This window comes from Lonchura striata, chromosome 1 (genome assembly GCF_046129695.1).
Source record: "Lonchura striata isolate bLonStr1 chromosome 1, bLonStr1.mat, whole genome shotgun sequence".
Classification (NCBI taxonomy): domain Eukaryota; kingdom Metazoa; phylum Chordata; class Aves; order Passeriformes; family Estrildidae; genus Lonchura; species Lonchura striata.
In genome coordinates this window covers 124,048,211-124,120,299 of record NC_134603.1, presented here as the reverse complement: position 1 = coordinate 124,120,299, position 72,089 = coordinate 124,048,211, and positions in this window count along the sequence as shown.

The window sequence follows — 72,089 nt, the reverse complement described above, 5'->3', positions numbered from 1 at the left end:
TCAGTCCTACCATGATCACACACTTTGCTGGGTCAATTTCTCTTCTTGTTATGTTTGTCCTGTGATGGAATTATTAATATTTACTACTTAAATTACCCTAGCATTTCTGGTCTTCTGGTTCAATCCAGACCAAAACACCATCTGTATAGAACACACTTGATCCATGTAATTAAAATGCATTTTATTCACAGCAGAGCACCCTGGGCACCCCAAAAGCTTTTCATGGAAACTGTGTTTCCCAAAGCATGTGTTAAATTTGCATATACAAATGCTCTCAGTTTTAATGAGATGTTTGATCACAGAATTGTGTCTTGCAGACAGAAGTGATATAATTAAAGAGTGAAACGCCAGGTCAGTGCAGTATATTGCATTCCTATGGAGAGGTTTCACACTGAGCTCAGAAGTCTTATCACACCTGCCTCATTGTAACAAAACACCTTTTGTGCAGTTGTCTCTTCTCCACTTCTTTCCAGCATTCATAACGTTCAACTGCTTAAAGGCAGATGAATGCTCCAGTGATGCACACTTCCCAGTACCACACTTCCAGCTCTTCCAGCACATCCAAGATTGCTCCTACAGAGCTGTCCCTGCAGTCTCTCCTAGCACCCCAGACACTCCCTCTACTGCAATTCAGAGGTTCATTTACTCAAAGCAAGACAATAATAGTGACTTGTTCTGACAGAAGAGCTTTCTACTTCCTCCTTTCTACAAAACTAGCAATAAACAAAGCCAAAATTTGACATTTTCAATTTGCATGTTAAACTTTTCTCCCAGCTCCTACTGACTCGGAACAGCTTGGAACAGAGCCAGACAGATGTGAGGATGTAGTTTATCTGGAAGGGAAACTAGAATATAATTTGGCAATTCTTCTGGGAGGAAAAGACATGCCAAAGGGAACCAAGCCTCTAAAGTAAAACATCCATCACTCACCTCTTCTCCCACTCCTCCAGCAGTAAAGTGACATACCTTTATTAATATTTATTGCCACTGAGCAACACACAATAGTTTAGAGAAATTACTGGCACTAGAGGAAGAGAGGTGAGCAAGAAGGGGATGTGCAAGAGGGCTGAGTGAAGTTGAATAAGTTGTCCCAACCAGCAATGATAGTGGGTTTGGCTAGACACTCTGAAAAGCTGCTATGACCAAAGAAGCAGAAATTTCTCTGAGAGTGGACTACCAGATGAAGGTTTCCAGTGTAAGAAAGTCCTAATTACAAATTAACCAGGCTAACTTACTATAAGGAGAATGCTGTCAAGTTTGCTTTCTACCAGGTGCACAAGGCAACTTCCAGAAGAAAAAGCAAACTCACCTGACCAACAACTGGCCCTGCTTCCCAGCTATCAGGGTGAAGGAAACAGCTGTCTGCACATGGTGCAGCTGGGTCCCCAGCACAGGATCAGAACAGCTGTGGAAGGACTTAAGGGGGGTGCTGAAACCTGTCCCAAGGCAGTGCAAGGCCCTGTCAAGAGTTTTCAGTCTTCGCAGGCAGTGATGGAGTTTAAAAGCCAGCAGAAACACTTGCCTATGACTTACATATTTCACTCTCCAGTGAAGACAGTGGCAGGTCCCCTCCCACTATCTGAACACCAAATTTATCAAGAGCAGACATCTGTGGCCACCTTCCAGTAGGACCACCCCTTAGCCACAGAAAATGCCTCCATGCACTCAATGAATATTAGAAGGTGAGAGGTCACTTGCTCCTACCAGTTGACTAAAAGTACCTCCATCCAGCCTGAATGGAAGGTCATTTTAAGATACTGTGCAATTTACTGTCAGGGCACACGACAGGACAAAGGCAGCAGAAGGAGCTAACCTCATTCCAGCCCTTCTCCAACTTCAGAAGTCATCTCAGTCCCTACAGTAACGACATAAACCATAAGCTTCTTATCAGCCACACATTGTATTACAGGCAGAAATGCAAGCAAAGACATTTTCCCCTTTCCAAAAATAGCTTTTTCCTTTTCTTCATTTAGAAAATGACAACATGAGGAAAAAAGACCATTTTGTCTTTCTGTAAGTTTTACATCTTTCTGGTGTAAGCTTTACATCTTTCTGGCTCCAGAGAAACTGGTAGCAGCTGGTTTAATTTCCTCAGTTTCCCGTGTCAAAGGTTCAAACACAGTTGTAGATACTCTTTATGAGTGAAATGTTTTCCTGTTCTTTGGATCAAAAAACTTTAAACAAAATCAGATGACTCCATTTCAGTGGAAAGGCCCAGGCAAACTCTTTATAGATATATTTCTCCTTGCATTTACAAGAACTGCTCTGCAATGAGATCTCTACAGTGAAATACCTGTCTTTTCAGTGGCCATCCAATTTTCCTCCTTGGGTTAACTTTACCCAGTCCAAAGAAAATTCAGCCTTTGTCAGAACTCTAGAAAAGCCTGATGCAAAATCTAGATTCAGTTTACATTTCATTTGCCACAAAATCTTTTCAACATCAAATAAATACCAAGTAAAAGTAGGAAAAAAAAAAAAAACAGAAGGGAGGGGCAGAGTTGGATAGGGAAAAAATTGAGAAAGACAAAAAAAAAAACAAACTAATCACAGGGAAAAACAGATGTCAAATGTAGACCTCTTGGTGAGGGCAATGAAGACTTACAAAAGAATCTGTGCATAAAGAGGCTCTGACAGCCCAGAAATGTCTCCCAGCAGCAGCTGTCAGGAGTGGGAGGACAAGCCCTATTCCTCTCCTCTAGAAGAGATTATAGTTTCCTATTGCGAGAGTACGTGCTAATTATTATTTCCTTTCTAGGATCAGATGAGGATTTTAAATCTATCCAATGCATCAGTAAAATAATCTGTGACAAAATAGATAGATAGATAGATAGATAGATAGATAGATAGATAGATAGATAGATAATTTGATAATTTGGCTGGATGGAATGGTAAGGGGCTGTCCCTCTCAAGGCTGAGAGGCAAAATTGAAAACAAGAGTTCGTGGGAAAGTCTAGGTCTGATGGTATGGGGTGCATCTGGTTATCCACGTGGGGGGTTTCAGGCAGGGGGGACCACAGGCTGTGTGACCACAAGGTATGTGATGAGCTGCATTTCCAGCAGCTTACAGATAACGAATGGGAAGGCTCTTGGGTTTTCCCTGTGTGCATCAAGTGCAAAGGTTCACATTTTTGTTCAGCCATACACCAACTGTGGAAACCAACACCAGTCACTGGGGGAGCTTTTTCACTTCAGCAGGTGAAGGTGCTGACTCCACTTCCTGCAGGCAAGCCAGACCTCATTTTGCTGACTGAAGAAGATGCCACTTAAATTAAAACTTGTGTAACCATATGTTTCAAAACTGTGAGTCATATTTTATACAGGAATGACTGTGACAGGCTATATATTTGTGCTGACTTGGTGTATTTCCACAGTGCCCTGTTGAATAAAGCTATCATAGTTTTATCCTGGTTTTAAGCTAAAAAAAAATTAGCAATCCTATGTGCCAGAAGCATTCCTTGTGTGAACTAGGTATTACGGCTAAAAAAAATACATAACTTGCATATTATAATTACATTTTCTTGTAATGTTGAGGGATCAATTTATAATGTGTGATTGTATGTACTTAAACCCCCCATTTAACCTCACAGCACAGCATTTGAATGCTGCATTTCACTTATGCTGGAAACCTTGGGCTTTATTCTATGTGTAACACAATACAGAAGAACAAACCAAACAAGAGTGGCCCAAATCACAGTCCATCACACTATCATATACAATAAGGGGACCTCCAGCATAGCAGATGGGGTTGAGCACATGGGTGTGTGTAAATGAAATACAGAGAAAACTAAACTTTTGTCAGTTTTGACAGCTGACACCAGTTACAACACAGAGCTGAGAGTTGTTGCTAGGGAACACATGAGACTCTGCCACCAAGACTCACTTCTCCAGACCAGTAAGTGCAGCCATCTGGTAAGTCTCAGTAGAAAATGCTGAAGACAATGCTGCTTGAATAAACAGACTACCTGGAACCTAGGATATGCATCTTGTTTGCAAGGAGGCATGAGAATCATGTGGAGTAGGAAAGGAGTAAGGAAGGCTAAACAAAGACACCAGTAGGAATCTGTCTGGACTAAGAGAAGTGTTGGGGCAAAAAAAGTCTGAAGTTACTTTGAGCAGTTTATCTAGAAAAAAGTATTGTCTCCAAACCTGAGAAATACTGCACAAGAAGACCAGTGTACCCAGAGAAAGACTGATGTGGTGCACCGCCTTCAGAAAGTTTCCTGTTCTGTTTCTCTCAAATACCCTGGGAAAGACCCATGACGTAGTAGAGTAGTGAACAAAATCTGATTGTATGTGTTTTCCTTATCTCGTGTCGCCTGTCCCCTGAAGGAGATAACTGTACTCTAGGCAGTATGACCACAAGGGCTGGGAATGATTACATTTAAGATATTGTGTAAACCAGAAGGGAATGCTCACAGCTGTTTCAGCTGCTTGGGTGGAAATAAGGGCCAAAGCGCCGGTAGCCCAGCAATGCAGGCAGTGGCACAAAAATGGAGCAAGTACGGCCTCAGGGTGAGGTGTAAAGCAGTTTGAGGATTCACCAGATGGACAGTTGCACAATTTGTCCATGATCCATCTATGGGAGGCACAGGAGAACATCTTTACTGAGTGACAAGAGCAACATCCAGGTCTCAGCCCCCAGTTGTCCCAAAGACAGTATAGGAAGGCACGATTCCATTGGCAATGCAGCTGGGATGTCCATGACTCCCCATGGTCACACAAATGATCAAGACAGCTCCCAGCTAAACTCTAAGATGAAATAACATTTTGATCACGCTAGGGAGTGAAGGCAAAAGTATGTTGTTAACACAATTCTCAGATTACTGATATTTCACTTTAGATGTAGCCTAAATGGCAGTCACTGAAGTTACCAAACCACTGGATTCTACTAGATTTCTAGGGATCCACAACCTGCAATTAAGTAGCCCACAAAGGTACTTGGGAAATCCAATTCCTATTCAGTTTGTGAATGAATTGATTGTATAAGGATCCACACCTCTTTGTGCAGTTCTGCTCAGCCCACCTTCCTTCAGCATCCCTGGGCTTGGAGGCTCTCCTCATAATTTTGCATTTTTCAGTGAAGGGACAATCTTGTCCCCCACCCTCATACCCTAAACATCTCAACACTCTGATTTATGGCCACAAGGAAAAGTAGTCATGCAGACACACATCAGAATAAGGGAATTTTTAGAATAAAAAGAGCATCCAATGTTATAGAATCTGTTAGGGAACAAAAGAGGGAGAATAAGAATCTTTTAATTCAAATCATATGCTAACTGTTAAGTAACAGAGAGAGCTCAGCCAAAGTAACTCTTATCAGCTCAATTGTGATATTTCTTCCACCCTTCTCTGTAGCACACGCACAAGTCACACCAGCACACGCATGGCCACAGTCACATCAACCCTGAACTAGACTAGTTTTATCCAATATAGTAAGTCCTTAGTGACAAAGTGGAATCAATGCCAGAAGCAGGATTCCCATTTAAGAATTATTGAACTATCTTTTTGTGAGGTGGATCAGTAAATGTCCAGCTCCTGCTCCACCAGAAACAAGGCACAGACCTCAGGAGTCCAATGCTGAGACTGTACCTGCTGCAGCTGGCTGTGATTTGGTCTCCTCTTGCCCACTACCAGACAGCAGGAAGAAAAGCTCTCTTAGAAAGATGGTTTTGCCTGAAGAAAAGAAGAGTGTGTAATTCTATGTCAGGTGAAGTTTCTTCGGCAACATCTGGCAACGTTGCAGAATTTCTACACTCCGCTGAGGTTTGGAAGAGCATATGGTTTCCACTACAGCAAAACAAATCACTCCTTGAACAAAAAGCTCTGAAAAGGAGTGGGAAAAGGAAGATGAAAGTTTCAAGTCTGTTTGTAAATTATGCATTATCCGTGCCTGTAATGCCCCAAGGAGCCATAAATTTAGAGGTTTCAACAGAAAAGTCTATAGCTGACACCTTACATTCGTAAAACTCATTACTATCCCTGGAGTGAAAATGAAGGGGGAAAAACAGTGAATAAATAATTGAGAACATAAGAACTTTTCATCATTTCCTTTTGCTCTTTTTCAGCTTTTCACTACAGTTTCAAGACCAATATTGGATTCACATCAGCTGTGGTCTTAAACATGAAAAGTGACAGTATTTTTCTAATGCCTCTGATTGTGAAATTGAAACAGCTCAATTAAACTTATAAGTACAGATCACAAAAATAAGAACTTGAAATCTAAGACATTGTCACATTCATATTCAGTTCTTCATCTATCATAGATACCCATTCTGTAAACTGCCTCCAAAACCAACCCAGATGGTAATTTTATTTTTGGTCTAGCTGGAATCTCACAAGAAAGAGTGGTTGAGAAAGCAGACACCGGCCTTCAGAAAATTTTTAGAATATTTTTCATGATCCAGACGTTCTGCCATATTTTAAAACATTTTTTGTAGTCCGTGCATTTTTATAAAATACTTTTATTCTTTTTTCATGTCTTTGCCCTTTCTATATATTGCTCAAAATCTATAGAATGTTTATTCTCAGGAGCCTGTGTGACATTGAACTCAGTACGACAAGGAAAACAGAGGAATGAGTGAGTCATGCAGAGCAATTTTGTCCAAGGATTAGATGTGAATAACTCTGGAAAAAATGTGCTTTTTTCACTCTTTCGACAGCAACATTAATGCCTGGCATGTCACAGTGTTGTACTTTTCTGCCATTTGCTCTTTTCACTTTAAACTACACATGAAATTTCAAGAACTAGATGCACTGTCACCCTTATGGCTAAATGCAAATTTCCCCTTTCCCTTCCTTTTTCCTCCAGAATAAAAATCCATGGAGATTCAGAGAAAATAAAGGAAATAAACATTTTTCTTCACTGTCAAAAGTCACAAATTACTCACTAAGGATGATCAGCCCAGGGGCTCTCTGCTGATGGCAGCTGCCAAGATGGGGTTCTGGACTGGAGCATTCCATGTTCAGGTCCTCTCTGACTTGGCTCACCCTTGCACCCCATCTTTGAGGGGTTTCTGCCCCACAGGCAGGCTGTATTCTTTCACTAGGGTCAGCTCTGGATTTGACTGCTAAAGCCAGGTTTGCCACTTCCCTTCCTCTGCAGCACCTCACTGCCAGGAAACACTGAGTGCATCTCACCTAGAGCCAAGGGCAGCCTTTTCCTCAAAGCACAGCTAGGACCTTCAGCTGTGTCAAGTTGCAGGAAATAAGTGCTAAATATTTGAGCGGGTGCACAGAAATCAGCAGAATGGCTTCCAAAAGTGTTGCCTTCCTAGATGATCTCTCTCTGTGGAAGTCAACACACAAGTCTTGAAAATAAATCTGTGCAAAGTGATGTGTGTCTGCAGACACAGGCAAGGCTCACCTCCCAGTCAACCCCAGTAAATGGAAGGACCAGATATCCAGATGCAACAGACAGTATCCATTTTTACTTTGGTTTACTCTGGGAGAGAAGTTACCTACCTTTTTCTTGGGAAGTAAGCCACTTCTCTAAACAACTCTTAGAGTAAGACAGAACTAGGGATCCACACCAGCTCACAGTTCCCTTCCACTTTATTTGTCCTGGAGGAACTTATGGGCCAAAGCCTTTGACACCTTCCCTGGGGTCATACCCATGCAGACAGGGCAGCTGGCCACAGCACCCACACTGCCTTTGGACCACAGCTGCCAGCTGGGCACCTCATGTCACAGAGCCCAGCCCTCCTTCCCTCTCCCTGCTTGCCTGAGACCTCTACCTGACACACGCCAAAGAGCTGAGAGGCTCAGCAGGAAAATGACTCACAGATGCTATTGAATAGCTGTAAAAACACTGTGCACAAATGAACAACATGACACTTAGGGCTGCTAGTATTCCTGCCAGTCAAAAGGAGTCCACAGGAAAGCATTCTGAGTGCTTTTACAGACAGGAATGCCCTATGGAAAATTATATATAAACACACAAAAGATTGGCAATACAGTGCAGAGCAGTGTTCCCACATAACTTCATTTAGATTGCACTGAGCTGGTATATTTTTGTATGTCTTAAAGAAAAACATCTTTCTCATTTGAAGAAGATAAATTTAAAACATCAGTGGTATGCTAGTGCCCAGGGCCCTTTATGCATCAGCTTTTACTATTCTAGCCCATGAGTCATAAGCTAGAGCATTTATCCCATAGGAACTTGTATTCCCTGGGCTACTCATTCAGATTGGCAGGTTTAGCAAACCAGCATGTAGTCCATAATAGGCCAAAATTAAAAAAAGGGAAAGGTGACACAAAGAGCTCCCCCCAGTAAAATAAACAGTGGCAGTGGAAAACTCTATTTATTGAGGCAGGAATGAGTCTTTGCAAAGGAAGAGTGACTTCATGGACTGAGCAGCAAGAAACAGAGGAGGCCACCAAATCTTGCCCTGCGTGTTGGGAAACAAATTTAAACCATGCTGATGGTGCAGGCTGCCCTGCCATGCCTCCCAGCCCACAATCCCTCCCAATCTGTCCTTTTTCTGAGAAGCTGAGGCATTCACCAAGTCCTGGTGGACATCAAGACCTGCCTGGGCATCACATCTGGCTAACCAGGAACCTGCAAGCCTGTGCCAAGGGCCCACATGCCTTGAACACTTTGTGTGTGCAGTACCAAAAGCAGGGACCTACTGTAGGCTTTAGCCTGCTGATGGAGCTGATTTCCCAGCTGACATCTGGGTGCCCTCAGGGCTGATGGAAGTAACAGGAAGCACAACCTATGGTCATGTCGTGTTGCAAAACAATTACTGAAGTTTTGTTTATTAATGAAGCTGAGCACAGAAAGTCTAAAACAGAGCCACGTCCTGCCTGGTCCTTTCCTAACACTGCTGACCTGTTAGGAAAGGACTCTGCACAAAGAACACAGAGCAAATGCTGCCCCTACTCTTGTGGCTAACCAGCATCCAGTGAAAGACTGGGGTGTAGCCTGATGCTCCCTTCAAAAGGAGCATTAAAAGCTTCACACTATCATTTCCCCACATATCCTACCTTCTGGTTTTCAGCCAGTGATCTGAAGACTTCTGGGAGATTCCAGGTCAAGGAAAGACAATGAAAGAAAGTAAGTACATAAATATTAGATAGTGATCTACAGATGCAGCTTTTTTAAAGAGTTCATAGTTCTCATAGAGAATGGTTGACAAAGGATACATTAATCATAAAAGGGTGGAAAATTACTGTGTTAGCTTTCAAAATACAAAATCACTGGTGCAGAAAAACGCATTTCTTTCTTTATAGAGGCATAGGTGCATATGACATCATATAAACATCATGTTTAACAATAGCTAGCCGTATCCAGATGGCTACATCTATTCATGAGAACAGCAGTTCCCAGGAAGCATTGTTGTGGATTATTGCTGAGTTCAAAGGTTCACAATGAGTTTTGGATTTTGCCAGAAGAAGAAATTGTTTGTTTCAAAAGCACAGCTGAAGGACCTTTTTTGATCCCACAGAATCCAGTACTGCTGTCTTCCTTAGCAGGCAGCTGAACAACTCAGGTATTTTTTTTTGTTTTTTCACTCTCTGGAAAAATTACTTTTCTAAGAGTCTGATGTACAGGAGTAGGAGAGACCTCTGCATATTCATGCAGCTCAGGCAAGGTTACACTCTGCTGTAACTGCTCACTCTGTTCCCTGTTATTTACTTAAATTACCCTGCAAACATTACCAGGACCTTTTGAGCAAGAGCTGCTCATCCACATCTCCAGGTGGTTCACTGAGCTGCACCACTGGAGTTGATAGTACACACAACAAGGTAGGGTGGATGCACTGGATCACCAAAGTGATCTCACAACACAAAGCTCAGGGGAAAGGAACATTTCTTCCAACATTTCTTCTTTACTGCTTTTGATGGAACAAATAAAATTACAGGGAGATACTAATTCTTCTAGAAGGGCATTTTGTTGCACAGTGAACAGCCCCCAGAGGACATGTACTCCTAGTCAGCAAAGCTGACATTTAGGGGTTTGATTACAAGGCAGGGTCTATAAGGTTTCAACGAGTTTGGGAGTTTAAATGTACAGTATAGCTAATTTTCAGGTAAAAGGTCAAAGTTAATCTGGCCCCTATTGCTGTTCTAAACATTAACTGAAAGGTCCACTTTAGGCTATTTATACATCTAGGTATTTAATTGTGCCTTCAAATCAAGTAGTGAGACATGGAGGTCACTTAAATTTCACCTATAATTATTTGCACACAAAAGCATGCAGAAACAAAGAGTTCTCAGTGGGCCAGGCCAGCTCCCAGGCCCCAGCAGAGGCAGCCCAAAAGCACTGGGATACCCTGTAGGATACAGTGGGATACCACTGCCCTCACGAGGATGATGGCCCAGAGGTACAGCTGCCCCTCATAAACCCAGCAGCCCGTGGGAAGGGAAGGGGACTGTCCCTGTAGGGGCTGAGGGCTCCATCCGACTTCACCTGGCTGGGAGGAGGGGATCTGGTGTTCAAAGGATGCCCTCACTGACAGACTGCAGAAAGTGTGTCCACCAAGCTCTCTGGTTTCATAGCTGTTTTCTTAACATGTAACAGAGGGTGCCAGTTTAATATCCTGCTATAACACTTGACAGCAAGGGTCAAGAGCAGCATCAGAACAACTGGAGCAAACTTAATGAAAAGAGGCTTAAACATCTTGAAGGAATATGGCTGTGTAGGTCCAGGCACAGCTTGAGGCCCTGGCAGGCACCTCAGGCGGGGGTAGTTAAATCACCTGGGAGAAGAATATGCCACCTCGTGGTCTGCAGACCTCCAAGTGGGAACTGTCAGCAAAAGAAAAGATGAGTATTCCAGCTCCCATGCAGAAGTGAGAATGGTCTATCTACAGCAGCAGGCTTGCAGCTCACGTGTTACCCAACACTGAAACCCAACACTTGGCCCCTGCTCCCCCAGCCCCCTACCCCTTCTCACCCCTAAGCCAAGCTCCAGCCTCTTCCTTCCAAGGGATCTGAAGCTGCCACCTTCAAGCATCAGGAAAAGTTGCACAAGCTTTTTCCTGGAGCAAGCAGGATCTCAAATCCTCCCAGGTTCCAAACAGGACAGACAGCAGCACCTGTTTGAAATTAAATTCCTGGATTAAAAGCAGGGCTTCCAAGCTCACTGCTTGAAATCGCCATACTGCAGATGAGGGTCTTTCCTCCCACCATCCCCCATTCTTTTTAGGGGTAATATAAGCTTCTTTACTAGAGAGATTTTGTGAAACTCTCCATTCCCCTTTAACAATAACCAGAAGAAGTTTGTAGCACATTAGGGCTTAACTTGAGGAAATGAATGAGGGAAGGATCTCCTGTTCACTGGGCTCTTGACCTGGTCTCTGATTTTGTAGGCACTATTTTGCAAACAGGAACACCTGCACTTTTTCCCCTGTGTGGTTACCAGGGGCACACACACATACAAACCCTTCTGGGCATAAAAGTGCAAGTTTTGAATAACTTCTCCCACCCACCAACATATCACTAATTGGTTGTGCAGCTGCAGATTGTGCTCAGGGACAACTGTGTTTAAAAGTGTGTGTTTGTGTGTGTGTGTCTGTGTGTGTGTGTGAGATTATGACTATTTGATTATCTGGGTTCACAGATTTTTGTCAAGAAAGTTCAGTGTGTAAAGATTTAAAAACAAGTAGTAACACCTTCTTAAAAATACTTTGTTGTGTCCCTTGGAGGGAAATTCACAGGGGAGTTTTAGGGCTTGCATTCAGCATCGGTACAGGAGTGGGGAATATTGTATGTATACAGACATGGCACCATTGGGCAGCCATTACTGCTGGCATACGTGTCACTGAGACACAGCCCTTCAGTAAAATGACAGCTATTCCAGTAGGAGACCCAGGAATGCACTTTATTTGAATGAACAGCTTCACTTTCTAGTTAAAGTCACAGTTAATAAATGGCAAGAAGTACTTCTCAGCATGGGAACGTTCAGGCACAGCCTGAACAAATGGGGTGCAGATATTTTTAAGGGTTTATTTTCATTCCCATTATAATATATGTCTCAGCTTGTAAATGCTTTTATGCCAGCAGTTAAAATTTCCATTTATATGGGTTGAATTGAACCTTTGCAATTCAGTGGCAGTCCAGCCACTTATAAGCAGATGTTGAGATGGCTCGAAACTTATTTAGCTGAGTGAGTGACAAGCTGCTAGAGCCCAAAGATTTTCCATGGCTGAGCATGCAGACAGGATAGACAGACATCCAAACTGATATATCATGCATTCCCATCAATGTAATTATATTTTGCTTGCCTGCATGCACATGGGATCTTACCACATGTACTTGAAAACATAGAATAATAACCAGACCTACACACAAAGGAAATTTGTTTCATTCATTGTAAGTTATGGATCTGAGAAAAACAAAATAAAACAAAACAAAACAAAACAATAAAAAAAGCAAGGACATTAACCAGCCTGGGAAGACCTCAGTGCTTTCTGAGAGTTCAGAAATTCTGTTTCCCACATTTTGCAGACCACGCTGAAGGCTAGCCCAGGCAGTGTGGCTGGGTTTTTGTTTCAGCTATCAGCTACAGCACTGTTAAAGGAATCTTTCTTTACAGAGAGGTTTTCAATACACATAAAGGGCCATGCCTTCCCTCAGATCAGCTGAACCCCAACGGGGCTGTCTGATCCTTCTCCGGGAAACAAGGACAGCTTATGTTCAGCAATTACATTCCTGTCCGTATGCAGACAAGAGGCCACCGCCTTTGTCAGCCAGTGCTCCTCAGGCTTCTCTTGCTTTTCAGTGGGGATGATGACCTTTCTGACCACATCAAGATGCACCATCACCCTGTGCTCCACACGGGGCCCAGTGTGCGGCACAGTTTTCTTTCCGAGCATCGCTGGAAGAGGAGCCAGTCCGTCTCCACTGATCCAGCCTGAGGACAGTGATGGACTGCCCTCTGGGCCTAATTACTCCTCCACACTGAGGATAAATAATCTACATGACAACAGACTCCATTCATTCATGCCCTCCCACACCTCCTCCACCCTAAGCCTAGTCTTGAGTGACAGATGGAATGAGAGCCCATGTGAGCTCCCCTCTTACAGAATTGTGTTGGCCACCCCAGCCACACTGCAGCACTTTCCTTTGGGGCACAGCAGATGCAGAGCAGGTACCCTAGTAACTCAGTTACCTGGTGAACCAGCTTGGTTCCTGGAGAACGCAAGTCCATCTAAACAGATGCAGAGAGCTTTCTGCAGCCAACTGCAAATTACTTCAACTTACCATCCTCTTCGGGACTCATATGTGGCTTAACAGGATGACTTCAGCTTATTCTCCACTTCAAGTAATTCTCAACAAAATTATACAGTGGCACCTAGGCAGTTTCCAAAAAATATATCTTTGTCATATATTTTCTTTTGACTGTGAAAGGAAAGAAGTCAAGACCAGGGAGAGGTGACTCCTTACACACCTTTACATTCCTGCAAGGGCTCTGCACCCCACTGGCTGTTAGCTCCGGTTGTTGATCTAGTTCTGTGAAAGGAAAGCACTCTGTTTATCCTAGGACATATCCACCTACTTGAAAATTTACAGTAAGAGCTGTCAACACTGTAAACCTCTTCTGTTACTGCATTAGTCAGGTGCTGTTCTTAGGACTCTGTCCAAGCAAGCCCTGTATTTCGGAGCTTAACCTCTTAGATAACCAGAATAGGCAGTTTTCATAGCAGTGACACTTTCTATAGCCATAGCTATCTGCAGTGATGAAAGACAGATTTCTAAAGCAGCTGAAACTCCAAGAGTCCTTGCCCAGGATGGGTTGCAGTCCCAGAGACAGACAGGTCTTCATCATTGTGGGCAAATACATGGGAAATTTTGGGGGGCGTGGTGGGAGAAGGCAGAGAGAATGCATTTTGCTGAAGGTTTTAAGCAAATACTAGCATGATAGACTGTCTAAAGTAGCAAATGAGGAGCTGTTGAAGAAGTTGGGAAAGAAAATGCTATCCCATACAGCATCCTTCCCAAGCAGGGAATCACTTCTGCCAGCTCTTCTGGGCCTGGCATCAGAGCACAGGTATGCAAAACTGGAGGGAAAATGCAACAGCCCTGCAGGGAACACAAACCCACTTCATAAACCCACTTTAGTGCAGATGGAAAACCAGTATATTTGAGTGCATCAGGAGTCCAGCTGCCACAGTAACACAGAACTACATTGTATGCTGAACCACGGTTTGCCATCTCTGTAAAAACAGGCAAAAGACATTTCCTATGAGATCTGATAAGAACAGGAGCTGTTTGTTTAAATCTACTCCCTCACTGGAAAAAAAAAAAAAAAAAAAAAAAAAAGATTAAATAGCAAACCCTTGAAATGAAAGTAAAGGATCATTATTCTTATTAGAGCAACAGTGGGTACTTCTCATAATGTGTAGTGAAACACCAGCGCTTGAGTGAATAGGACCAACTGTTCAGCTCCAGAACAAATTGCACATCAGTCTTAACTTAATAGGTAAGATTAATGGAATGCCATATAATGGGGGAAACTCAAAAAATTAAGGTAATTCAGCAGAAATGGCTTGGAATCACAGTCTATCTAAATGCATTTCATCTGGAGGATTACTGTCTCCAGTGTTTTAGTTAGGAGTCATATTAATTCAAAAGCCATGCCTTACACAGACTCATCCTGTGCTTAAAGGCTGGCTTTCTGCTAGAAATGCTCACAGTGAAACCTTTGCTGAAAGTTTGCCCAAACATTTCACAGGCGACTGCAAAGCCGAGCTCTGGGGGCTGGGGCTCCATACCTCGCCGTGTTTATGACCAGTTGACTTTTTGGCTCCAGCACCTGGATTTGTCAGGGCCTCTTAGCTGCTGCTGGGAACGTGCCCCTGCCGAGCCCGGCTGCTCTCCCTATCACCCCTCTGACAGATTAAAACACAACAGGGTCTGTTGGATGACTGACACATTCTTCCTCTGTCTGACTCTGAAAGGACTTCATTTAACAGCTCTGGAGTTGAGTTTTTGACTGACAGATTGTGAAGGGGAAAAGTCATTCAGTTCCATTAAGCTCAGTAACTGCTGTAGAACAAAACACCTTTAAAAAAAGGGGATGAAAAAAGAGCTGCAGAGAGCGGGGGCAGGAGCTTTAGGAAGAAAAAAGAGGATTCTTTTCAGGTTCAAAGACAATCTTTCCCTTTGCTTTCTGTCCATCAATGAGGGCAGCATTCCCAGAGGGAATACAGTCCAGTGCTCATTGGTGCCATTCAGCTGCCAATCTCCCTGACAGGGAGACCAAAGGGCCTCATGTTGCGCTGCGGAAACTGTCTGTCAGACAATCAGCAGCTGCCATGACATCATCTGCCCTGTTTTTCCAGGGCTATTATAGGAGACTGGGTCCAGGAGTGCTGCTCCAGAGTGGTATTCATATTTTCCTTTTGCCCCCCAAAACGACGTTTCTTTACAAAAGGAAATGTGCAGCTGTATTTGCAAGGGAACTTACTCTGTGCCAAAGAGTGAGGGCGGCATGACTTCAAACTGGTCATTTTCCACTTATCACGCCAAAGTTGCATAACCTCTCATCTATTTTTTATTGTAAACTGGGTTTTATTTTAATAAACGCTTCATGTTAAATATCAGTCATTAACTTTTTTCTCTTTTTTCATCTGAAAGCTTGTCTTACTTAAGTCTCTCTGCTTTTGCTATAAATATTGAAATTTTCATAGGATTGTTGTTCTTACACTCACATACATGTGCATGGACACACACAAATACATTCATACATTCTGGCTGTATTTAGACTGTCTGTGCAGTAGCTGGGGCTGCATTCACTAGACAAAGTGCAGCAGAAAGAAATAGTTAATCCTGATGAGAGCAGAAGAGAAGGTAATTGTGAAACACAAACAAGCTACCAGCTGCAAGTGTGAAGTCAGGCAATGAGCAGGACTGGGACACACTGCTTGGGCTGTCACCTTCATCCTGTCAAAGACTAAAAAGGACAAGTAGGCTTTGGTGGGGCAGGACAAACAATGAGAAACTTCAGTCTTCTTGGTCCTTCAAATCCTTATCTGTAAGAGCAAAAATAAATTACATGGGTGCAGTTGACTTGAAGCTAAATTAATTAGCGACTTTACAGCATAATGTGTTTGATCAGGAGAAAATCCCAGGCAGCTAAAATAATTTTGCCAGACTAATCCCTGCCTACAAACCAAGATGTAGACTGGTCCTGCCTGACAGCACTGGTCCCCTCTGTGATGCTCACAGCCCCTGCCTTCACAACCTGCAGGGTTCAGCTCAGCAGGCTGACTCCTGCTCCAGCGATAGGAGACCAGCAGGCTGAAGAGAGAGCACTGATGTCAGGAAAGTGTGAAATGAGAAAGGGAGGGGGGGGCTGATAGCAGTGCCTCTGAGTCTCACACCACACCTGGAGCAGTGGTCAGGCATCACAGTCAAAATCCAGTCTTGAGGGCTCGCTATGGGACTGTCCAGCTCAGTTGAATGGTCGCAGCTCTTTTCTATTCCTTCCCTTGGCGGCTGATCAGTTGTTTGGTCTGCTGATCTTGGAGGGCATTATTTCAGGCATTAGTATAAAGCCAAGCTACATGAAAGGATGATAGCTCAGGTCCATATGGAACTGTGCTCGAGCTTGTTCTCTTGCCAGGGTCCTGCTGCATGAGCCATTTTTGGCAGTCAAGTCTGCTGTCTTGTTTCAGTAAAGGATTACTGCAAATCTTCACACGTTCCACATGGACCTTACGAGACAGTCAGATCCTGGATGAACTTGCACACAAAGACATCCTGCTGCTGCTGGGGTCAGAATGTCTCCCTTCCTTTATCATTATTTGTATTTTTACAGCCCTGCCAAAGGTCTGCAAGTCTTGAGCAGCTACCATTTCAATCCATTCCAGCAAGCTGTAGTCTGATACCCCAGCTATGTTTGCTCTGTACATTCAGGCATTACTCTTTCTCACCTGGCAGTGAACCATGCAAATTAAGACAGCTTCCAAGCACACACACACACATACACAAATCCATGGAAACCAAAGCTGCCAGATTTCAACATCAGAAGCATGCATGGGGAGAGGGGCAGTGAGCACTCAGGCTTCCCCCTTTTCTGTTCTCTTTTCTTCACAGTGAGGACAAATGTTATTATTTACTCTTCTGGCACTCATACCAAGAATATGGTGCTGGTGCAGCAGGAAGCAATAGTAAATCCTTTGTGAGAAGACCTCCAGATCAGGCCTGAAAGGTTCACCTCCAATGTATTTCAACTTCTACATTTTTAACTAATGACACAAAGACTGCCAAAGAATCACCTGTTAGAGCTGAAGAGCAGCATGTACTATTTATTTGTGGACACCAGGAGGTACCACAGAAGTCTGGAAATACCAAAGAGCCCTGTCTCCTTGAGACACTCTGCACTTACATTTAGAGAAGAACAAACCAAAGCAGTGTGGGCCAACAGGGACAGTGCTGCATGAAATAATTGGGAAAAGCCCTACAAGGGGCAGCTCATCAGAAGTGGGGCACACCTTTACTACATTTGCATATCTGTATTTCAGATCTCAGAGGAAGAGGTTGCTCACTGCCCCGAGACCCAAGAATCTACCTCAGAAAATGTGGAGATATTCCCTTGTATCAAACCTCCTCCTGTTCTGAAATTTGATGTGAATAGAGACACCACAAAATAGAAAGACACCACATATCCGTTACCCCATTCAGCTGTCTTATGTAGTATAAAAATACAGGTTTAGATTGAAAAAGGTGCATCATTTGAACAGATACCTAACTGGCATTCAAGAAATAGAAAAATGGTATTTAAATGTCTTTGCAGGCCAGAATCTTAGTAGTCAAATCTTGATTCTAAACAAGGGTATGCTAGAATCCTTTTGAAAGTCTGCTATAACAGGCTACTTCAAAAAAATTATCTTATATGTTCTTTCAATACTAAATTCATCATGAGACCGACCTTCCTCCTTTGTCAGTGTCCCTGTGGAAAAAAAGCAATTGCTGTTTCAATGCTTTTCTTGTTTTAAGTGCAGTTTAAATGTAGCCGCTTCTAGTTTAAAAATTTGTTTTGTGCAGTGCATTTCATTTTCAGACCATTGTGGAATGCTTTTAGCAGATCCTCTGCCAAAACCACTCATCTTTCTTTTTTCTATGGATAATAGGAGATCATAGCTTCTATTGTACTATTTTTTGTTCAAATTTTATATGAGTTGTGAGACCTAAGGTGGGGTCCTCCACATAGTCTCAGTCCAAAATAATCCTTAAAGAAAAAGAGTTTCTCTCTTATTCTAATGCCAGACCCGAAAATCCTGAAGAGAATTTAGGAAGAGTGTGGCTTCACATTCCTCCCCAACCAGTTTTTCTGGACAGGGAATGTCAGCCTAAAAGCTCATACAGCTCCCAGCAGTTCTGTAGCACTGTCTCAAGAGCCTGATCTGCCATAGGACTCCAATGCCAACAACCCAGATATTCACAAACCACCCATGGAGAGCACATGGAGATGCAAAGAGAAGGAAGAAGGAAACAGAGGACTTTTAGTGGGCCCCATAGGTGGCTGTGGCAAAATTGAGACCACAGGAGAGGTAAGAGCTGAATAATTTGTCTGTTTGTCTTTCATCCAAGGACAAATTCCCTAATACAATGATACTGTAGCACCACCAATATGGACTGTCTGCTGATAATGTTTTGGAGAATGAAAGCAGATTTCTATTGAAACAATAGATTACACTGTTTCTCAGAAATGTTCTCCACTTTATAACCTCTCACAGTAAAACTCAATATTTTAATCACTTCCCCTACAAAATTAAGAGCTAGGGGTAATTTCCAATCATGAACTTGGTCATTTTTGAATTATTTTTGCAAAGATCAGATGCCCATGGCTTCAGATGGGAGTCTCTACTTTTCATCATGTCTGAAAATCAGATTTCAAAACAAATTCAAGTATCTAAAATTATTAATTTATATCCACATTTATCTAGACACCTAAAGAGAACTGACCTGAATACTATTATAAGTTGCTGAGTGCTTCAGATATTCAGAACTAGGGAAATCAGGCTATAACAACTGAAGCAAATATAGATTTAGATAATTAGCTATAGGTCAAAAAACTAGACTTTACCTGTTTCCTGGTTTTAGCCTAGGTTTCCTCATCTCACCTATGTTTATCTGAGCTTCATACACAGGTCCAATTTTAGAATTAGCATGGGCTACAACAGAATATCAGTGCTTGCTCAGGACTGCAATTTTGTTTGAAAATTCATGGATTCCAGTTCTTCCTACTATGCAAAATCTTTCTTAATCAGAAATATAGGAATATATTCTATATATTCTATCTTATACTGGATAAGCTTCCTGCACTGTTCAGAATCACTCTGCCTCCATCCCACCTCCCTTCTGACACACTTGCTTAGGAAAAGGCAGTGACATAGGTAGCCTGTGCTTGGTGGCCAGCAGGCTGCTGTCAGGCTTAATGAATCTGTTTGCTTTTCCAACTGCAAGGCATTCATTTGGCCTTATCTCCTCTATCCAGATGCTTATTTTCCCCAGCTTTGTAGGAAGGTAATAATCCTAAAGCCTTTTACCTTCTGTCAAATAGAGTCAAAACTGGCCTGCAGACCCAAAAGTTATTAGGAGGAAAACCAACATAAAGTGCAATCACATTTGCTTCATTTTTTTGCTAATTCATTTCTGTAGGAAACACAGCCAGCCAGGGAATGGCCTCTGAGTGTTGCCGTCTGTATTTATTTTCACAGTGAAAATACCAACATCAGTCAGGAGACATGCTCATGAAGGTGGGAGTTCCAGGGAACAACAGCAGGGTATGTGATGATTCTTGCATTCAGTTGGCCTCCACTCCTAAGCTTGACGGTACTAAATTACAAATACATCAGAGAATGGGATTACTTTTAATTTGGTGAGCAGGAGGCAAGGAAGAAGCAAAAGACTTGCAGTCTGAGAGTAAATGATACCCAGCCTTCTCATAACTGCCTGGTTTTCAGTTTCTTGCATACTTCATCTGCCTTTAGGGCACAGTTGTTCAACTCTCCCTCCTGTATCATGCAAAAAAACCTCCCTAAAGCTGAGCTGATTACTGTTGGGAGCAGAGAATACTCCTTTAATGCCAAAATTTCAGGATGGTTCTAAGTGCAGAACAAGGCCAAGGTGAGGGCAAGAGGGAGTGTGATTTGTCACCCCTGTTAATCTAGATCCAATTCTTGAAATGGAAAGCCAGCAGCCATGGTAAGAATCTAAAGGAGTAGAGAAGATATAACAGCACAGGAGAACAGCTTCCATGAAAATCTGCTTCTTTCCTTCCATCAGCACTAAAATTGGGATGTGAAAGCAGCAAACAAAATTACCTTCTTCTCCCAAATACATTGGGGAATAGGCATTCCTTTTTCAAGGCAGGGAAGAAAACTTCAAGTAAATAATGTCAGTTTTCATTTATTCCACATTTGAATCTTTGTCAATTATTTAATATTTGCAAAGCAACCTTATGTATAATCTATCACAGAAGACTGTTTATCTTTTACCAGTAACATTAAACTCTCAGTAACATATACTCAAGCCCTTGGAAAACCAGTCATCTAAAGGCTTTGTATATATTTGTTTATTTTTACAAGCTGCAAACAAAGCTAATTAATTAGAAAAATATGTCTGAAATTTTAGTCACTGTTATACTGGTTTTTGCCAGAACAGAGTTAATTTTTTTCCCAGTAGCTTTGTGGGGGAAGAGCCTGGTGCTGTGTGGATCTTTCTAGGTTGTCATTCTACACCACCTTAGCTCATCCTGAAGGGACTTTCTGCCTCTGGAAAGGGTGTGGTTTGCAGTGGAAAAAAACTCTGGGGGTGAGGAACCCATCCATCGTTGGTTTTCATTGTCCCAGACTTGGTGAGAATTGTGAATATAAATCACCCTCTCTTTGTACACCTTTGTTATTAATATTGTTGCTGTTACCATTCATGTTCTTATCTCATTGGTGTTTCCAGTAAATTGTTCTTGCTTAATCAGTGATCTTTACCTTTGGTTCTAGCAACTACAGGGAAAAGAAAACTGTTGGTGCAGGTTTGGTGGGAGCACTAAATTGGGAAATACAATTCCTAAACCTTGATAACTATGAAATCAACTTTTTTAGGGTGTTTTTTTTTAATTTGTTTTTTTTTTAATTTGTTTTTTTTTTTGTTGTTGTTTTTTTAATAGATGGTTCAAAAAGTACTGGGGAAAATATCTAGCACATTGAGTGAAATTAAGGCAAACCACACTATTCGTATTGCCACAACACCAGTAGCTGTTAGTGGTGTGTGACAGGAACCCCATGTGCCAGCTGGTTTTTGACTAAAAGGCAAATGTGTGATTAAAAAGACATCCCATGAGCCAAGACACTTAAAACAGCAAAGCAGAAGCCTCCAGCTGTCTATGAACAGGGCAGGACAGTGAATTGTTAGAGGACAAAAGCAAGTACCATGCTGCACTGTGAGCCAGCAGGACATACCAGATCACTGCAATGAAACCCCAAATTCCCATACTCAAGACACCTCCCTGTGCTTGCAGCTTGTCCACATATTTTTGGGCTAAGCACTGCAGGTACACAAGTAATAAAATTTTTATTTTCCTACATTAAAAGCCCAGATTTCAAGTGTTTTCATTGTCTCATGGTCTATGTAATTTCTCTAGAGCAACTAGTGATACCGATATTCAGGTTTTTGGGGATGTGAGACCTCAGAGTGGATCTTCAGTTGTAAATGAATATTCCCCCTCTATAATATGCTCCAAGTTAGACATAGTGATATCCCCTAATCAGTTGCCCATAATATGCACTTAAAAGTTTTCTATTTCTTTCTAGCTTATCCACATATTTAATAAAGTTATGGAGAACACAACTGTTCAATTTGAATTTCCTTAGCATTTGCAGGTACTACAGTTTGCAAAATATAGTTTTTCATCTAAGATCAGGTGCATATTGCAAAGCCCTGTGTGTCATATGCTATTTAATACCTTAACAGTTGCAAATAAGATCAACCCTGTCAGAAAGGCAACCACCTACAGGTTTGCGTAATCTGAATTTTCTAAATGAAAGTAGTATTTTTATGCCTTTATTAATAATAAATGTATAAATCTTGCTTATGTGGGCACTTCTGTTGACTTGAGGGAGGAATGCAAAGAAGTTAGGAACAGATCCAAGAACTTAATGAATTGAGATTTGTAAGGATTTTTCTTAACATCATTTTATTAACTCTGAAAAGAGTTATCAGACCAGAATATAAAGGTTTTAAGGTTTCCAAAATCTAGAAAATAGTCTGCTTCTGACAATAGGCACAGAAGTTCTTTTCATGTTTAAAAGTACAAATCTCACAGACAGAGAATCCTGGGTCCAGTGAAAGCCTTAAATGTGTGCTTAACTTTTACACATGTCAGTAATTCCATTCACTTCATTAGGCTTGGATACACTAAATCACAGTCTTAAAGATAAACATGTATTTATATGATTTCTGGATTTGGATTTAAATGGTATTTCTATTTATCCATTACTTACATATACACTTTCCTTTTTCCTATGTCCCATTATAACAGGCATATGGGATAGAGTTACGGCTAAGTCTGCATTTCATGACATCCATGAATTTTTAGATCACAGAATTTAATTAATATAAGCAGACATTTTTTCTGCTGAGTATACAACAGGTGGTTATTATATAACACCATTTATTTACTCACTGAAGAAAACTTATGTATGTTTCTTGAGTTTTTATTTCTTGCAAGAGGTCAGATCATTTTGCTAATAGTGGAAATACCCTGGCATGCATGATGACCCAGCATCACCTATATGAAAATTGGGTGCCTCCAGAATCCCAAACCCTCCAAATCTCCAAATGGCAGTGGAAGGCACCAGAGTGAGTTACTAAGGTTGTTTTTCCCCAGTTAAAAGAGTTGTTTCATTCTGCTTTCAAGCATGGTATGAAATTATTGGCATTCAAATAACAGACAGGAATTCAAAGCAAATTAGAGCAGGATGATGTAAGGCTGCCAATTTGCAATTACCACAACACCTGTGACATTTATAAATATTACTTCACAACATTCCTGTGTCCTTAGGTAAATCCTTAGATTTCACTTTGTGAAATGGATCACATGTGTTCCCTGCTTATTTGACTTGACAAACATCTTTATATAAAGCAAAGCCACTTTAAAATAGTTTGGAATTTAAAACATTTGACAAGCAATACTGTTCCTAACTTTTTACTGCTGTAATTAAGAAAGGGGAAAAACTACCAAAGTTATGGTTAACTGAAGCATCTTCCTGAGCACCAGGAAATATGTGACAACCCAGCACAGGGAGATGAAATCCTACAATATAAGGCAATGGGGTTTAAGCAATGCATAAATGTGCCAGGACCATCTCTGCACTAAACCAGACCTGTTTCCCTTAACATTTGTTCAGATTAATAACAACTATGATATTAACAATGTTCTTGCTTTTTATAAATGGTAATAATAATGAGAAATAATTCCTGATGGTATCAATTGGCATCACCAAAATAGGCAGTTGCAACCTCTCTGTGCCTTCAACCCCACACCAGCTTTGGTTTCAAAATGTTTCCAGCATTGGTTCACTGTTAACTGAAATAATTTTTTCTACAAGTAGCATGTGAAATATCTTCACAGCAGCTCAAAATGGTGTTCAGACAGTTCTTTTAGCCCTGCATGGGTGGGGAATATTGAGTAAGCCATGGAAAATCTCAAGGAGCCAGCGTATTTTCTTGTACAACAACTATGGCAGCTTACAAAGGCACCTCAAATTTTGGTCCCCATAAATTAAGTAACACATAAACTGGTAACTTTAAGTAAGTAACAGGTAAATTGACCCCACTAAAGTAACAGGTAAAAGACCCACTAAGTGGACTATTTTCTTCTTAAATACCAGAGGTGAATTTAAATTTGAAGATAATGACAGATAATAGATGTGACACAAAATAACCCATAAAGTATTATGATTGTTTTGTGAACAGATATGTATGGTGGTAATGCTATTTTAAAATCTTTGTCACATTGTAAACCACTTCCCCACAACTGTTAGCAATATAACACTGGCACTATTTCTTCAGTTACAAGAGCAAGTGCACAGTTAGATGCAAGTGCAGGTCATGATGCTATCAAGCCTAGCTCTAGTTGTTAAGACTATCATAGGTATTCCTGATTTGTTTCATGTAAATTACTGAATGAGGAATCAATTATATGTAAATTGTATGATTGACTAAACTCAGAGATTAATTATTTATTCTTTGAAATTACTGGTTTTTAATATTAAAAACCAAGTGAGAGTCAAAATAATTATCAAACTCTGGTCAATTTGACTTTTTATTTCAGTGGGATGATGTTTATATGAAATAATGACCTTGCCTATGACTTTAGCTGCCCATCATAAACCCTGAAAGAGCATCATGTAAGCTCCAGGGAACTCTTCAAAATTCACACTAATACAAAGTGGAACTTGAATCTGTGCAATCATCTTCAAAGTAATTGCATCTCTCTCATTCTTTCCCCATCACTCTTATTCTGTCTCTCTTGTCTGCTATCTCTATCTGAAATATCTTTCTGTCTTGTCCTTCTCATGTATCTACTTCCACTTAGAATGAAAAAAAATAGGTATGATTAATCATATAACCTCATAATATGATATATTGATAGGTTATTTCTTCCTGCCATACTTGGGTAAAAATCATGCTTGTGTCACATGCTGGTCCCAGTTTATCCTTCTAGATTCAATTTCAGATGAAACACCTATGATTTTGATCTTTCCACAAATACTTATGTCAAAAATTGATTGCCTATAGACTCAATTAAACATGCACAGCCATGACACACAGTTTAGTCAGAAGACAGAAGCATTTTTCATAAATATCCTAAATTTGTAAAAGTCCTAAAGGTAACAAATTCCTATTTGTGGAATCAATTTCTATTTTTAGGTCTTTTAGGACCTCCTCCTTCAAAGTTGCTGTTTTTTCCTTCATCAGGGAAAGACTGCCTTCAGTTACCTCTTTGTGATCTAAAACTCTGATGTGGGAGGGCTTGGGAACAGGTCATTCTTGATAATGAAATATTTACAAGTGTTCTTTAAGTTGTAATATCATCCAGAATGCCTTGGTTCTTATCCTAAAATAGCATTATGGTGATGAAAGACCTCTTAGACATCAAAAAACCCCCAAAGAGTAAGTGACTTTCTGTTTTGTGATTAAATACTATGAAGTGGGAATGGCATTGTGATACCCTTGGAGGGAGGCAGAGTCAAGCTAAAAGGACAAAAAGTCAATAAATTACAGAAGCAAACTGAAAATACAGACACAAGGATTTCATCTGTATAAATCATGACAGCTCCATTCCCACTATGTTGATTTATTCTTTCTGTGAGCCTTGCCAGTTAAGCTGTCCTGGCTCACTCACAGAATATACAAAGAAAATGGAAATACAGGGAGGTTAATATCCTCTACTCTGTCCCACTTCATGGTGTGTCTGGTATCTGTTACTAAATCTGCAGCCTCATCCCAGGGTATGAGAAGGGAAGAATGGTGTCAGTCCTCAGGAGACGGGAGCTGCAGCTGTGACAGGAATGAAATAAGAGGTGCCAGGGTGACAAGGCTTGCCTTCTACCCAGCTCCTCTCATTCTCTGACATTCTCAGCCAGCGTCAGCATCAGATTTATGGGGGCCTCAGGCACAAATTAAAGTGTGAGCCCTTCTCCCTTCCCTCATATGAGATGACTCTCAGCACACCTCACTTTAGTGTGGTATGAGCCTCTGTCCATGTCCTGGGCCTTTGGGCAATTGTTTTGGAAATTCACCCCTAAAGATAGATAGTTCTCCCCACAAGTCTAAGGCAGAAATTCACCCATTCCATTGCACAAGTCTGCTGATATTTGGCTTTATTTCTCACATTAGCTCGAGTCTCCCTGTCTTTTTCAAGATCCCATTATTTTGCTCCTTCTCTCCTGTTTCACTGTGGGATATGCAGTAATGTTGCAGTACTACCAAGGTTTAAAATCGTAAATAACAGAGATCAAAAGAACCCCCAGATCATCTCACCACCCTCCTGAATGTTCCCCAGAGTCCCTTCCCCAAATTTGTTCAGTCCTGTTCCCTGTGACTTTACTAATAGGGCTTTCAGCAGCTTCCTTCAGTAGACAGCTCCACGGTGTTATATTTCTGAAACTTGACAATGGTTATTATTGTGCCTAAAGGGGGAAAATTAGGATTTTTGCTTTTCAGTAATTTTCTCCTCCATTACTAGAAACTCTACCCCTAAATTTCAGTTGACCTTCTAGGTCACTATTAATCAACCTTATGTATCATTTGAAACTCCAAGACATGCTCTTCATCTTTCTAGTCTAGTGTTTTAAAATCCAGAAGTGGGGTGGGAGGTTTAACATAAATGTAGTAAATACAGCGCAGGGGAACATGATATGAGGATATAATATTTTTTACTAATACCAATGGTCACTGTTAAACACTCAAAAATCTATCTGACCTTAGAAGCCATGGAATAGGGATCCAAGTGGCTTCTTGGGAATCAATAAAAAGTCACATAGAAATATTCCAACAAAAAGCAAATAGGTACACAGAAATGAAGTCAAATTCTGCACTCTCTTATTCCAGGTTCTTTGGGCAGGAAATGTGCTTCTCCATCTAGCACGAAGATCTCATCTCCCTTTAACTTTGCTGTGCAGTTGGGAACATGTACCTGCTATTAGGTTTGGGCATATTTCAGTTTTGTTTGAGTAGAATTTACATGAAACTAGCATCTCTTCCTTCTGATTTTGCCACAGTGCCATGCCTTCCAGTTGGAAATCCTCTTTGAGTTGTCCCTCAGATTCCCTTCCTCACAGGAAGAGCTGTTCCTCTGGAGAGCTTTGTTCACTCTAAGCCATCATCTAACTCACGTGCATTCTTGAAGCATGTTTCAGGTGTGTATCATATGGGCAATGATTAGGAGCTGAGGATTTCCCTCAGCCCTGTGACCCACCAGTTTAATCAGTAGCCTGTCACATGGCTCAAGTTCATAAGCAGTGCTTGAAATGGCCATTGTTGCAACAGGGACAGAGCATGAAGACTATGTACCCTGATCCCTCACCTCTCTCACAGCCAAATTCTTTAAAGTATTTCCCCAGGTCCCTACAGACAGGCATGCACATCTCCTGGCTGGGGTTGGATTACACATCGAAAGATAATGTCATTTCTTCTGCAGAAGAAATATTTGTCCTGTGGCTGTATCCATAAAACAAGGAGCCTTCAGGGCTAAGGTGGAGTAACTTCAAGGTGCATTAACAGCATTATTCATGGTTCTCACACCTTTTCCCTCAGCTTTGTAGTGACAGAACACCCTGCCCTCGTCTTGTTTACACTGCTACAGATTTGGTGACCAACTGTTTTGTGTGTTCTGAATATATTTTATCAATGATCAGCACTGTGGCAGGAGTGAAAAGAAATAATCTGTCGAAGCCCTATCAAATGTCTGAGTCTGAAATACACTCCAAAGGCATGCCTCAAAGCCTCCAGTCCAATACCTGAGCAAAGACATGGACACCTGAAAATAATATGGGATCGGATGAGGGGTGCACATCTGGCCAGAGATTCAGGGGGTGATAATTTTCACTGATGCATGAGTTTCAGTTCTTACCCTACACAACTGATCTCCTATCAGCTAACCATGAAAATTGGTCACATATGTCTTCTGAACTCTTCCACTTAGGCAATTTGACAGGGTCCTGCACACAAATATCTTCCCTGACCCTTTTTAGCTTGCCTTGCAAATTTTTTTATCCAAATAATAGAGGGTGACCAAACAATTTAGGGCAGTTTAGGATATGGTAGTGAAAAAAAAAAAAAAAAATTAATATAATCACAATAGGGAAGGGGGAATTTTAACAAGAAGATGAGAGAAGAGATTTCTTTGTGAGCTTTTAGAAAACTGTTGAACTTAAAACGCATGTTCTGTTCAAACTGTAGGAAACAAACCTACCTTGGGTATAGTTATCATTCCTGTATCCAATATGTAAAATTTTTCAGTACAGCACAAAAGAGAGCTTAGTCCTCCTGGGTTAGGGGTAAAGCCAAACCAAGGCCAGGCCTGAGGTCAAGAGGAATTGAAGGTCAGATTGGATGGAGCTTTGAGCAATGTTAGCAGTGAAAGATGGACTACATGATCTTTAAAGGTCCCTTCCAACCCAAACCATCCTATGATGATATGAAGATAGTACATATTTCTTAGATTCTTGACACTTGGCATTTTTCCGGAGCTACATTAGTCCAAACACAGCAAGCAAATTGTTAGCATCTGTGCTGTGTCACTTATTATTATTATTATTATTATTATTATTATTATTATTATTAACCACAATAGTTCTTTTAGCAAAGCCACCAAAAAGAAGTATGTTAACTCAAGACTGTTTCTGCATGCACAAAAAAAAGGCAGGAAGACCCAAAATTGATATTTATTGTCAACATAAGAAGAGTTATTAAAAAAAAAAAAAAAGGACAACACTCGTCACCCCCTCACCATCCTCCTCTCCCACAACTCCCAAAAAAAGAAGTTCTGTTTACTGTGTTTTGTGCAGAAGTGAAGAAAGACTGAACTCCAAGAAGGAGCCTAGGAAGATTTCTTTCCTTGGTGGCTTCCAGGCTGGTAAAGGGCCACACATTACCCCCACCAGCCTCAAGCCACTGACAGTACCTACCACAGCCCATTTTTTCTTTTAGCAGAAAAGTGCACAAAAAGACCACTGCCCACTCTTAAGAATGGGACCTATGTGATTAGAGAGTCTCTCTCCTGGCATAATAAATCATGCTTTCCTATGCTGTTCACTAATGCTGAATACTTCCAGTGTTCAATATTTCAAGTACTTCTGTTGGTCAAAGCCCATACTGATTTTCTGGAAGTAGTTTCATTCACATTATACTTGTACAAAAACATGATTTATTTTAAATGTCAGGAGTAAATTACAGTTTTACAGATTTTGTAGAAGGTTTTTCTTCCCAAGAAAATAGATTATTCTTCCCTCAGAATTACCAGGTTTCCTCAGGTCTTGGTTTTCCTTCTCTTTATTTAGAAAACCACACATATGAGTACCCTAAATATTTATGAATATAATTTATGAGACCAGTTGTTTTTTTCTTGCCAAAAGTAAGAAGTTGGCCTGTGTGTGGTCAGAAAGTCTTAACTGTGACCAGACTGAAAGCATGGAGGTGACGGCAACTTCATATTCAATAAGAAAAATGGCTAAAATTTCCATACATGACATAGAAAATATATCCTAAATAATAAGAAAACATACATCATCTCTAGGCTAACCAAACTGTTAATTCAAAATAAAAGGCAATAAGGAAAGTTAAGTGCAAGACATTAATCAGCAACATTACAAAGTACTATTTTCTTGGCTGAATTAATTTATTTTGCTTTTGTTTTATTTGTTTATTTGTTTCCTCATTATCTTCAAGCAAGATGATTTGGGCTTCCACTCAAAAATTAAAGAGAGTCTCTGCACTGAGTGTATGATAATCTGTATCAGGCCTCAAGACAAGATGCAACACATCAACTTAACCTCCCAAAACTCTTCAAAACAACCTCCCATTGCACTCAGGGAGCAAACCCTGCCTCCTCTAATGCTTGGCATAGACTCTCAAATGTTGCCCAGATTTCTGAAAAATTAGAAGTGTTAAGATTTTCATAATTGCAGATCAAATAGTCCCAAATAGTAATTTTCATTGATTAACATATCATCCTTCACAAGTTAAACCACATTTTTCTGTAGGAAAATACAGCATAATCAGGAACAAATTGTTCGTATCTGTCCTTCACTATAGGAGATTACATCAGATTAATACTCCAAAAATTCCAAAAACAAAATTCTTAAATTTATCAAGTTAGAATTCCTCCAAGCCAAAATTTTGACATGAGTGCAAGAAATATAGATATTTTCTAAACTAAGTGAAAACCAAAATAAAATGTTTGCATTTGAATTTCAAAAAAACAGTTCCCTAGAGTTTACTGTGCTGACTGGAGCTGAAGAGGCAGTGATAGGGGTTGGGTTCCTTTGAAACAGCTGTTATCTCAGTCTCACTGGATGTGGAATGGGAGAAATGCATTCTGGCACCATGCAGTCCTCCACATTTACTAAGTTCTCTTGTCTCTTGAGTTGGGGAGTTCCTTCTTTCTTGCCTCCAGTGTACAATTTATGATACAGTTCAGGTATTTATATCTAAGTTGTTTTTCATGTTCCCCTTGGTGCCTGTTTTACGAGATTTTGGAAAAGAGAAGCTTATCCTATAAATTCAAAGTTTGAAATCCACTGGTGCTTATCAAGTATCAATTTGAGGATTCAGAAACTTTACTAGACAGCAGAATTCTCTGCCACCACCTATTATAGCACTAATAAAGTGAACTTTTCTGTTTGCATGGTGGTTAAAGAAAACTGCTGATCAGACATCTTCAGCTAATCGTGTGTTCTCTAGAAATGCAAAGAATTTTCTGAATGAGGAATGTGTTTGAAGCTCCCAAAGTAAAGAAAGATGTCTCTGGGCATTGAGTACTTGCCCATACAAACAAGGAGCACCTTCAGATCTGTCTGTGATACTGTATGGATCTGTGGCTACTGTAAACTGATAAACTTCACAGGCCATTAGTTTTGTTTTTGTTAATCCACAGAATTAAACCCATGGGCATGTTTAGAAGGTTGATTTCAGTTTGATATTCCACTGACTCCCCATTCTACCTACAGGAGTCCAAATATTTCCAGGGTAGACACGTAATCAATTATTTTCTATGCAGTTTACTCTTAATGGAAATTGAATCAAACAACACAATCTTCACGAGCACCATTCCTTACCAGTGTGTTTGCCTTCAGAATCACCTTGAGGCAGAGGATCCTTAATGAGTTTTATAAAGTGCTCATAATCCAGTGCCTGATACTATAAACCAAAAAAAGCACCCTAATTAGTTCCAAAAGAGACAAGCTAATGCAGCACCATCTCTACTGGTTTTCAGATAAGGTACTTCCCACCATTTTTTATGGGTTGAGAAATGCCAGCTTGGCATGTATTATCAACATCTGAATTTCTCAGTCATTTAAGAGTTTTCAGAGTTGATGGGACCTGTGTTTGGTTTTGTTTTTTTTTTTTTAACTAGATATTAATTTATTTTTAAGTCTACTCCAAGCCCAGTACAAGCTTTCACTCTTAAGAGACCTAGTATGTATATCAACCCTGAGTAGTTCAAACTCTGAAAAGCAGTTCTCTAGGAAAATACCTGAGAAAGAATTTGCAGTTTTATTTTAAAAGTCTCAGCCAAAAATCAGAGGAGCTCCAATATAACCAATTTTACATTTGTAACTATTTACATCTGATGTATTCCCTTCCTTGTGTCAGTGTCAATTAAAATTTTAACTTTGTTTGATTTTAATAGACTATATGTATTAGATCTAATTCTGTAAAATATCATGAAGTTCATAGACTACTGTCACCTTGCATATTTGAGATGATATTTCTGTCAGGTGTACTGTACTGTCATTCACATGCAGCAGTGATGGAGCAAATGGGTTCTGTAAAGATTCATTGCCCTCTGGAATAGTAAAGGCAAGGAACAGGGAAGCAAAATTTTCCTAGGTGCTCAGGACATGAGAACCTCTTGCTGTATCCTCCCATCCCTGCTGCTCCTTCAGAACCAGCTACACCAAGTACCTGGGGCAGGCAGGTCTTCTCAGCTGAGGCAGAGCAGTCTATTCTAGTCCTCCAGACCAACCTTTTGCTTCTTCAGAAGTCAAAAAACGCCAACAGAAACCCAGGTTGCAAAAGTGCTTAACACAGGTCTCTTTCACACAGGCAGACCAGAACCTGCAGGAGCAGTGCCTTCATCTCCTGACCTCAGTGTGCTAGCCTTGAGTCTGAAGGACAACCTCCAATATTAGCAGACAACACAGGTCATGAGTTTATGCCTGCTCAAACTCACCTGCACATCTCTTCTTTGCCCAGTTCCAGAGCTCAACCCAAAGCTTTAGGAAATCTCTCAGCTCTGAAACACCAGTAAGACCCACAGGCCACCCTCTGTACAGTTTAATATCATCTTTCACACAAAATTCTTAAACCAATTTGCTGGCATTAATTAAGCCTCACAAACTCCTGTGGGAGCTAAATAGAGGTTGTTATGCACACTTTATGCCAGATCTTACCTTAAGAGTTTTTTTAAGTGCTTGCTCCTGCTGACCTATGCAAGAGCTACAGTCGGTGTGAATATGCTGACATGCTGAAATGCTGCTTCGTGCAGGTAAGCCTCAGTTTAGTTTTCCACTAAAGCAACATATGGGAGAACATGCACTTAACTATGCCCAGTGTGATTTAAATATGTTGCATACTCAAGGGCATACATGAAATAAGACATGTCAACCAGACTGTTCCAGGCTTTGTAAGACAGCCAATACACTTGCAAGTAAGGTAGTCTCTGGACAAAATTATAGCATTCATTTTCAATATCATGAAAACTGATAAATTCTGGTTTAGATTTTAGACACTGAGCAATGTTGGACTTTTTTTATCCTTTTAACTGACAGTTATGTGAAAGGTACTTTGATTTTTCCCACTAGATCCCTTTAAAGCAGGCCATACGCAGTCAGTTGAGCTGATGCTGTGCATTTTTATGGAGTTTATTCAAGTTTAACCCCTGGATTAATATGCCTCTCTTCAGAGATTGGGCTGTTGGAGTCCTTTACTTATTCCTCTAAAACACAGGTGATATTTTTGGCATTGCTGCAAGACAACCTGTCTACATTACTGAGCCTCCCATCCAGTCATGAAATGAAATGTTTTCTTTTTTCCTTGAACACCACAAGAGTTGCTGAGGTTTCATTTCTGACTACAATGAAACTCATAATTTTGTCACTGGCTTTACTAGGATCAGGACTTTCCTCAGACCAAAGGTATTCCATTGACAGTCAGTGGACCCTTGGGCATAAATGGACCACTTCTAAGTCAGCATACAAAAAGCTGATCTGTCATGCATAGTTTTTAATTCTCTCTGTGGACACCCTTGAAAACCATTACAGACCCATATTCTAAAAAACATTGAAAGCCATTTCCCTTAGCCACTGAGAAAGATAAGTTCAATAAAAGACTGAAGTCATGTCAGCACTGCTCAGTTTGGATCTTTATTGAGGTCTCTTTACAACAATAAAAGCCTGTTTCTTATATTCATGCTCAAACTGTGGGTGTCCCAGCTTGATGGACACTTTGCCTCTATTTTTAACAGAACACATGTCACTTGTGTCTTGTACAGCCCAGTCTTGAGGGCAGGACTGGACTTCATAACATCATCCTGGCCTCAATTTCCACTCTGCTTATGGTAAAACTCCAGTTTTCTGCATTTTGCCTTCATCTTAGAATTACACAAGCCCACCACACAGCTGTGGGGGTCCTTAGGAATTTTGTCAGCACTCAGATATGCAGAAAACCTCCTGCAACCAAATTAATAAGGTTTGAGTGCAAACTTGCCAACTGCCCAGATTTTGCTTGATAAAGACAGTTTTGGGTTATTTTAGGCTTTCAGGAACTTGGCAATACCATAACTGCAGGACTAAGACAGAAAAGAACCACATAGAAATCCTAATAGGAGAGAGAAACCCACAGAGCCATTTGAAAAATGCTCCTGCCACGACAGCTAAGGCCCCAAATACAGCCATATGACTCTTTTTTCTCCTTTCCCCTTTGCTACACTTCCTCTCCCAGATGTTTCTCATCATCTAAGGTAGCAATTCAGGCATTCGTGTAACTGATCCAAAGGAGTGTGCTGCATGTGATTAGCATCAAGTCACCAAAGAACAAAGAAATGCAATTAATCCCTGTTTAAATAAAAAACAGATTAGATAAGATTAAACATATTAGCAATGGGCAAACCTCAGATGGTTTATAGACCAGCACTAGGCTGGAAAATCATTTGGGAGTGCCAGTATAACCCAGATCCTATGCAAAGTTTCTGATACCTCCATCCAAGAAAGCTTGACTGCACAAGAAAAGCTCTCCTGTATAGTACTTTGCACTTCCTGCACTCCAATACAGTTGGAAAACAATCCCACTCTCATGCTATATTGACGTCTGGCACCAACACCTCTGACTGTGGTCAGAACAAGAAAATTTTGAGGGTAAAGTTGCCCACTTACTAAGTAGGGTTTAGTTGAGAGGACTGGTCATAGTTAGACAGATTTCAGGGTTAGTTTACTTGGTCCATCTATTTTGTTATAGGCTGAATTTGTTTCTAGGCTTTATGGCAGAAAAATAACCACTGCCCTGCTAGCCCATTGGTATTCATGATGCTGCAAGTGCCTCCAAACGAGCATTTTGTGCAACTCATCTTCACAAAAATAACTCCCATCCATCTCCTGATGGGGTTTAGGATATTGGTACTCTGATTTCAACTATGTGTTCATCAACATCTGAAACAGGAACGTTTTGACCAACTCAGAGAAGTTATTGCAAATAGTAGTGAAAGACTCTTTCTTACCAGCTTGAAGATCTTACCTGATTTGCCACCAGGGCTGAGCTTCAGGTCATCTCACTGCAGGATCTTCATCTCTGTTTTTAGTGATCCTGAAACCTAAGCTTTTAAGCAACATATCCTAAGATTTCTTATTTCATTAGAACCAATCTTCAATACCCTTGTTCACAAATTTCTACTATTTCTACATGTAGAATACAATTACAGAATGAACTGTATATAAATAAGGAAATAAAATTATTCATTAAGAAAACTAATTTTAAAAGTCTTTCTGGGAAGATAGGACAGATAGGTGGATGACTGGATGTGACTGCCACTCTCTTCATAGAGAGCAGCAGGCACAACTGGACAGATTCTTGGGAAGCTTCTTTGAAGAACTATATTTAGTGTAATACCTCCCTGAAACATGCATCTTCTAAAGTTTTCTTTCACATCCAACCCAGTGAAAGCAAAAAGTGGGGAACACAAACGCTGGAAAGAAAAAAATAATTACCCAATATCAGAATCATGAACTGTATTCAGAATTTTCCATGTAAGAATGGTCACTCCAGAGAACATATTTATAATAACATGACAAGCAGAGACTGTGGGGGATTACAAGCATATACATGCATCACAATGTAGTTTTTTCCCATTTCCACTACAATTGTCACAGTCTTTAGTTTGAAGAAGTGATCAGAGACAGCCAGGGCCTCTCCTGTTGGACTGGTCCAGCTGACCTCTGGAAAGCAGCCATTAAGTACACACCATAATTTGCTCTCAGTCTGAACTGGAGCCTCCATTAAATCAAACATATAGGGACAGATTCTTAGCTAGTGTAAAGTAAAGTAGCTCCACAGAAGGCCACTTATGGCAGCTAAGGTCTGATCGATGGTGTTAAGTATGCTGGTAAAGCTTCAGCCATCAGGCAAGAATGATTTCTCACCTGTTTCCCAAACATTTATTATTCATGGCTGGATTTCAACTCCTTTCCTTGCAGTGACTAGCACCCTCCTTGAGAAGGAGCCTTACTGAGTTCTCAGGTATACATGGAAAATTTAAAAAGGGCTCAACAGGGGGGGAGCAGGATCTTCAGTGCTAAATATTAAATGCCTCAGGGGTCTCAAACTCTACCCCTTTTACAAACTAAACAAAAATCCCTCTCTCGCCTTAAACCTGCCTTCAGAAACTTTTAAAAATATGGTTTGTCAAATATTTTGGATTTTATTTCTAATGAAATGCTAATAAAAATGTAAAACTATAGTTTATTTTGTGGTGCTGCACTCAAAAAGTGAGAATATTTAGTAGCTATGTGTTCAAGACGAATTGCAGGGAAATGCTTTTAAAATCTGTCCTGTCTTTCACCTGTTTAGATTTATACCACCTCAGATGTTAACAGCCCTTAGGTGGCTTCTTAATGCCAAATGTAAATACAAAAACAAGAAGAAAATGTTCCTCGTGCATTCATACATATCTTTCCTGGCAAAAGGCCACTTCTGTCACTCAGAGCTCAGACTGTTCCCCTTTTAATTTGGCATCCGTTCCATGGCTGCTGTTAATAGTATTATTTGTGTTGGAGGTAAGCCAGACAATGCACTTTTCTAACCAATTTGTCCAATAAAATGGATTATTTTGTTAATCTGTCATTTCTTGAAAAGAGAAATCTTTAATACCATTTGTACAAATATTCTTGGTTTATGTCTTACACTTTCTTGTTGTCCTGCATCAATACCAAAGCTTCTACAAGAGCTAATTAAGTTTTGATACATTCACAGAAAAATGACTCTTCAGGCTTGATCAGAATCTTCATTTTGACACCTCTTTTTTTTTTCTTTCCAGAGGTTAAAAATAGTGGGTTTTTTTCAACTCTGGGAGGATAACTTTTCTTGTCTTACTCCTACAGTCCTTTGCCCACACAGCGCATCATCTTTTTCTGGGTAAAAATGGAAGAAGGCACAAAGCAGGCACAAAATTAGCACAGCAGGCTTCCCTTCCCACTACAGAGCAGTGCCATCAGCTCACCCCTCCCTGCCCTCATCAAAGCCTGAGCAAATGGCTGGCTCCAAACGTGGCTGAGCAGCCCAGGCATGTGTAGGTTTGGTGAACTGGAACAGTAAACAAGACTAAATGTTTGAACATACCCTACAAATTTTCTTCCCTGAACTGTTTTTCCATCTTTGCACATCTATCAGTTTTCTGAGGTTTTAGAGCTCACATTTGTGACTCTGACTGCTCTGTCTAAAGATGCTAAAAATGGCCAGTGGGATCAGAAGTTACTGCAGATGGCCTGGCAGATGAGCAGATGAGCAGATGAACAGGCTGCAGTACCACCTTCTCTTAAAGAGGAGCTGGAGAACACAGAGCAGAGAACAAAACATGCAAATCTTTATAACAGTGTCAAAAATGGTCATACACAAAAATCAGATCAATAAAATATGTTATATTTTAAGAACAATCCTGAAAGGATAAAAAAAATTACATGGCAAAAAAATTCCACACATTACCTAAGAATTCATTGTTTCCTGTGCTGGACTGCAAGTAAACAGGCGGATATTGTGTGAAAAACACTGCATGTTCACTGACAGTCTGGTTTTACCTAAAGGTAATCTGTCTTAAAATACAGCTTAAATCAGAAACAGAGTAAGTAGAACTGCAAGGAGGCATTGAACATAAACTGTTTGGCCCCAGAAACTGCACCTCCAGCAAGGCAAGCATAAGTACCTATTGCCTCCTTCCCATATGGATCCAGGTAGTTAAGTGCCTGTCTGCAGTCTGTTTGGTTCTGGAATATCTTCTGGGTGGAAAGTAGGCACCTTGATGGAGCCCATGTTAATTAATTTTATTTTCTTTTACTGTAATCATCTGTATGCCAACACACTGGTTTGGCCAGCATTCCCTGCTCCGGGGTGAGCCCACAGCCCAGGGCAGTGTGACAGGGGCTCAGCCATGTGCCAGGGCAGCAGCCTGCCTGGCCACTGGCCTTGGGCACACAGAGGAACTGCCAGCAGCTGCCTGCTGCCCACACATGCCTCTGGGCAGGAAGGACTGTGCAGGATGAGAAGGTACCAAAGCACAGACCTAATGTGCTTTAACAGCGCCCACAGCAGCTGTGGCACAATGACAGCGACACCAAGCCCTACTCCAGAGCAGCCAAGTCAGTGTCGTACCATGCCCAGCTGATGTTCCCCCAAAAACCTCTCTGCTGGAGAGCTGCTCCCCCTTTGGAACTGCAAGGATCCTGCAGGGCAGGCTATTCAACTTGGCCTGATGAATATTTAAACCAAAGGCTATTTGCTGTCATGTTGAGGAGTATAAACATTGTCAATTTATATCTGACATTTTTTAACTCAGGGAACGGCTTTATATAAACACGTGTTTGGTGTCTTCTGGTTTCTTTCTCAACCAAACCCTTTAGAAAGTGTGCATACACTTCATAATGACATGAGCAACATTTTCCTACTGCTGAGTACTGGAGAAGTTCTTGGCATAGCATTTATTCCAGCTCGAATCTCTGCATTCAAATCCCCTCTGCACAGCAAGGCTGAAGCCTGGACTTCGTACTTGCTGTTCCTGCTGAAACGTGCCTGCAGTCCAGAGGAGAGGGTTGTTTATGAGCACCCAGTCCTTGCACCTGGCCTCCTGCACTGCCAACCCCATCCCAGCACTGGTCTGCAGCCTGACTGGAAGAGATCCTCTGCGCTCTGAATTCCTTGGAAAGCATTCCCTGTTTAGCAAAACCCAAACATTTTATTAGAGATGCTCAAGTGGAGGCTCTGCATTTTTTAATGCAAAGCATTAGCCATTTGTGGCCAAACAGTGCAATCCTTACAGCATGCAGCATTATGAGAAGTCCCACAGGGAACTCTCTGTGTTATACATGAGGAACACCAAGGTCCAAGGCTGTGCTATGCATGCCCTTGGATGTACCCCTTGCATGACCTTGGAATGGTAGCCTGTCCATTTCCAAACAACCTGGGGTTAACTTCACCATTCCCCATGAACCTGCTCACTAGAAAACATACTTACCTGATGACTTGAAATAACAGCTGACAAAGCTTCTTTTAAAGCTGTCAGGGGGACTTCTGTTTCTGAAAGATATATAGATACATAATAAAAACCAAATAAAACAAAAAAATCTGTAAACAGTTTATTAGACTTGGAGTCTCAGCTGTTTTGTAACCTGTAAGTAGACTACAGAAGGTAGTCTACTACATACCTTTGAAAATCCTCGTGTTTTCTACACAATGTTCCACTTTGTGCATATTTATATGCTTACGCTACAGACACCTTGAATGCTCCAGAAAAGACAAAATAGCAGCAAGAAGCAGAAATTTTGGCTGAGCCCAAAGTCTTTGCCTACACAGATAGGCATTGTAACTAGATTTTTCCAGAAACATTCCAATGCAAGGAGCAAGTTTCCAAATTGCAGAGTAGTCAGCTTTAAATATGGAAAAGTAGCTCTCAAGACAAGCCATGTCCAACTACTTATTTACTGGATAGGAGTAGAGCCTGCTGTAGTGGGGGAAGGTAGAAATAAGTCACCTGAAGAAAGCCTTCCAGCTGAGTAACCTGCCCAAGAACAAGAGATGCATTCCTTGTAAGGAATGGTCCTGGAGCTTGTGTCACTTCACACAAACTTCAGGTAGCCAAACGCACTTGGGAACTACAACACAGAACTCAAATTGCAGCTAGTGGGAGGATTTATAGGATATCTTTTTCACTGAGTGGCTTCTGATGGGCTTTGAGGGCCTAAGAGATTGTCTCTGTCCTGAGCCTGACAACAGGCTGTGGACAAAGGGCTGCAAACCTCGACAGGATCACCAGCCTGACAGCAGCCCAGACTATCACTGTCATAAAAAAAGCTTTGGAGTCACTGCTGGTGGTAACAGACCCACATAAATTTTGAAATTAATCCCTTGGAAATAGGCAGGTCCTTCCTGATCAGGGAATTCTCAAGAATACAAAGTTTTAGCTGTTTTAAGTCTATACCTGTCACAACAATAGCTCAGCACTGTAATGAGATTGACTCTAATTGCTGTACTAGCACTTTTTCTCAAGACTTAAAATCAAACACTGGAGTTGCATCAAAACCAGCGTCAGCTTTGCTATCTTCACCTTGCCAGGTGCCCCTTCAGTTTCGCTGTTTTATCTGCACTGACCAAGTCCCCACAGCCAGGTTCCTGGGCACCACTTCCCAACCCAGCCTCACTCCAGGCAGGAGTCACTCCTGCCCGAAATCACTGCTGGCTGCTCCCTGACAGATCAGCTCGGAGGTGCCCTGGCAGCCTTGCTTTCAGCCCTTTCTGCCCTCTTCCTCCCAGCTGCTTCCCAGATGCTGAAGCCTTAACCCTCTCCCTGCCTAATAACAAAGGAGGGATGTCAATCTGCGCTCTGTGTTTATAAAACCCCTTTGGGTTTTATCAACCCACAGTCCCAGTTCTACACTCCCTGTATTTCTTGTGTACCCAAATGAGGGTATGGAACAGCCTGATTGATACAAATCTGATACCTGGGGGAGGAATATGGTGTAAAAGATATATTTCTGAATATAATACTCAACACATTTCAATAGAAATCTGCAGAGCTTCTCAGGCAACATCAGCTGAACCAAGGGTGAACACTGCTAGTGTGGGATTTGTCTTGTATTTAAGAAAAGCCTTAAAAATCACTCCTAAACAGACAGAGGTTTATACACTCATGTGGGCATGGCTGCAGCAAAGCTGTGTCAGACACACAGACGAATCCATCTCGCTCTCTGTAAGCCCCAGTATCCTGCCTGCTGCAGTGGTTCCTGCAATCCTTCTGAAGTTTGCACTTAGAAGCACAATGTGCTGTATGAACTAAATGGAAATGCTCCAGGTTCTGAATCTTTCTCCAAACTTTGAGACACTAAGATAAAGTTAAATTTTAAAAATAAAATAAAATAATTTAAAATAAATTTTAAGTGAACATTCCACAGCTAAGTTCAAGAGAAAAGCACACATGGCTTGGTGTTCCAGCTTGGAGGTCTCTATCCTTACATAATACCAAATATCTTTAGCATTAAGTATTTCTAATTTGTTATCATTTGCAAGCATCTGGACAACCTGGGAACTGTGGCAGGGTTGGAGTTTGAACCACAAGCTAATAAAATCTGCAGTGAAACCTGTAAACCAAACTCATGGAGAGGGGGGCATTAGTTCATGTGTGTGAGTGATGTGTTAGCTCCAGCCCCGCTGGCCCCACTGCAGAGGTGCGGGGATGGAGCAGCTGATGCCTGGCCAGCCAGACCTTCAGAGGAGCTTCCTGAGACACCTTCCACAGACATGGATGCAGTGCAGCACAGAGGGAGGTGTCAGCAAGCCAGAGCAGTGCAGCACACTTCCAGCCTTCCTGCTCTCTCTCCGAGGTCACACCTCCTTCTGCCTCAGGATCTTGGCTTTCACTGGGCTGTGCAGGGGCCCAACAGTTTTGCTTCTCTGATGCTGTGCCCTGGCTTCGGCATTGTTGCATTTTGTTGCTCTTCCAGTGAATTAAAAAAAAAACCCTGAGCTGAATTTGGCAGTCCTGCTTGGGGCAGGTGTTCAGAGTGAGAAAATTGTTTTCCAAAGCCAGCCAACCTCTAACTTTTGACATGGGATTGCAAGTCTGAGCTAGAAAAGACTAAGCACATACCTGAACCATCAGTATCATATGGTGCTCTGACCTAAAACAGTCAGAAGTCCATCCTTTCTCTGCATGGGCAACAGAATTTTTATGAAACACCCTGACACCTCTTGATTTCTAAACTTAGGTGTTCTTTGTACTAGCTACCTCCTGCCAGCAGTCATTAAAATCCTTGCCCAGTCCCTGTTTGTCCACAGCACTGCCTAAGTCATGCTGCTCATGTGTTGGCAGCTGTGACAGCTCAGCAGCACTCAGCTGGGAAGAAGGAGCAGAAAGAGAGAAAGAAAGAAAGAAAGAAAAGAAAGAAAGAAAGAAACAAACAAACAAACAAACAAACAAACAAACAACCTGAACTTTTAGTGACTTTTCACAGATGTGTCTCAAAAGGCTGATTTTTTACCTTCCTTTCAAACCTCCTCTTCCTTCCTGCCTTCCTGCCTTCCATGCCTGCCTGTCTCTTTTCCTTCACTTAGCTTTTATTCTTTCATTTTTCTGCTCCACTTCTCTTCCTTTCATAATTTTTTCCTCCACTGTCTTGTACTGAAATCCAGAGACAAAAAAATTAAAAAAGAAAAATACAAATTTACCAAGTTGAAGGAAAGGTGGGTGTAAATCCCAAACTGCTTTGTTAGTATTTATGAAAACTGACATTTGAAAAACAATTAAATGTCTTTTCTGTTTTTGAAATATGTATTTATTTTATCTATTTTCTAAATCTATAGAAAATATGCTTTTATGGAAGAAGATGATTTATTCAAACTCCAGCTCTGAGAAGCTCATACAGCATCTCCCTCTTCTTACAAAGGTTTAAAGACAATAAATCTGGATAAGTCATGACACTAATAAATTGTCTGCAATTTATTTAGGAAAGATTTTTGTACAGTGGTTTGATAATTTTTAGGGATTCTGATACAAGATTGACCTGGTTTGTGGGAAAATCAGACAGCTTTGGCCCTGGGCACCAGAGTACTCCTTTCAAGTTGAAAAGCTAATAATACAGCTGGTGAAGTTCACATTATGTACATAGGGTGAGGGTGGCACTGGATATTTCACCCATATAGGCAAAAAGGAACTAACTCAGTTCTATACAGATATGAAAATTTTCCATTTTTAACTGATTTTGAATACTTAAAGGGTGAGTCTTGTTCTAAAAGATGCTAAAGAGGATATTAAAGAACAATTAAAAAAAAAAAGCAAGAACCAAAAACAATGGGGGAGAAGGGGAGAAGGGAGTGGTTTCAGTTGTTTTAGAAGCAAAAGTTGACTTTTTCTGACTTTTCTGAGGAATTAATTTGAGACTTCTGGTTTCCAGACAGCAGTGTGAGCATATAGCCTAGCTTTGCCCAAATCTCATGAACAAAACATCATGAGTTGCCCTAGAAAAGCTAAACCTGGTGCCGTAAATGTTGCTTTTCTCTCAACCCCAGAAAGCACAAAAGGTCATCCAAGAAAAGATCACCAAACCTTTTTGGCAGTGTTATGCCTCAGCCACATGAGCTTGCAGGGTTAAACAAGGCATGGAAAGGGAAATTTGCAAGTAGTTTTTCACTGTTTTGGTAGCTGGGTGAGGCCTATTGGCTGTTTAAGGCAAAAATACAATATTCTAGAAGCTCTGGCACTGTGAGGAAGAAAAGCCTTTCTGGCACACAGTGAGCAAAAGTGAGAGACAGAAAGGATGAATTACAAGGGGAAAAATATACCATGAAGAGGCATGACCAAAATTATAAATGTTAATGAGTCAGGACAGGACGTAACTAGCTTTCATTTAAACCCATGGTTTAAGGAAGAGGCTATAATCTGCTGGAGGTGTCATCATTTCAATGGCCGTGTAAAACCAGAATCAGAATTACTTACTCTCACTAAACATTTGCTGGCCCATTTTTATATACATTCTGGCCTCAAGGATCTTTATCCAGGCATGCTGGTCAAACTCCAGTTTAGTTCTCCATATGCTACTTTCCTATAATATGCCACTTTCCTACAATTCATCCCATCTTTTCAGTTAAAGCACTTGTTCCTAAAAACATTGTGATGTAGCCACTGTGGCAGCACACAGCCTCGAATCAGTATCAAATGATAAGCAGGGAATCTGCTGTACATTCTGGCTCTGAACGTATCTCAGTGTCAGTAGGGACCAATCCTTACATAACACTTACATGCATACAAATTATTTAATATAGTACCCCCCTGTGTCTGCATCTACACTTAGAGTCATTCATTCACACACAGATACAGCAAGATGCCATGAAAGCCCAGCATAAAAAGAGCTGCCAGCTGCTGCCATCACAGCCCTGATCAAGGTAAGCCTACAGCTGGGAAAGGGGACAAAGTGTAAAAGAAGATACTAGGAGGAAAGACACCTCACTTTGCCTTGCACAGGGCTGAGGCTGAAATGGCCTTGAGTAGTTATTACCCAGTAGTTCAAGTTGATTTGTTCTGCCTGTGAGTTTTGATTTGGAAATGCAGCAAGCCTGTGGAAAAGGCTATGAAATGACCTGTAGTTGGGACTTATATTTTTCCTTCCCCAATAGATGTGCCTGCATACCTGCTTTCAGTGTAATAGTGCAATAAATTGAGTGCATATCTATATCCACAAAGGGTCAAACTCTGCTCAGAATTACACCCGTGTAAATCCTCAGTAACTCCACTGGCCTCACCGGAGTTATTTGGCACAGATTTACACTTATGTAACTGAGAGCTGGTTTTAAGCTACAGTATGAAAAGTGTTTCACCTTCAAGGTAAAAAAATGCTACTAATGTCAGTTGTTGTTACATTTAAAATAACCAGAAGGAATTTCACCTAGATGGGATCCATCCACAATCCATGACATTTGCATGAACCTTTCCCCCTTATTTCTGGTGTGCATGGATACATGTCAAATTTTAATTCACAGCGCATCCATGCTTTTTGTTTTGAAGGGACTATTATGCCTTAGATCAATCATCAGAAAAAGGTGTCTATATTGATAACACATTTGCCTCTGAGATGCTACAGGATGTTCCAAGCCAGATTTCCTTTGAAGCCAGGCACCACTTTTATTATCAAAGCATGAAAAATTGCTCGCATTCGTGACATCAAAATGCAGCCAGCACACAATGCTGAGGGCTAAAATGAGACTCCAGCTACATCATGCAAACCCAGAGGAGTTGTAGGCACTTTTGCTCCCATTCCTGGGATGCAACTGTCCTGCCTCAGCAAGGGTCCTGTGCTCCTGGGGCTGCCCTGCCGTGTCACCCTTCGGGCACAGGGCGGGCAGGCACGCTCTGACCCAGGGGCACACAGCTAAGGAGGTGTGAGGGTCAAAAAATGCAGGCTGTCTGTTGTGACCTTCTGTATTCATCGATCCCAAACTGAGCTGAATTCCTTTAAAATATCTGAGCCACCAGTGATGATGTCAGAAGGGTTCTGGCACTAGGGATTCAAGGACTAATTTTCCTGAGGTCTCCCCAATTCATTCTGGCTCCATGCTGGAGTACAGAGGGAATGGTTTGACGCTCCTTCCTGCCAAACAGCTAAATTTCATTAAGATACAACACAAAGGTATGTGAGTTTGCTTTGTAACCTTATTTGAGCTTACAGACTAGTTAGTTAGAAATACAAACTTTGTTCTTTGAATAACCTCAGCTTGAACTGAGTCCTGGAAGGACTATCTTTGAGTTAAGGTAATATGAAGCAATAAAGCTTCCTGAGAACAGAAGACTGCCAAAGTTTAAGTGGTATATTTTATGATCTGGATTATTGTCCATTGGGGAGCTCAGATGAAAACACAGACTCATTTCATTTAGGTCTCTAGTTGTGATTTGAACCATGATCCAAATTTCCAATAAAAATACTCAAAGAGCAAAGCTAGTACTTTATCCACTGCATACCAAGACTTGCTGGCCCTTTCCTGAAAAATCACAGTAATCCAAGGTCAAATAATAGATGTGCAATGACTCAAATACTCCACAGAATTTCAGCTTCTACCATTTCTTCTCTTTCAGTAGTGCAAACCACATACTAAAGGATGTACAGTGGGGTACATCAGATGTGATAGCAACAATTATGCAATCATCTGCAACAATATGAACAAGAAAAAAATGTCTCTATAGAAAGGCAGCAAATGATTTTGTGTAATAAATCTTCACTATTTCTTGGGTTCATCCTGAAAAGCAATGGGTAGCTTGGCCATATTCCACTCTGTCACATGAGACACAAAAGTACATGTGCACAGACATGTACCAAGCATATCTGTGTCTGTATCTGGGGAAGATAATCATATTAACAAGTGATCAAAACTATGTTTTGTGTTTTCTCCTCAAGGGAATGAGATTCAAATGGCTTCTTTGAGCAGCATGGAAGCAAAAGAAAAATCTCTAAATAAATCTCTAAATAAAATTGACTACAACCAGCTACATTCTCTCATGCAAGATGACAGATGGTCTGACTTTTCTGAAAGGTCATTAGTCAAACTCAATTTTAAAATATTCAATATGGGAAAAAAATCTCTAGATGAAAGCCAAAGTTCTACAGAGAACTCGAGAAAAAAACCTCTACCAACATGTTTTTTGTTACTTATGCCTATAAAAAAAACTTCACTGTGGGCTATATTCAAGTCAGGGGAAGACAAATAACTTTTTCCTCTGACAAGTCAAATGAATTTAAGTCGGTCTTTGCACTTAGACAACAAAGAAATGCAGCAGAACACATGCATTTTTCTAAAGGATAATCAGAGGTAGCTTGAAATACAGGAATATTCAGAAATACAGTGCATAAAATCCACAGAATGGAGAAGCAGCAGTTCTTTGTCTCGACACAGCACCTTACAATGCAAGAGGGAGAAGAACTGATTCTCCCATAATTTTTTTAATTTCTACCAAAATGTTAGGGATTTGAATTGGTCAGAACTTACAGGTCCTGCACTGCTTTTATGGTCATTGTCCATTAGTGGCAATGGGTAAAAAATGTTTCATGAGAAAGTAAAATATTTCAAAACTCTTCTCATTCCATTTCAGGCAGAAGATAACTGACTCTTCTCCCTCCTTGCATGCTTGCAAGTAATGTTGTTTTGGAATACTGATCCAGACACTCTCCCAGAATCACAATATCTCAGGTTCAGTGTCCTTCTTGAGGACATCTTCAGTGATTTGTATGAAGCGTAGTTCCCTGCACAGGAGAAACCAGGAAATATTCTTTCCCCCACTGCTTGAGTTCTGGGATCCTATACCTCTCTAAAGTGCCAGAAAAGTCCTCTGGATTACTGAGTGCTCTGGATTTCCCTCCCTCTTATGTTTTGCCCTGAAATTCAGGTCTGAATCTGAAGTATCTCTGTGACAGCTATGCCAAAACAGGGACGTATTTGCATATCATCACTGCCTGTCCCAAAATGCACTCTACATTGTCAAAAAAATACAAGACTTCCTGTGTCTCAGATTTGTTACCCAACAGTTACTGTTTTGTTTTCCCTGTCATGACTGGAAAACTGGGCCCTGAGAAACAGTGATAAATACACAGTAATAAAAAAAAATACCATGCTAATGGAAGTTTTAACTTAACAGAATTTGTGCATCAATATTAGATCATGGAATCTATAGCCCACAGAGGAAATGCCCTGAGATCTGCACCAACAATTGGTTTGATATCAAAAATTATGAATAATTTGACTCATCAATATCAGAATTCTCAATTCATTTTGCCTAAAGGTGTCTATAACCTATTCTTCAGCTAATAGTCCTGACTACAAGCATAGCTCCAACAGACTGGGAACATAAAAGGGCCTTAAATCTGAGCCTTTGGATTGCCTCTCATCTTTGAATCACTCTCACTACTGCGCCTGGATTAATAAGAATTAAATTAGTATATTCTAACAAAAATCAAAGGAGATTATTTTGCACAGGACATAGGTGTCATCGAGTGAAAAAAATCCACTAGCACATTTTGAATATGACCTGCATTTCAATGTGACTACTTTTTGTCAAGATTTTTGCCCACTGGTTCTGCATGAATACAGAAAATCATTATTCATAATTTGTACTTTTCATTCTCCCATATCTATTACTTAAGTAAGAAGGCAAAGCCATGCCATGTGGCCCATCACAAGTAATAAATAAAGTTAATGAGAAAACCTCTTGTCTGAAAATTATTGATTCAAATTTTATGGCAAAAATTTTTGAATATTGAATACAGCCATGGCTGATAGGACTGGTCAGTTCATGAAGGATTCTCTCAAGCTGCACAGTTTTATTAATATATGTATGACTAACAATTTCTCTACAAAAATATATTAAAACTGCCAGATTTATAAAAGTCAGACAAATCCTCCATTTTTCTGTTCACAAACTCTTAAATCCCTCTGCGGAAGATCCCAGCCCTCAGCTGCATTCCTCAAGGATTTACAGGGCACCAGAGGAACAGCAATCTGCTGCAAATGAATATGTGCTTTCAAAACTATATGGAGGCTTTTCCAGCTTTTCACGTACTTCCCTCAGGTTAATCTTCCTGAAGGCACTGGATGTATTTGCAAGGGCAATTTCAATCACTGTTCCACTCTGCCCCTTCACAGCACATCCATTGTGTCGCGTTGATGGGAGTAACTTCCCTGCAACTAGAGGTGAAAGCAACAGTGGCTGGAATATTGGAGGGAACCCACAAAATCAGGGGAAAACCCCCATACATACTTGACAAGATTTACTCCTCTTGCAGTAATCTGAGCCAGGACCATGGATCAGACTCTGATCTCAGTTACTGTGGTCTTAATCTGAAGTGCCAGCACTGATTTTGGCAGAGCCTCCCAGGATTTAAGACCTGATCCAAAGATTGCCACTGATTTGTGCTGATTGTGTAACAGATGGTTATTCCAGCATAAGAGTTTACCCTAGAAAAAGTTAACAATGCTTTTATCATTTTAACATTGCATTAGGAAATGCTTTGTACTAACATGCATGGCACTTAACAAGGTCGACTGTTTTCCCTTTTCTGCTTGTTTGGTCCGTGTTTATATCCTGTTCCAATTCTAATTACAAATACAGATAAGCAAATTTTATTCACCCTATCTGCTATTTTCCTTTCATTTGCTGTAATATTTGTAAGATATAAAGAAAAAGAAATATGCTACACAAAAAACACAAAAAGCAAGAAAAAATGATACAGTACAAATTCACCACTACAGAATGAACACTGGACAAAAAGTATTTTTCTTTCTTCTTTTCATTTCATCCTGTGTTTTATCTAGTATGAGTTATTCTTCATATTGCATGCAATGTATTTTTTTAATTTTCTGGTCAGGAGTGAAAATGTCTTCAGATGTAGATGCTGAAGAAAAAAAATATGGTTAATATGTTGTCAAGATTTGCCATGCTAAGTAAAAATGACAGTGTTGCTGTACAAAGAATTTCATTGAATATTTACATAGATACTTGGATAAGTTGGTTCAGGATAACAGGATCCACCTGTTTTTCTAATATCTCAGTATGAATTAGATTAGCAGGATATGATTTATTTGGGTCAAAAGAAAAAGATTTTCTCAGTTGTCCTGGAGATTTGAAAAAATAAAAAGGCCACTGCTGTATTTTTCGCTACAGGTTCTGAAGAAATCTCCACACTTTTCTGAAACAATTTTTCAAAAGGAAAAGTCTGCAAGAATCTTTCTTGCTCTTCCCTCTTCTGTCTCTCTACATCAGTTGTCTCTAGTAGCATTGACAGCCAAAAGAAAAGATGTTCAAATATTTTTCTTGAGGGAAAATTTTGACAAGCACAAAGGAAAAAAAAAATAGGTCAATTTTTTCATTTTAAAAATCAGGAAATAAATAATAATTAAAAAAACTCAAAAAAAAAAAAAAAATAAAATACAGCAGCCGTTTCCTTTCAAAAAAATTTTTGTTTCTCACAAAAATGAGTTTTGACTAAGTTTTTTTCTCTTTATTGACAAAAATGCTGAAACTTTTCCCAAAAGAAGGAAGTTTTCAGAGATGATGTCAAAACCAAGTTTCCCAGTGAAAACCAGTTTTATAAAGATGTCAGTGAGGCTGCAGGCAGGGCGGGCAGGGAGGAAGGGTGAGGGAGCAAGCAGCAGTGGGTGCTTCAGTGTTTCTGGAAGGGCAGTGCAGGACGCAGCAGGCGCAGGCTGTGCTGCAGACCCGTGCATGCACTGGCTGCACATCAGCTGCTCCAGCTGTGCTCTCCACACCTCCCACTGCCCCTGCCAAGGCTGGGACCTCAGCCTGATTCCAGGGAGACTGACTGTGAGCTCTTGCCTTGTCTAGCAGCCTTGGCAAGAGGTTTGCAAGAGTTTAAAGTGGCTTTTGGAGCACTCCATCACGCAGTATTAGCAGCAGAGCACTAGATGCCAGCACAGGAAAACTAGGCCACATTGGTTCTAGGGGAAGATCAGACAGAGTGGAAGATACGGTGAACACAGCACCAGTGATGAACAGGAATATACAGACAGGAATGAGAGTGAGGAGATATGGGGGGGCACAGGTACTTCCACTTTTTTTGACCATATACCCTTCATTAGGTGATATTTGGGGTGAGTGGGTCAGGGAGCAGAAAAGCTCACTCCTTCAGTTCCCTCATATGACAGAGCTCAGACACATAAATATGGCAAACATTATGCTTCTGAATGATCAAATAAATAAATAAATAGAAAATTTCTTGCATGATTTAGCCAGGCAGAGATTGGACTGCCCCCAACCAAAACAGACCTCCCTCTCCCCCCACAATATCTGGAAAATGAAGCACTTTTAAAGCCCCACATACTGAGTATACCTTTCTTATGTTACAGGCTGCTGCCTTTTTCCACCCAACACATGGTAAGGATTATATTTAAATAAAGATTTAACACTCATAAATGGTTTCTTTTAATATTGCTGTAAAGTAATGGATCTTTTATGGGCAAATTTAAATGCCATTCCCCAATGTACAGCTGTGCCAAGCAGTATGGTACCGTTTTACGCAGCCATAACCAAGGAGGCACGTTGACCAGCAGTGCCTGTGGGCAGAGTGTGGAGTTTATTAGCCTATATGAGCTGATGACCCATGAGTAGAGTGAGTTTTTGCATCTTGTAAAGTCAACCATTGTAAAGGTACCACCACACATGGACAGTGAGCAGCTTCCAGCACAGAACAGCTGAGCACAGCCTCCCGTCTTGGACTGCAGCAGATCCTTTTCAGCTTGTAAAGTTTTTCCCAACACCACTACCTGTTCAGGCTTCACCTCTCCTGGCAGGGATGTGGCTGGGCTGGCTTTGCACACATTACTGAAGAGCTGGTGTCAAACCCTCTCTTTCCTGATCACCTCCTCTCTGAGCATCTGGCCAGCTGAGCCAGCATTGGATTCCTTGTGGTCCCAGGCAGAAATTCAGATTTTTCCCTCCCATCCCCGCACAGGAGGGCTTGCATTGCTGCTTAATGCAGCCTTCAGCAGCTGGCATATGCAACTGAACACAAGGCTGTTTCAGATTAAAACTAAGAGTCGAGTTCCCAGCCCAAAGTATTACATGGCACAGATATTTACAGCTCTTTCCAGCCTCACAAGATGAAGCATTTGGTGACTTTCAGAATTCAACATGGACTTTTTTCCAGAATTTGTTGCCGGTATGGGTGATTACTGCCCAGTTTAAAAACATTATTGGCTTTTTTAAAAAGGCAGGGTTATTTTCCTGCCTCATTTTTGCAACACTATATTCCTTGCAGAGGTGAAGGAACTGTCACTCTAGATAACTATCCATGGAAAATTACAGACAAGACTGGAATGGGCCTAATTGTCTTAAAACAATGGTCACTCCCCCTGCAAAATGCTATATAATGTTTCTGCTGCCAGAAGACCTCATCCCAAAGACATCTAAGTAATTATATATGCATTTTCCTGACATTATATCCTCCCTCTTTTTAAAAGAATCTTAGTTTTTTATGTTTAGAATTAATAAAATACTTAACAAAATGCCTTATTAAAAAAGCATCATACCCACCCCTAACCACTGGAGATTCTCCTGTGCTCTCTACATTCTACAGTAGGCAAGTTCCTGCCAAAAAAAAACTCCTGGCAGATCAATCCTCCCAGTGGAATGAGGGATCAGAAAATGTTATCCAAACCCTGCTGCAGAGCAGCCACTTGATAGGGCTCATTGCCATCCACGCAGCATATGAAAAGAAACCTGTTATTTATTTCAGTCAGCTTCTCACCAGCCAACTAAAAAGTACCTCAAACTGCTTTTGGATCTTGATTCAGCAAAGCATCTCAGCACATTTCAGAAAAGATGTGACCATGAAGTATTTTGGCCTCATCAAAGATGCCCACTCACATTATTTGTTGTGTGCCTTAGACCAGCATGGGAGACGGCCCGGCAGAAATTTCCAGAGACACCTGTCTAGGGACAGGGAATGCCATTTCCAAAGGTATTTCTAGGCCAAGCAAAGAGACCAAATGAGCAGCAGCACTTTTCAGTAGATCTTCTCGATTCAGTTTCAGTGGTTCACTAAATAAATCTCAGATATTTGTATCTATTTTTTACTGCTCTAAAGGACAGACAGGAGAAGCCACACAACCCACTGCAGGGCACCAAAACTAAAGTCAGACTCTCTTTTCCTGCTTTTTGTCTCAGAGAAAGAGAGCTGCCCAGAGGTCTCAACATAGAGATTTACCCCAGAGAATGTTATTTTTCTTTGCTTGTTGTTTTTTTCTATTATTATTTTTGGGATTTTGTTGTTTGGCTTGTTTTTTTTTTCCTTCTTGAACACATCTGCACACTCTGGGTTTGGTGATTAGTTTTATTTTGAAACTTGCTTTTGTTTTGGTGTAGATTTGAATATTTTCTTCATGCTTTGCAAAGACTTTGAACACAAAAACAGCATCTCATTCAATTTTAAAGCAGAGGTTTCCTTCCCCTTTTTAAGTGCAAATCATGCTGTGATTTAACAGTGGCATATATTCAGAAAACTGGGCCAAGGCTTTTATACCTGGATGCTCCTAAAACCCTGTTTAAATTATCTGCAGGGGAATGCTGGGGCAGTGAGGGTTTCTTAAAATTAGGATTTATTTAAGAGACTGAGGAGAAACCCAGGAGCTTAACTTTATGCCCTGGTGTTGGAAATCTTAGCCTAGATTTACATTTTAATTCATCTGTCAGCACAAGCTCTGGGTAATGCAGAATTTCACTTCTTCTTTCCCTCCCACCTTCTCATGAAACCTCAACTAGCAATTTCACCTCCTTTTCATTAAGAGCCTGGCACTTCTCAAAGGACTCAAGCTGCATGGAACTGTCCCTGTGAAAGCTGAAACCAGGAGAAAATTCCAGGGCTTTCAGATTTCATTGCAGAGCCAAAAAGTCGAGTTCATTTTGCTGCAATTCAGCATGTCTCGGGAGCCACGGCAAAACTTTTTGTGAAACTGTGCTCAATTTAAAGTGAATGTGGATGGAGGTGGTAACAGGGAGTAGGCACAGGCAATTCTATTTTCCTGGGTAGTCTCAAAGTTTAGCATAAAAATGCAGAGAGCTCTAATATAGCTGAACTGTAAAGTGCAAAATGTTTTATGTATCTGCATTTTGAACTGCACCTAAAAATAAGTGGAAGCAAAACAAAATGTTGAACTATGTTAAATATTTTCAAGGAAGAATGCATTTTTCTTCTGTCCTGGTTGGACATACTTTTAGTCTTCATTCAAACGGAGCATTTCTGTTTTATCCTTGTTGGGGAATAAAAAACTATTGGATGTGTGAGAATGCAGTGGAAACCATCTGTGTGAAATGCCAGAGATCAATTCACAAAACCTTCTCAAAATAAAATAAACTCAATGTCTCCTTTAGCTCTGGCACCAGAATTACTGCCTGAGCCCTAGGAAATTTGGTCTCACTTCATCAAGGGGTTAAAAGCCACCATGCTGGGAATAATACATATTCTGCTCTTTCCTTTCCATACCTCCTGTCTGCTCTTTCCTTTTCATACTCCCTGATAATTAATGACATCCAGCCTCATCTGGATCACAAGCACCATAAACAAACATATCCACCAAAGAAAGTTGCCCAGATAATTGTCTTTGATGAAAATCACTTTCATGATGTTCACATTACAGGCCTTTTTAAGCCAGTCACTCATTTCTGGAGATTTAGGCTTCAGTGGTTTGAAGACAAGTGAATATAAATGCACTTGCTAATGCAACACTTCTGCTACAGTATCACTGGTGTTTGCCACCTTTCTTTCACATTTTCAACAGATGCAAATCGTTGCTAAGCATTGGAAGGCACATTCACAGGCCTTTCACAATAATGCAATCTTGAGAGTTTTGGATAACAACCCACCCATCACTGATGGCACACAAGAACAGAAAATGGTGGGCTGGAGAATGTGGGGACAGGTGGGACAGATCTGAGCCCCACGAATCTTCATTTCTGTCCCAACTCTGGCTATCTGATTTTTTACCTTTTTCTAAACAAATATAAATATTTCTACATCTTTTCTGAGTGTTTTCCATTGAATAAAATACAAATGCACATAAAAATTATCATCAGACTGAAACAGTCCTTTATCCCTGTTTCCCTTTTCCATTTTTTCGCTTAACTTTGATATTTGGCTGTCCTAATAATACCAACATGGGTTGAAGGGCTCATAGTCCAAAAGTCTCTTTTTCTCTGTGCAAGGATTCAAACATCACCCTGGACCTCCTGCTCATGGGTCATTTTTTTGCAAGAACAGCTAATATGCATTTAGTGAATGGACTGCTATTTTTTCCTTACTTTACTAAGTTTTGCATGCTTTTTGTGGTATTCTGGTGTTGAAAAATCTCTATGACAGACCATATTTTGATACTGAAAAGTACTTACCTTGTGTCTCTGGGCTGCATCCTATTTTCCTGTTTGCTTACACCCAAGCCCCCAATAAGGGTTTATGTTAAGACCAAGAAATCAGTATTCCAGAAGGACCAGTGACTTACTTCTAAAAGAGCCATCAGATGGTGTCTGATTCTAGAAGTGTATTTTTTTTTTTTTCATTTGGGGAAAAAAAGTCTCTGTGAATAAAGTAATACAAAATATCAGAAAACATTATTGTTTTCCATATATTTATACTTCTCATTACAACAAGTAAATTTTTATCCTGAATGTGATCACAACCTGTGATTTCATCAAGGAGAACCAAATCTTCTGTTATGTAGCACAATTTCCTTGGTTATCTCTGCACCATGTGTTCTCTCTCCCAGTGGCCATATTCCCAGACTGTCCCATGTGGCAGCACATGCCTAGAGATTCTTGGACGTCCCTGCCCATTCCGATAATGTCTCTTGGACTTGGTGGCAGCAATTCCATCCAGACAGAAGACCCAAAAATAAATAATACTCACAGATCAAGCTGTGTAGCGAGATTGCATTAGTCAGTGACCAAAAACAATAGCCAAAAGTAAAAAGTATTAAAACCAGGTGAATTGTTGCTTTTCAGGCCACTGGCTACAGAATGGCTTTTTGCCTTCCCTTTATTTCGCAGAGTCAGGTGTAGGTGTGGAAGAACTGAGGGCTGGATCCCATTGGGAGGATGTTGAGGAAAGAGAGTAAAAAACAGGGTTTCAGCACACTGCTAAAAGGAAAGCAGTAAAAGAAAGGCCACTAACTGTCCATAATGCTCTGCAGACATTTCGAAGGATGTTACATTGAGACCGTATCAGCATTATCTAGGTGAAGGCCCTGGGCAGCACCTGGTTAATTTTCACCGTGACTTAAATATCCAAGCCCTCATTTCTCCCAACATCCATCCCTACTCAAGAGCCTCATATATGGACTTGATTTCTCTTCCCTGGCAAATTTTTTGTGACTGTCAGGACCATGGCCTCAAAAATGAGGCAGGACTGGAAGAGAACTTCAAGATACACAGGCAGACAGTGCAAAGATTTAGCAAATTCCAGGCAGTATCAGAGCTCTGTCTTTGGCTTTGGCTCCCTTTGAAACACCTGCAATAATTTCCACTGCAAGGCAAATCAACTCCTGCAAAAACCCATAAGGCTGGAGAGGAAGTGAGAATTTCTGAAAGTTTCTTTTTTGAAAAGATGAGTCACCTCATCGTATCTTGCAGTAGCTCAAAGTTGAAGACGCCAAGGAAACTGGGAGCCAGAAGAATAACTCCAGTGTGTTTTTGTTTCTGTATCTGCTCCTCCAGTTAAAATATCTCCCCAGGGTTACTTCTTAGTTAGTAACACTTGTGGAGGCACCACTGAGTCAGGCAGTGAGGTCGGGAGAAAGAGAGGACTTGGTCAGACCGGATAGAGAAAAAGCTCAAAGAAGAAATAAGGCAAGACACAGAGAGTAGAAGTGTCTTTTTGCTCTGGGGTTATGCATTTGAGTGGAGGGATATCCATTTGTTTCCAAACTCTCAGGTATACCATTTTGAGCAGTATGTTAGAGAAGCTTGAGGAGCTACACTGACATGGCAGCATTTTTCCTGGACCTGCGAAGATATTTGAAAGCCTGATCATGATGGTCTGTACATGGCTCATGTTTACTTTTGAGTGTCATTTGGGAAGAAAACTGTCTTCTTGCTCTTCAGTAGAGAATTTGTCTCAAGATTCCCATATGCTGAGCAGCTCTCAGTGGGCTGATTCAGAAGGCTGTGGCAGAATCTCGGTGTGCTACTTACTACAGAGAACCACTGTAACATTCTCACAGACCAGTCAGACCTTTGAGGATCTGGCTGAGGTCCATCTGTTTACTCTGTCCAACCTGGACTCTCCCAGAAGATTTCTTGGACCAGAGTGAAGTACCGGCCTTAACTGTGGGTCAGGCGGGTGAACAGCAGAGTTTAACAGAGACACCAAGTCACACCAGGCAGGACAGAAAAAAACTGAATAACCAAATGGCTGGGACACATAGAGCCATTTTTTGAGTGTTGAGAAACACCCCACTTAAGATATTACAGAGCAAGACGTCTCTCACCTTAACAAGCCTTTGTCTAATTATTCCTTGAAGGGGCTGCATCTGGTGGATGGATGGTACCAGTTCAACAAACAATAGTGCAAGTGGGAGGGAATGGAAGATAATGGCCATGGGTACTGAGGCGTCTCTGACCGAAGTTGTTGCAGGAAATCTGGCAGCTGAAAACATCCCTTAGTTTTCCAGTGTCTTTCAAAAGATTTTCATGAAGCACATAGTGTGTTACTCTGTTTATCCACACTGGCAAGATGAGACACTGATCTTGCCCTGCTAGAATGTGCAAAAAACCAATATCCTGTGGTAAAGCTTCAGCCTTATGCTTCTCTTTTAATATAAGCTGTCATTACTGAACCACAGTATTACCCAGATCTGTTTTACATGAGTCCTTGGCAAGACAACGTCAGCTGTACTTAAAAAACAAGGTCTGCATTTATTGATTCTACAATATTGTAAAGGGTGATGTGTCATCTGGTGTTACTAGAGCATCAAACCTGCATATCAGATGCAAGACAACCATCAGTTGCTGGAGGGGTGCATTACCAGCTGACCCAAAAGGAAAAACAGCATGTGAAATTTCCGTGAAAAACACAGCTCCAAGCTTTTGAATAAGAAGTTTATTTCCTCTGTGACCAATCTTCCATCCCCCAAGCTGGAAAGACATCATGGACTGATGCTTCCTTCATGACAGCATCTATTGTAGATTGGTTGTCCAGAGTCTGTCTTGGCCACAGTCGCCTGGAGCACCCCTCTGCATCCCAGAGCCACTGAATGAAGTGGCTGTTGTCCCCATGCTGCTTCTCTGCAGGAGTCACAGGGGTGCTTCTCACTGGATTTATTTTCTATCTTCTTTTTCCAGCAACCAATGGTAAATTTCACTTCAAATAATATTTTGTTCTTTAGTTTTTCTGAAGAATGTATCAGAGACAGAAGTCTCTATGGCATCAAGGAAGCAAGATGATAGAGCTGATGGGTAATTCCTTTGTATCCAGGATGTTTCATGCAAAGCATCTGTTTGCATTAATGTTCTTCCAAGCCAAAGTTCTTGCAGCCACTGCCTCAATTCCTCAGAATGCTCCTGAAATAGAAGGTTTTTATCTCCAGTCTTGCTCAGAAAGCCTGTTTACAAGCAGGGTACAGACAAACTCAGGACAATCCATGAAAACAAATGTTTCAATCCATGAAAATAAATACTGGTACAGTATATGTACCACAGAGCTCACACCAGCTCTCCATAACCAGACAATTAATCCCCAGTGAAACTCCTATGAACACCTACAAACAAAGAGCATGGGAAACTCCCAGCTTCAAGTTTCCCCAAAAAATGTTGGTTTTGTTTATATCTGGTTCAAGCCAAAGCTGATATTCTGCACACACATGTACAAATCCCCATGAGAAAGAAATGTCATATTTTTGGCCAGGTGTCCCAGTGAGATAAATCAGAAGTAGAATAGCGCTGATTCTAGGCATGGAGACAGATGTCTTACTCCTGTAATACCATAAAAACATCTTGGCTTGAGCTTCATGTGTACCCTGCCCTGGCATCATTGTGGAAGAATCTCATTTGTCCTTACATTCCTGACCTACCCCATTACAGACCTCAGCCTGCTTCTTTTGCAGAGACCTTTTTAAGGGGCTGAGTCAAATTGCCCAGAGATGTCAACAAGTTGTGAGAGGCAGGCTCACACTGGCAGCAATTACCAGAGGGCAATGATCAATGGGGGTCTTTTGTTAGCATTACAGGATCACTATTGACTCAGGAAGGAAGTGCCCCCATGGTTTAGGCTGAGCTGAAATGGACAGGCAGCCTTGCCCTTGGCTGCTCACAAGCCACTAACCTACACTTATCTCATTAATTATTCCTGTCCAAATGGCAGCGATCGTTATGATCCACAATCAGCTGAGGAAGAAGAGGTCACAGCAAACACAGAGGCTCCATTTACCAATCCAAGGCATCCATTCTTTCTCTTATTTGCATCCAGAGTGTTGTACGACACCACTGCTGTTCCTTTGACAAACAGGTAACAACACATGACAGCCACACCAACCCTCTGAAAAAAAAAAAAAAAGTAGAGCTTACATGTTTTTCCACTTATAGAAGTAAAACTACAAGGCATAGTGACCTTGCTAATTGCATAGATGAGGAGGGGGGCATAGTGTCCGCATTCCAGTGCAACCAGATTGCCTTGATCCTCACACACTCCTATCCCAAACTATGGTCAGAGCCATCAATTGTTTACAAGGCACTTGATGCACAATCCCATTGCTTCAAAAGTATAGTTTGTGCAAGGGAATTTATAGGAAGAAAATATATTTGACAGGAATAAAAGACATTTGAGGGATGAGGGCTTCTGGATGGAAGGATAGAGTCTCCTATTAAAGTCACCTTGCACTGCTGAGGGATAAATCACTCCCTCGAACATATTGCAGCCTGTTGTAAAGGCAGATGATTAGTATGACTGAGAATGAAACCACACTCTGTTCTTACCCCCCACTGTGTTATTTTTTTCCCTTGCACTGATTTGTTCAAGCCACAGCATTTTAAATCAAGCTCTGATTTAAGAAAGGGGAGAATATACAAAAGGAGCAGTATATTCTGAACACACCCTGCCCTTCAAGCTTATTGCTCCCCAGCCACTTCAGAAAGAGGAAAATCACGAGCCCCAGAGGAAGCCTTGCAAATGTGCACTTGCAAAGGGAAGTTTGCCACGTGTACTCAGCTGGGAAGGGAAAAGTCCCCAGCACCCCTGTTCAACACCCTGAGCCCTGGGGGAGAAAACACTGCAGCATTTCATTGCTGTGCCCCAGTCTATCCTGATAACTAACCAGGGAACAGCAGACAGCCTCAGGGATTTCAGGACATAAAGAAAGGCCCCCACCAGGAAACCATTTCCTTCTCCAAAATGCATTTGTGCAGAAGGAGGTTTTTTCCTCTCTTTCTTCCCTCAGGGGGGATAAAATATGGAAAGAAGGGTCTTTCAACATCTGCTCTAGATTTTTGTTTTAATTCCACTGATTTTTTTCAAGATTCTTATCCAGTGCCTATAGCTTAAGCAGTCTGTATTTTCCTGACAAACAACTGTTAGACTCAGTACTGTCTGTTGAACAGAAATGCCATCACCCTTTGACTGAAGCATTTGCAGTGGGAAAGATCAAGCATTTATAGACTGAGTTTATGCCAGACTCTACTACACTGAAAGCATCTTACAGTCATCTTCCACAGCTTCAAGAAGTGAGAGATGTAAATGGCTCTTTCCTACAGCAGTCTGCAACAGTGATGGCGTGGGAGATGGCAGAAGGAGAGGTGATGAGCTCTGAGGAACTGCATTGATTTTCAAACACTCCACACTCTGTGGTCTCCTAGCAAACAGCAAGGGAGTTTAGCAATTGCTACTGTACTGCTACAGCAGTAAAAAACTGGTGCTAAAAACATCACTCAGGGTCTATATTCAGCTGCAAAAAGAGAACCCATCTTCATAAAGCATATAGGGGAATTTACTATTACCTGCTGGGTTGGGGCTAATGCTGACCAAACCCTGTTACTTCTGTTTAAGACACCCATTCTCCCACACCCAAAACTAGCAGCTTTTGTTCAGGGCACAAGAGATCAGGGATTTGTTATTCATACTTCTGCAAAGCACTCATGTTCACCCAGAGATGATCCCTCTCCCAGTTATCTTCCAAACACAGATCTCTTCATGGGGTCCATCTCTTCTCCCAGCTAATGAGCAGCAAGACAAGAGAAAAAAACATCAAGTCATGCCAGGGAAGGTTTAGACAGTATATTAGGAAAAAAATTCTTCATTGAAAGGGTGGTCAAGCACTGGGATAGGCTGCGTAGGAAAGGGGTGGAGTCACCATCCCTGGAAATGCTCAAAAGGGTTTAGTGATGGACTTGACAGTGTTGGGTTAATGGTTAAACCCAATGATCTTACAGGTCTTTCCTAGCCCTAATGATTGTTTGATTCTACTATCTGCTAACACCAAAGGGGAGCAGGAATGGGAAGCAGGGAGGGCAGGTCCCTGAGACGAAGGATGTCTTCTGCCCTCCCAAATGCCACATTGCCTCATCAAGACTTTTCTCTGCCCATTTCCATGGGCTGTGAGTGCCATCAGTAATCTCAACAGACAGGGTAAACAGCCAGCACTGGGCAGAGCTTCAAACTGAGGGTGGTTAAAGGACCAAGTTAGGGACACATAGCCACAGAAATCATTTTAGTAATGACAGGCTGTCTGGGGCAGCCATGGTGATGGTGGGGTGACCGTGCTTTCTGTCAGGGCAGTCACCATAGCTCAGCCAACTCTTCTACCCTGGCAAGAGGGCAGCCAGCAGAACAGGGCTGCTGCTGCAGCTGGGCAAGCCACAGCCCCCACCAAAACCCTGTCAGCAAGTGGCCACTTCCCTATCCCAGTGGCTGGAGGGGCAAAAGCTCAGCCATGCTCCAAAGCCATGCTGTGCTACACTCTGCACACCGCTGAGCCTGTTTACATAAAGCCATTTCTTGTTTTCCCTTCCAGAAAGAGCACTGCCAATCGCCGGAGGCAGATGTGTTTATCAAGAAGTGTATCTCAAAGCCTGACGTGAGATCTGCGGCCTCTGGTGCAGCTGAAAAACTCTGTCAACACCTTGGAGAGAGCAAGCCAACGGGGCCAGCGGGGGACCAGCCGGGACCGCAGTCCTGCCAAAAGCTACAAGAGGAGCTCAAGCCAAACAAACCTTTTCCGTGCCCTCTGTTCAGTATCTAGTGGGGGCGTCCAAACCACAAATCAGCCAGTTCTTACGTGAAAGGAAAAGCCTTTTTTTATTATTATTTTTTAACCTCTCCCCTCATTTGGAGACCTGCTCTGCCCTTAAACCTGTGAATATATCACTGTATTAGGTCTGAAAGTTTATGTCAGAGGGATGTTGAAGTCTGACCATGCTGAAGATTGCCTGCTCAGGAAACAAAACACCCTTCTAGGGATCGCTGCACTTGATGATCAGCCTGAATAAAAAAAATACTGAGGGGCAGAGTAAATCCTTCAAACAGAGACCTGCCGGGTAGGGGAAGGGGGTGAGTTACGGGTTAAAGAGATTTTTTGTTCATGATTTCAGGCTCTGTCTGCTGCTCTTGCACTGCCACTTCAGGGAAAGAAGTTTCTGGGGGGGCAGGGGGTCATGGAAACCCCCATCAGGATGGGAATCACCCACAGTTCTTGGGGTGTCATCACAGTCTGCACACCGCAATGGGTTCTTCCACCTCCTTCTCCAGAAGCATCAGCTCTGGAAGCAAGGAGAAATATAGGCAATTTGCAGAAAACTAATTTCACAGACACATGGGAGGAAAGAGAAAAAGAAGGAAGACAAGAAAAATAAATAAAGAAATCCTGCTTTACAGTGAAATGGTGTTCCTCTGAGTTACATGGAAAATGTTGCCCATGTCTGTGCAAAATTCCACTAGACTTATTGTTTATCTGGTAATCATCAGGCAATTCTATTTGCACTAAACTTCCTGAGGCAGAGAAATCTTCAAACCACCTCTTCTGTAAATCACTCTTTCTTCTCCACAACTCTTCTCTCCATCACCTTTCCCATCCCTCCTCCCTTCTGGGGCTCTGTGACTTGCACTGGGCAAGGTGTCCAAAGGGAGCTCTTGTAATTTCCCCATGGGAGAAGCATAGCTGGCATTCCAGGGGATTCCTGTCCTTGAAGCCTTCAAAAATGACAAACAACTGGAGATAAAATGTGCACACACACTTTCACAGCTTTCACAATTACATATATAGGAGAAGACTGAGGTTGTATGTAGATGGTACAGTCCTGGCCCCCCATGCATTTTCAGGAATCCCTGAAGCTGGATTCCAGGATGGAAAAGCTACTTTCTCAATCCCCTTTCGTTTGGAGCACCTGAACCTGCCTCTTTGTGTGTGTACAACAGGGACACATTCCCCACAACTCCTGGTCCAGAGAGGAAAGCACAGCTCCCCACTTCATCCATGGACGTGACGTGTCCTAGGCCTGGCCACAGTAAGACTTTGACTATGCTTCTTGCACTCAGTGTAAGGCAATTTGAAGGTGCTCTTCTCTGCTGCTGTTTTCTTTATAATATGAGTATAACAATAAGCAAATTCTAGTTATTCCTTGATCATAGGCACATGGAAGAACAGAAGAAGAAGAGGGCAGGACAGTATCTTGTGACATCTGATATCACCAGTGGGATCTAAATAGGCTATAAAGACTTGAAAGGAGTATCCCTTTTTATGGACACTGGTGGAAGTGCAAAGCATAGTGCAAAGTGTTTCTTTGTATCCACTGGGCTTGCAGGATTCTCACCTTTGGGCCACCAAGTTTTCCTTGCCAAGATAAAGGTACAGAGCATGGGGCTAAACTTGCTTAGTTGCACTATCCTTTTCTCAGCATCAATTTCAAGATGGTTTTCAAGATGTCTCCCCAGACTACCTAAGTCCTGCCTAAGCCTGTTTGGATGGTTCTGACAGCCTCAGAGAGCACTGTTTCTGAAGTTCAGACTCATGAGAAAGACAGCTTTCTGTTTTCTCCCACAATGCATGGTTTTAGTTATTTTCCAAACACAAAACCCCAAACACAGGGGTTTTTTTTACCCTTCTGCTCCCCCTTCCTGCCATTCAAAGCTTTTGCATCGACCACAGTACTCATTCTCACATACCTCCAAGAGCTGCAACTTATAATCTTCACACCAAATTAATTTCTGTTTACAGTCTCATAGTTGGTCATGAGAGGGGTTTCCCAAACTCAAAAAATCAGCATCTGCCTCTTGTGGGTATTTTCCATTTAATATCTAGGAAAAATACAGCAACAGAATCATATTATCAAAAAATACATGAAAACTTTTTTCCAGAGTTATTCAGAAGCTACCCAAACACTGTACATTAGGTTTCATGACAGGCTTTATGTTGGCAAACAGATAAGGAACACAGTGGGATAGATTTCCCAAATGGGCTAAATCAGCACCATTTCCTTGACTCCATTCACATAGTACAAGTCTGGCCTGAGATATCTAAGACACAGGCACCATGACCAGGAGTTAAATTAGTCTACAATTCCCATTAGTATTTCCTGTAACAGGAATCTTTGCTGGAATTGCCATATCTTGGTGCTTCCTGAAGTACAAGTAATTATTGGGGATGTCAGGAAAAAAATCCTTCGGGATAGAGTCATGCACGTACCTACTTGGGTACACTGGGCACACCTCTGCTAGGAGCCTGGCTTATTTTTCTGGGTAATGAAACACTGAATGTCTGCTTTTCAGGATGATATTTTATGCATGGAGAACAGCACAGGCAAAATGTCAGAATAATCATTTTCTCTGGCTGGTCGACAACAAGGCTTGCGACGTTCAAACTAAAACATGTTACCCTTTGGAAAGATCACATTACTGCCAATAGGCAAAATGCTCAAAAGTGTTTATCAGCCAGGCTTGGGGTAAGGCCAGAGCACCTCTGGAGCAGAGGCCTTGCTGTGCCCACACATTATCTCTGTTATCAGCCACTTCTCTGCAAGCTCACAGTGAGGCTTCTCATACTCCCTCTGCATCCAGTTCACCAAGGCCCAGAGGAGTGGGATGAGAAAGCATCTGAGCTTCTTTGCTGACTGTTTCCTGTTTCATTTGTTTCTTTGTTTTGAAAAAGAGAAGAAAGAATCTGTCTGGAATGTCATGTATAGAGACTCTGGCTCTGAAACTGCTGCAGTGCTCCCATTCAGCTCCAAGCATCCCCACGCTCAATGGCCTTTTATCCCCCAAGCAGTGACATGACAGGAACTGCGGTTACCATGTCACCGGCAGCTATTGCGGGCTCAGAGGGATCAGGACCTCCAGCCACAGGTTATGGACTCAATACATGATCACAGAGTCCCCTCAGCTCCATGATCACTCGGACCTGGCAATGTAACCTTTAGAACACGTCTGCCCTCTCCAGCATGCCACTTACATTATACAGGACGCACAAAATCTAAATTTTTGACCATTTTTTTGCACACTGTTAGAGCAAACAATTTAAATTTCAGCCAATTTGCTTTGTCTTTAGTGAGCTCCAGTTTTGCACAGGTACTGTGAAATCACTGACAAAAAAAATTGATCCCTTTTACCTGCTCTGGCACACAAATCACAGTTAAAATTTTTTTTTTTTAATGTGAGAATTGTTTATTCTAGGGTTGACTTCGTGAGCTTCTCACTCCCTTATGGTAAGATAAGTCACCTAGTGGTGGTCCCCAAGCAGAGCTTATGAGCAGGTTGCTAGTGAAAGTGCCAGCAGAAAGCAACTGGGCAAACTTGCCTTTTGCAGCCATTTGGGCCTCCAAACCCAAGTACATGTGCGATACTTGAGAACTCAAAGAAGCAGCAAGATGGACAAAGTGGACTGGTGAGAAAATTAAAATGAAAATTCACAGAAAATACATTCCACGGTGTATCCAGCTCCAAGTTGTGTGTCTATTGCCTGCTTTGTGTTAAAAGCTCTCTCCTGAATTAAATGCACATGTTTTCCCAGAATTTCATAAAACTTCACAATTGCATTTAGACAACAGTAAGACAGCTCTCAGCTTTTTCCAGCATTGCCTTACTGTTTTCTATGAGGGAAGCAATGTGCAAATCTTCCCAAACCAGCTGTAACGATTTCAAAAATTTGTCTTGGTATTTTTCAAGATGTAGAAATGTTCTGGGGGAGCTTTTGTGGGTTTGTTTTGGTTGGGGGTTTTTTGGGTTTTTTTTTTTAAGGGATTAGCTCCCTTGCTAAGGCTAGAAGTATCGGGGCACGGATGTGGAAAACATTGCATGTTTTTCTTTACGGGAAAGTGGGCTTCTATTAACCCGAATTTTCACCAGCTTTCCCATTGTGTTAAATAAGCCCGGCAGGCTCGCAGGGGGAAGGAAAAGCGATGGAAACGGGATCGCTGCCCGGTGTCTGCTGCCCTCCGCTGGCTGCGGCCGGCGCGCTCCGACCGCTCCCGTTCTTCACGTCTCTACAAATACATGTACGTATAAACACCCACACATGTATATACACACACATATAGGCGTATAGATGTGCAAACGCACATGTATGGACATGTGTGTGTACGTGTATTTATATGTGTGTACATATATGTGTGTGTGTGTGTGTGTGTGTGTATAGATGTATACATAAAAGGCATCGTGTGTCTCCTAACTAGAAATTCCCCCTCGACCCCAATGCACCTATGGCTTGGGAAACGCAATTCACAAGATTTGGGGACACCATTTAACGACACTGTGCAATACCCCCTTAAAGAGAGCAAAAAGATAACACCTCATAGCAGATAGACACAAGCACAGACTCCCAAGCCAAACAAACACATCTGTGTGGAAGGAAATAATCTGTGGCACAGCAGTAACTGCAAGCCAAAATAGGGCGGGTGCGGGGGGGGGGGGGGGGGGGTGAAACCCTTCTTTTTCCTTTTTTTTCTATTTTTGTTGATGGCTTGGTTGCTTTGTTGATAGTTTTACACCCCAGCCCCCGTACTTCCCCAGGGAATCACTTTCCCTTGTCGAGTTTGCAGACGTGACACTGTGGGAAAGATGTCGAGTTGTACTTTGTCCTGCTTCGTTGCCCCCAGCACGGATCTGGCTGTTTTCCGGCCAGCATTCTTCTGCAGTGCCTTAACTTCATGGAAAGTAGAAAGCTGAGGGTTCGGGGGGGAGAAGGTTTCAAGGTTTCACCAGGGCAGACAGCCCATGCTATAGAAACAAACAAACTATGCAGTGAAAGCATTTTAAAGTCACAATTCTCTGAGTCTGTACGAAAGCAAAACAGACTAGAAAACCACAGGCTCTGTATTCAAAACCCTCAGGGTGCAAAGTGGCCTGAATAAAACCAAAAGAAATGGCTGTCCAAGAGCAGGCCAGGAAGGCGGTGGGATACTGAAGAAAGACTGGGAGAGGCTCAGGGACAGAGGATTAGTAAGAGGAGGGGAGAAAATGACTGAGGGGCTTCGGTTCAGCAGTGACCCTATAACGAGCTCATCAGCAAACACATCCATTTCACCACAGGGCATGCTTAACTCCCAGTTCGGTTCCTGGGAATGACCACTGCACTGGGAATAGAGAGGAGGGGGGACCAATTTTGCACAGGGTCAATTATTTCCAATTATTTGGAGATGGGAGAGGAGATTCTTTCCAAGCCCAGTGGGTAATCAGACTTGTGCAATGAAGTGTAGCATTTGTTTCTCCTTGTTACCATAGCAGATATATCCCCTCGGCTGTGCAACCATCTCTGTTTCCCTGAGCCCTCCCCAGCTCAAGGCCCCTTTCACTTCTCACCAAACTACGCAGTCATTTCTTGAGGGAGAGAATTACAGCAAGTTATTCCCTAAGGAACCTTCCTTATTTAGCGAGAAACCACAAGCCAGGGAGATCTGGGAGTGGAGAAAGAGAAAAAGAGATCAGGCTTGTTTAGAAGCAGCAGCTAAACAGCTGGGAGATCTTTCAGTTGGTTTATATTTCTAACTCTGTTTGGGTTTTGCTTTACAACCTCGAATGCAAACAAATCAGGATTGTTTCCTCCTTTTTGGAATGTCTGTTTAGAGTTTTAAGGGCGGAACAAGGAGGGGGAGAGGGGGAACAACTCCACATGGGTTCTCAGGAATCACTGCTTTCCCAATGCCTGCAGCCTCTTTATCCCTCTGCTAACCTCTCCTGCACACATGCAGCCTCACTCTCTTCCAGCCGCACAATACAGAGACATTTGTAAAAGTGCCTTGTAAAAAAGGTGGCTTTTCACACTTCTCTTGGAAAAGGGAAATGTTTTTCCTGTGTTAGGTCACTTCGGAATAAACTGTCCTGGAACATAACACGGATTTAGTTGTTTGGTTTTTTGGGTTTTTTTAAGTCACAAAAGCAGAATATCCTTCTGTCTCACACCCCACTCCCCCCCTCCCCCCACAAAAAAAAAAAAAAAAAAAGAAAAGAAAAAAATCCTTTCATTGCTTGATACAAATATCACATGTAATTCTTTCATGGGATTATTCCTAAATGCCGAGTTCTGAATTCAAGAGCTTTCCCACGTACACAAGCACTTGTGAGCTGTCACAGCCCAGCTCCAAGGGGCTCACACAGGCACAACATGTCCTTCTACCCCAGCGTTGCTGCTACGCCGGGCAGGGGCATAGCGTGATGTTTCTTGGCCCAGGACATTTGTTTAAATTGCACACTATACAAAAGTGTATAGTGGCCTCAAAGTGCCTAATCTGCTAAACCAAACCGAAGGAGCTGCAGGCTCCCCCGGAGACAAAACTGCAAACACGGCGACAGCGGGATGAGCGGAGGGGCAGGACGCGGGGAAAGGCGGCTGTAGGCGGCCGCGGGAGCTCGGCGGCAGCCCTGCCTCGGCGAGGGGCTTGCGGTGACAGTCCGGGACAAGGAGAAGGTACAAGCAGCTCCAGTGAGCTCATCGGCTCGGGGAAGTTCTTTAGAGGATAACTTCCCTTTTTTTACACTTAAAACTACACGTATAAAATAGAAACGCACTCCCGTGCCAGTGTGTGTATGTGTATATTTGCAGTCCCGGCGTGGGGACACGGGGATCACGCCCGAAGCGCTTGGCCAGGAGCCGGGCACGCTGGGCTCTCCACGGCGGAGGGCTGGGGGACAGCTCGGGCCGGACCGCGCTCCCTGCGCCGCACAGGAGCTGGCGGGGATGGCCCGGCCCGGGCTGCCTGCGGAGTGCGTGTCTGCCCGTTTGGCGTGGGACCGTGCTCCGGCCGTGCCCCGACCCCGCAGCCCCGGCGAGGCGACCCCGAGCACGGCTAGAGCCGGCTCGGGCAGCGGCGGCTCCAGCGCCAGCGCTCCGGAGCTGCCAGCCCGCAAAGCATCTCCGTCCCGTCCCGGTGAAAAGAGATTCAGAGGTGATCTGCTTTGTCTAATCAACTTTAATAATAAATGCCACTTCCCCTGGCCGAGGAAAGGCAATTAGCCCTATACTTAATTCGGGGTGGCCGTGGATTTAGTTTCTGATTTTATTTTAATTATTTTTTCCCCTGGGCTGACGTGGACAAGTGCTAAAACTCATAAAGCATAAAGCCAGGCGGCTGAGCCGGCTGCCCGCGCGGTGTCCCCGCTGGGTATGCCCGGCACGGCGAGCAGCGCCGGGGCAGCGGCCCTGCGCAGCCCCGGGCCCGGCTGCAGCGCCCCGCGCGGCCACGGGGCGGCGCCCGCCGCCTCCGTCCCCCCTCCCCGCCCAGCGCCCCCTCTGCCCCCAACGGTGATTTGCATACGCGCTGTGGATTGGTTAACGTTCCCATCTACGTCATCTTGACGCCCGATCTCCCCGGCCAATGGTTCACCGGGAGCTCCGCCATTGGCTGCCTGCGGCGATGTCAATCAGGAGTAATTTGCATGCGGGCGCGCTCCCGCCGTGGGAGCGGAGGCGGGCGGGGCGCGGGGGCGCGGTGGTCACGCGGAGCCACACGTCAGAGCGGCGGCGCGCGCGGGCGGCGCCCCGCGGGACCGGCGCCCCGTGAGGGCGGAGCCGTCCGCACGCGCCGCTCCCAGCGGTGGCCCGGCGCGGCGGCACGCGCGTGCCGTGCCCGCGGTTGTGCCGCTACACCCGCGCGTCCGGCTACTCCGGCAGAGGCAAAGCCGTGGGTGCCCCTCCACCGCCCCGCCCGTCCGCTCGCACGGCACGTTCCGCAGCGTCTCCCGGCGGGATGGGAGTCCGGGGCCCGGGAGTCCCGGGACACGCGCAAGGGAGAGGCCGCGTGGGGGTGCAGCTCCCCACCGGGCGGGGCAGCGCCGAGCGCGGCTTCTGCAGCGGGGAAAAGGAGGCGGGGGTGAACACGGGCGGCGGCCCTGCGCTCGCTTCGCGCGCGGGCAGCGGCGCGTACGGGCGAGCGGGAGCCCCGCTCACTGCCGCCCGCTCCGCTCCCCGGAGCCCCGGCGCTGGCCACGCGTCACCGACGGGCGCTGGCCGGCCCCCGCCGCCACCGCCGGTGGCCGGAGGGGGAGCGGGCTGGCAGCGCGCTCGGCCGGGAATTCAGGTGCTTCGGGAGCCAGCGGTACGCGGGTCTCGGACGGCCGACGGGGACACACGGAAGGGAGCAGCCAGCCCCGTGCTCCCCGCCGGGTCCGCCCGCCCGTCCCAACGAGCCCTGGAATTGCGGGGGTCAGAAATCAGAGCGGGCGCTCCGCGAGGACCGCACAGCGGAAGGGCTGCGGCAGCCGCTGAGGCGCGCCCCGGCGATGGGTACGGCGCGGCCAGCTTCGGCTTCTTAGGCGTGTTTACAGAAAACACACAGAGCAAAACAAAACCAGCCCCAGGTGCTTCCTGAGCCTCTCGCCGCCCTCATTTAGGAATAGAGGCCGAAGCAGCCCCCGAGAGGGGCGGGTGTCGTCACTTGGGAGGGGCCGTGTCGTCACGGCTGGTGGGCACGGAGAGCTGGAGCCGCGATCCCCCTGCGGCAGCACCGCGACCGCCGCTGCCGCCAGGTGTTGAATTTCCGCCGAGGTGGCAAATTGATGCTTTAATTACCGAAGCAGCTCTATTTTCTCTCCTCTTTTTACTTCTTTTTTTTTATTATTATTATTTTTCCCTCCCTTTTTCCTCGCAAATAAAGTAAACACAAGAGGGCGTTTCGAGCCTTTGATCCCGGCTCTGTACAGTAAGGAAAACAAGCCATGAACTTCAAAAGGAATGGAGCTTTTCTGGGGTTAATTTCGCTTCCTAAACGGCTGAACATGGCAATAAATCATAGCTTCCCTCCCCTCCAGGAAAGCGCTAATCGGAGGAATATGTCCCAAAAGCAGCCTTCACCATCGGCAGCCTCAGAGCCCGCGTAGGCTGTGATCTGACAGATCAAACTTCATGCGGGAGATATTATAAATCAACAGGTTTCATAAATCTTTGCAGGCGACAGCTCCGCGAGGCCAGGGCGGGGGCAGGAGAAGGGGAGTGTCCAGCGGTAATGTGGGTACCGTGAAAATTCACTTCCTCGCAAGAATTGCATTAAGTAAACCTAACACCGAAATGTTGTCTGGCAATCTGTCTTGAAAAGGTTACAGCGTGTTAAAGATTTGGAAAGCTCCATAAAGCAGTAAAGATTATGAAGTACAGCTTAAAGGTTTATCAAATGACTTCCCGTGCCGGGACATTTAAACCGAAGGCAAAACCCGAAGCCTGTGATCTTTGCAGTCTGAGCCCATAAACGTGTTTGAGGAAGGATTCTGGTTTCTGCCGCTTTTTAGTATTGCTTCTCTAACACGTAATTGAAATCCACTTTTCAGGAGCCGATATCTGGTAGTAAAAATGAAATACCAGCCAATTAGACGCGGTGCTTTATAACCGCGTCGGGGTAGATGCAACCCGAAGAGGCATATACCCAAAATCAGGAAGCGAACCTGTGGCTAGAGAGTGGGGAAACGATCCTTAAACCCTCATGTCGCGAGTCGGGGAGCAAGGGGAAACGAGCGTGTGCTGGAAACAGCACAGAGGAGAAGGAGCACAGCAGCCCGGGTTGTCCCGCCCGGGTCGCGGGGTAGGGAAGTGGGGGGCGACCAGCCGCGGTGCCGGGAGCCGCGGAGGCGCCTCCGGGCTCTTCCCTCGCTGGTTTCCGTTCGAGGCTGCTCCTCCGTTCCCTGCACACGCACACACCGGCTCTGAATCACACGGTGTTTTTAAGGGGGCTCTTTGATCTGGCGAAGTGTCAGAGCCCCGAAAGCCGGGACTCAAATAACACGTCGTTACGGCAAACAAATTTCTGCAGTCAGCTTTATGGCTTTATTGTCTATGGCACGAATAAACTCGGGGAATTAGCAGGTTAGGGGGAAAAAAAAGTTAAAAGTTCTCCTATAATAAAATACACATCTGTTTCCAGGGAAAATATGGTATAAAACACACACAGAGTCAAAACCTGGCTTAGTCGCCACTGGCTTTATGGATAGGAAAAAGTACCATCTGTCATTTCTTAAGTGGCCCTTATGTGGATATTTACATTTGCAATAGGCGTTTTAATCACTCGTTTTATATTTAGGGTTGACTGTATTTTGCAATACACACATAAAAAAAATAGCAAGATCAGTGTGTGTATACCATCATATCAATTCCCTTTCCGTGAACAAGCAGGCGCACTTAAAGCACAGACTACCATAAAATTTATATAGGGGTAGATTTTTATGGGCTTGTGTATTAATAGTCTCTAATAAAATAAAGTTTACTCTGTGTGTGTGTGGTTTGTGTGCATATGGCTACACTCACCATCCAGTTCTCGGTGTGCTGGATAACCTGTGCAGGAATTATTAAAGGGGGTATATACATATACCCATTAACACATAGTGATAAATCAGTGAACGTCTAGGTTTGCCTGTGCACATACCGAGATCTAATTTCCGAGCTGGGAGAACAATATATCATCTCCCATATTTCAACAAGTGGGGTTTTTGTGTGTCTTAAATATTTTGCGAGCCAGACTACGCAACCGGAAATAATGGATTTTCTATGAGATATTAAAGAAAAATCCATCATCTTTTTTTTTTTTTCCCCTCCTTGGAAAGACTTTTAAAGACTGGGAAATAAAATCCCAGAGATTTGCGAGGATATTAAATTGTTTAGTTCCCTCTTTGCACACACGTGTGTATGCACACACACAAGCACCCTTCCACACGCACACGCGTGCTGCCCTTTTTGTAAGGATTCCCACCAAACCCATGAAAGGACACCAGTGAGTATTAAATAATACGGTTTAGGAGCTTTCCATCCACAGGTTTAATTTTTTCCTAGGTATTGCACTTACATATATTTTATTTGTATTTTATAGATAAATATTTTATACGTCTTTATACCTTGTGTATGTATATGTGTGTACGTTTAGGAAGAAATGTAGATTAATTGGTTTGAGCCTGGTTCCGGGGGACCCTGGCAGGCTCCCCCAGGGACGTTCTGCGGGGACAAGGGCGGTGCCTCCCGCCAGGTACCGAAGCGCAGAGGGACGATGAGATGCAGGCAGTAAGGGCTGGAGGGGTTGCGAAGGGAAACGCCTCGGCACGGGCGGCGGACCCGCCTGCTTGGGAGCGAAGATCTTCCAGGCCCTTTAATAAGTCCAAATATTTACCCTCGAGAGAAACACTTTATGCGGCTGCATGAGGGCCGGTAACCTTTGACAGGAGCCGTCACAA